Below are 70,395 nucleotides of genomic sequence, written 5' to 3' on the forward strand. Positions count from 1 at the left end.
AGCAAATCAGCTACCACCGGAGTATATTTGTGTGAATGCACAACCTCTTTCGCATGAGGAACTGATTATATTGCAGACCTGTTCAAACCCACCGGAGAAGCTCAAACCGGGGAAATATTGGTATGATAAAGTATCTGGTCTGTGGGGAAAGGTGAATGTGATATACTCTCCACATTTTTTCCGTTACTTATATTTGTTGCATGCATCATTATGGAATTTGACCTTTCTGTTGAATTTAACAGGAAGGACAGAAACCTTCAAAGATTATTAGTCCCCACTTGAATGTTGGAGGTCCCATCAAGCCAGATGCTAGCAATGGAAACACACAAGTTTTTATAAATGGACGGGAGATTACTAAAGTAGAGCTTCGGATGCTACAGGTTGAAGTCTCTAGACGATCAAAGACAGAACGGAACTGATTTATGTGTACGAAAAAGCTAAGATCTTTTTGTTGTATACTGCAGTTGTCAGGAGTTCAATGTGCTGGTAACCCACACTTTTGGGTGCATGACGATGGATCATACCAAGAAGAGGGACAAAAGAATACAAGAGGCTATCTATGGGGCAAGGTATGGTTTTTTGTTGAATATTTGTTTCTGACTTGTTCTTTATCTAATTTTCAGCGTTGGACATAAATCTTTCATGATACTTTTCAGGCTGGAACAAAGCTTGTTTGCGCTCTCTTGTCACTGCCTGTTCCTTCTAAATTTTCAAATTCTTGTGGAGAACAAGGGAGTAATATAGTTAACAGAACTGTCCCTGACTACCTTCAGCAGAGAATACTTCAGAAGCTTCTATTAATTGGATATAATGGATCTGGAACGAGTACTATATTTAAGCAGGTAATATCTTAGTGTAATCATGTCCCAAACCTATGATGTTCACTATTTTATTTACGTGAATTTGATCAAATATGGCTATATAAATGCCAAGTAGCTCATGCATTTTTGTATTCCCTTCTATTGTCGGACATCCAATTTATGTTGAAGAGAAATACTGAAGTAATCCACTTTATCAAATAGAGCTGATGTGAAGAGAGATTTCGTGATGGGTTTAATATCTGAGAGTGATGCCATTATAATATTTTTTTCTTTTCTTTTCTTTGGATGGTAATTATAATCAGCTGTAATTTGCAGATCCTGTGGTAGTTGTGCTGAATTTTGGGAAGCTTTTTGTGGTTCACAACTTCTCTCTCTCTCTCTCTCTCTCTCTCTCTAGTGGTGTTTAAAATACTTTTTGTCGTGCTACTTCTAGAAGAACACATGTGACTATTGCTTAAAGATAGTACGTAATGTGATACCTTTAAAAGTATTGCCAGAAAATTTATATATTATCATCCTTAAATATGTGATGTGATTTCTACTTGGCTTCTGAGTTTTTATTTTTTGAAGGTCTTCATGCAGAGCACAAGTCTCTTTTTTGAGAAATATAAATTTGCATCCATTAGATATGTTCACTTTGAAGGTTTCTGGATTTTATTATTTTTAGTCAGCTCCAATTATGGCGCTTGGTGTTTTTGTAGTTTGACCCATGTCTTTTTTTCTCTGGATTGTCCAAAGGCTATGAAGCAGGAGATTTGTGATAGACAAACTAGCTACATAGACCTTAACTTTTCACTTTATGAACTTGAATCTTGTAAATGAACAGAGGACATAGTCCTAGATAAAGCTAAATGGTGGAAAGGATTCATGTTATTGGCCCCATGTACTTGGGATTTAAGGGTGTTCCACTTTCTTTTATTTCTATTAAGGGATTGATGATGTCATAAGAAGGCACCTCCTCCCCCCAAGGAAGGTTGGTAGGAGAGATTGTGGGTTAAAGACCCATTGGGTGAATTGGTAACTTATCAATAAAAGGTGCTAGCAAAAGTCATGTTCTAAGTCATACCTGATTTTCCAAATAGTTTAATTTTGTTTTTATATGCCTGTTCAGGCCAAGATTCTTTATAACGAAGTTCCTTTTTCTGCCGAAGAGCGAGAAAATATTAAGTTGAAGATCCAGAGCAATGTGTATGGCTATCTTGGTATACTACTTGAGGGTCGTGAAATTTTTGAAGAAGAAGAGCTCATTGAGTTAAAGAAAAAGCATTCTTCTCGTATCATTGACCCCTCAGGTACCGGTTTAAATCAATTCTCATAATATATCTGTAAACAGAATTTTTTATTAATAATCAGGATGGGCAAGAACACAAGTACACAGGAAACCAATTCTGTCATTGTCCATTCTTATCTTTAACTTGTATGAGTGTATATTAGGCATGTTAAATATTTTCCTCAAGGACTTATAATAAGGCTTTAGTTACTACATGTATTTCCCCCTACTTCAAACTTTCTTGAAAATTTAGCTTTTAGATAGAACAATGTCTTCAAAATACTAATTGATCTGTCACATATAGATCTATCAACGTATCTTCAAATTTAGATGCTTTGTATGTAATAATAAGCACTCAACTAAACATTGGCATCTTAATTATTGATATCAGTATAAGGATTGAGTTTGTTTTCTTCCTCTTAATCAAGATGCTTTGTGAAGTATACCAACTGGATGATGGTCCCTGATCTGCAAACATGATAGAAATTTAGCTTCATCAGGCCCTTATAGACATTGGTGCATGACTTGTATAAATTAAGCATCTGAAACTAGTTTCTGGCAAACTAACAGGGAACACTGGCAACAATGATGACAAAACTATTTATTCTGTTGGCCCAAGGCTGAAAGCTTTCTCCGATTGGCTTCTTAAAACTATGGTGTCAGGAAATTTGGAAACTATCTTTCCAGCTGGTACTCGGGAATATGCTCCACTGGTTGAGGAGTTATGGAATGATCCAGCCATTCAGGCCACATACAATCGAAGAAGTGAATTGGAAATGCTACCTACTGTTGCTAGTTATTTCCTAGAGCGGGTAAGAAGCTGCATGTTCCTCTGCTGGGTTAAATTTGCAAAATTATGAAAAAACTTGTTTAAGGTTATGCTTCTTAACCTGGGATGGTTTTTGGGAGCACTTTTGCTGTCATGGAAAAGTAATAGTTTGTTAGAGAGGTGGTTTGCAGTAAACATGAGAATTACCATGAAAACAGGGAATTGAAGGTTTACAAGATGTTCTGTTTATGAGCCTGACTAGGTGTTGCTTAATCTTACTTATTTATCCCTATGGATCATCAGTTTTGAGGCTGATTGAGCTTTTAATGACCTAAGCTTAAATTGATAATAGTTTCCCATTTTGTTTACCAGCCTTCTGTTAAGCTGTCCTGCAATCTCAATGAGGATCACAGTTGTATTGATACATAATTCTATTATGTGATTGTTTACTATAAAGAGCTATTGCAATTCTTGATGATATCTTCATATATGATTTTGATTTCTATTCAGGCCATTACAGTATTGAGAACAGACTATGAACCGTCAAATTTGGATATCCTAAATGCTGAAGGTGTTACTTCATTAAATGGGCTTGCTTGTGTGGACTTCTCATTTCCCCAGTCAGCACCTGATGCTGACATTGATGCTGCTGATCAGCATGATTCTTTACTTAGGTAGCTGCAAATTCTTTGTTGGATAAATTCCTTACTTTGGTGCCTTGAAGATGGGTAACTCTGATAATGATGGTTCACCATCAAGTTGAGTGCACATCACTATCCAATAGATATCATATACCCACAAGGAGCAAACATGTGTGACTGTTCACTATCCGTTGTATGAAGCATAAGGAAAATTGTGTGCATTCTATGGTTAACTATCAGACCATCTGTGTCTGGTTCTATAATCAGACCCACAGAGAATTATACTTTCATGCATTGATATCTGTGTTCAGCTAGTGCTATTAATCATGGATATACATGTGTGAGATTATATGTTATTCTCTGCATGGTCCCTTGAACTTCTATATTGAACGAAGGCTCAAAGTTATTACCTTCTACGTTCAGGGACCATTAAGTACATTTCTCCCTCAAGTGATAAATTCTTGTATCACCAGTAGTGATCCTATTATACTGGTCATTTTACTCTGGCACATTATCAAATGCTCGAAAATTTGGAGAAAACTACTTCCCCATGCTATCAGCAAGCCTGAACCTGTGTTATACTGCTTACCTCACTCTTAATTTACAACTGAATCTGAATCAGTGACTACATATCATTGCCTGTTGTTGGTTCCCAGGTACCAGCTAATTAGACTACATGCAAGAGGCATGGGAGAAAACTGCAAGTGGCTAGAGATGTTTGAAGATGTTGGAATGGTCATTTTCTGTGTTGCCCTCAGTGACTATGACCAGTTTTCTGTTGATGGTAATGGTTCTATCACTAACAAGATGGTGCAGAGCAGACAATTATTTGAATTTATTGTGAATCATTCTACCTTTGATCAGATGGACTTCCTTTTGATACTAAACAAATTCGATCTATTTGAGGAGAAGGTAGAACTAGTACCATTGACTCAATGTGACTGGTTTCATGATTTTCATCCGGTGCTCGGTCGTCATCACTCCAACAGCAACAGCAACAGCAACAGCATCAATAATAGCCCTTCTCTGGGTCATCTGGCATCCCACTACATTGCTGTGAAGTTCAAGAGACTTTATTCTTCTCTCACCGGGCGGAAGCTGTATGTTTCTCTGGTGAAGGGGCTGGAGCCTGATACTGTTGATGCAGCTCTTAAATATGCAAGGGAGATTTTGAAATGGGACGAAGAGAGAGCCAACTTCAGCCTGAGCGAGTATTCGATTTATAGTACTGAGGTGAGCTCCTCTCAGTGATGTTCAAGGCGGAGAAGGCTTGTCAATTGGGTCAATTTCCTCTGGGACACATTTCTTTCGGGTGTAAATATAATGGTATGTAAATGGAAACGAGAAGATTGTTTCCTCGCTCAGGCTATTGTTGCTGATACTTGAGATTGGCAGGACCACATCAGAAAGGTGAGTCTGAATGGATTTCCATGTGTTTGTTTTTGTACTATGGTTATTTGGTCGTGCCATCTAAGAACCTGATTCGAAATATTCATTTGGGAAACAGAATATGTAATTCATCAGGAGCATGTAGGCATGTAGCATTGTAGCCAACCCTTTGTGATCTTTTATATGATATGTTGGTTGTACTGAATCAACATACGTGAATATGAGAAGATGCAGATTCACTATAACTGGTTAAACTGAAGAACCATGATCTTTACTTTCCGTCTTTTTTTACTCCCCATGTACTGCCCGTGTTACAAGCATTTCTGTAATCTGAGTGGCACCGGGATATTCTCCTCTGATCTCAAGGCCATAGGCGCAACTGTTTCATAGGTACGAGGATTGCTAGGTGAGCAGTTCACATATATAAAACATGAAGAATTATAATATTATTAGCATATTTTATTTTAATAAAGAGAAAAATAATCATGATAAAAACTGAGTAAAACAAGAAAAGTTTTTACTCAAAGCCATGTACTAAAATAACTACTTTATCTAATTTAGCTAATAATATATTTTTTTTTACAAGTAAAAAATATTATATATCAAAGGATAAACCAAGTACGATAAATGTATGCAAGAAACCATCTTGTCCAAAATGACCCAAAAAGCTCCTAATGACCCAAAAAGTCCGTGAAAAGAACAACTCAAAATACACTAGATCGGTCCCCAACCCTTGTTTCTCATAGAACTAAAACTCTACCCGAACGCCAAACTCCAAACCCTTGATACCCCCCTCCCCCTCCCCTTCTTCACAATGTCCTTCCTTTAGACTTCCCTCTAGTTGAGCTACCACCCTTAGCATCGTAGTTAATTGTCCAAGAAAGACACTGTAACTCCTTGTTTTTTTTTTAAACTTTTGGTTTCAAGTGCGTGACTTGCCTCAATTGCAGTTATTAGTTCATTGAATTGGTCTTCACATCCTCCATGTGAAATTTACACAAACTGTTGAATCTCGTTAATTTTAGGCAAAATTCAGTCCACTATTGATGGAAGATACACCAAGGGAGCAACATTATCCCCAGACACAATATCCAATTGCACTTTCGACTCTAGACATTCATCTACACGAGGCACCAACACCAAACCCTTTGGTTCTCCAACAACTCCATTGGTTTGCTCTAATGGTATCATGGTCCTCATTAGAGATTCTAGGGTGACAACAAGTCCCTTCACCTCCGGGGTTCCTACATCTCCTTTAAACCTTGGCATATTATTCTCCTTCAACTTTGACGAGGGAGCTTCGGGGACCAAGAGTGTAGTACCGACTATCAGTCTATCCTATGTTACATGAGGCGAATGACATTTTATTACCAATGTCTCTACGCCGATACCCAATGTAGACCCTGTTTCAAACAACCTGGATTTCCTTTTGACCCGCCATACTCTCCTGGATCTAGAAATAGGGACAGAGCTGAATTCGATCTTCTGTTTTCTTTTAATTGGGTTTAAATGATTCGGGCCTATCTTGTTTCTTACAACCCTGTTGCCTCCAACTAAAAGTCGGTCTATTTTCGAAGACAAGAAAGCTATCGCTGCCTTCAGCTCTACAAGTTGGGTTTCCATTTCCTTTAAAGAATTGTGCATCTCAACAAGCTGGTCCTAAGACGTGATTTGCAGATCCCCTTCACTCTAAACTCCCTAAGTATGACCCGTCTTTAGAGCTGCATCATAGGATTGTCTCGCCACTGAGGATGTACTAGGATCTTTGTGCACCTCCAAGTTTTCCTTCGCGGACATGCCACCGACATGTTTGCTACGTGACTCCCTAGCAGAGCCACATCCTTCAGCACCTTGTCCTTCCAAACCGTCGCTCCCTCTCTTGCCAAAGGAAAAGTTACGCGGCACCTTCTCCATCCTTCTCCAACCACTGCCCCTCTCCTCAGGAATGAAAATAAAATTCCACCTCCACCACATACTTTTCTACCGCCATATAACGTCATCGAGCATTTGAGTAGCGGTGCACCGTGAAACTGTCTCTACCTTCCCGGACAGTGAAGAAAAAATCTTATTTTTCATCCTTTGTGCACGCTTCCATGGCCTTAGCCAGCCACTGTACTGTTGTTGAACCCAAAACCAACTTAGAAATCACCCTTCGACCCCTTTCAGTAATGGCCAACATACGCCCCTCCTTCACTAAAGTAAATGATTTAGATTCTATGACTAACACCATAGAATAACCCATACTGACCAACTCCCCTCCTTCAATAGCCATTCATCATCACATTGAGACCAAATTAGAAATCTACTACACAGATACACGGCTAAGGACCACTACTGAAGACCAATGGCTTCAAACTCAAAGCTTGATGCTGGAGTACTCCTAGAAGACTCACCGGAGAGCGTCGACTCAGTCTGTGTCGATGGCACGACCAACGGAGACGTCGGGAGGATTGCCGAAGTGCTCTGAGAGACAACACAGTGAGATCTAGGTCACAGAAGGGTGGACCGACGCCGGACGGCCCTCAGCGAGGTCGCTTGGGTCTGTCAGCTTTATCTATGTCGATCGTGCTGTGTCTCTCGCCGGTAAGGGTGGGTGGTGGCAGAACGGATGCCAGAAACGGATCTCAAAAAACGGATCTAGAAGAAAACTAGGTTGCCAAAGGGGTGACCAACGTCGAACGGCCCTCAACGTAGATGCCAAGGTTCGTTGGTCTATTCTGTGCCATCGGGAGCCACTCGCTGGCCTAAGTTACGGCGAAATGGATTTCTCTCTTACGGGTAATGCTCCTTATACACAGATTGTAACACCCGTTCTTGTGGTGTGACTTTTTACAAAATATTTTTATAAAAGGACGACGGGAATTACCATCTGATTTAAAACTTTTCACTTGCATACCCAGGATGCGAGACTCCACGTTTATAAATTAAAATGTGCTTTGGGATAAAAGAGGTTTACAACGAAAAATATTAATTTTTACAATAAAAGGCCTCTCGTGCGTTTAAAACTCGTGTCCAGACTTCCGTGCTCTTCCCCATGAGCCGTGTCCGTCCTGATCATGCAGTTCCTGTGGGGGTGGAGGGACATACATAAAAACTAAAATGAGTCGAAAACTCGTAAGCATTACTTCATACAGTTAAAATATAACAATATAGGTTTTCATTCATGCATTCATCACTCGTATATACTATTACGTGCATGCATACGTGTCATAGGTGCGTTCATTTGAAAACTTCACTGGACAGGATTTTTCTTTTTTAAACATCGGCATCCTTTTCGTAAAACGTTTCTCTTGTCAGTGCCTTCATTTCTTCAAGAGTTCGTGCATGCTTACGTGCATACGTGCGTTCTTTTGAAAACATCACTGGAAGGGGCTTTTCTTTCAAAAGACTTTCATTTCTTTAAAACGTGTCCCCCGTCAGTGCCTTTATTGCTTAAAGGTTCGTGCATTCATGCGTTCGTACATGCATGCATACATCCATTCGTTCTTATCACTTTCATAGGCCAGTACACACTGTTACGCCCCGTGTGTTGGGGTTAGCGGTCTTCCTTTGGACCCGAATTCCACCCGTGGCCACGGGTTGAGAATCTCTTTCATAGGGGCAAGACTGGGTGCACTTCCAGTACTACTTACCCAGCATTGCAATCTGCCCATTCATTGGTACCCTTTTCATTCATTCATGTGGCTGTTACGTATCTTCATACATTTCATGCTTTCATTTCTTTCTTTGCTTTTCATTAGCTCGTTCATGTCAGCTCGAAAGAGCTGGAGCTTTCATTCAGTTCATTCTTTCATTTAACAGTTCTTTCGTGAGAAAACATTTCTTTTCATGAGAAAACATTTCTTTTCATGGATAAACATCGTTTGGGGCGTAAGCCCGAAATTTGTCTTTTCATTTTACAGTTCATTTCAGTTCTATCATTTCTTTAACAGTTTATTCGTGCATACGTCATTTAAGAACATACATGGGCTTAAATGTCAGCTTTCATGGCATCCATAAGCGTCACCTTGAACGTCGTCTCTCATGGCATCCAAGAGCATCACCTCGTGGCACACATGAAAGCGTCGGTTCGTAGGATCCATAAAAGCATCTGTTGTCATGTCTTTCATGCATTTTCATCAGTTTGTGGATTTTCTCAGAAAATACATACAATAGATACATCGTATAGTCATCCATTCACATGTGTATAATTAATACTTTGGGTGCGTAAACAGGGGCTGCCAAGGAGGGGCCGTACATACTTATACCTTTAAACAATTAGCATTTTCTTTCTTAAAGCGTCTTTCGTTTCTTTTCGTGAGCATCTTAAAGGAAAAGCGTTTCTTGTATCTTGGAAAACTTTAGAAGAGTATGAACGTAACACTTACATGGACTCCATGCTACTTGCATACCATGCAGTCCATTCATGTGCTTATCAGATGGCAACCTACATGCATACACATACCTTAGCGTCATTCTCTATCTAATGCATAAGCAACTTGAACTATAATTAGCACTACGTTATACTTGGAACACTCTCCTTCTATCCTGTACACTTACGTGTCTTTTACTATGCTAAACTCTTCAGGGACCACTTACGGTCACCACATCTTCCAACTCAAAGTCTTGCCTCCAGTGCTCATCCACTAAAGTGAACCCATGATTCACCTTGGGATTAAGACACTAAGACATTCGTCATACTCTTCTTACAACCACATTCCGACGCATGATTCCGACTGATGGAATCACGCATCCCAATCCTAGATAATACATCCGTCACTACCTTCATGCATCTTAGCCCACACTAAATCCTCATTCACATCCATACAAGCCACACGGCTCTAAGCCAACTCTGAGAGTTAAGCACCGTGCAACTATGCTCATGACAGATTACCCATTACATATGGTGAATCCGTCCAACACATATGTCTACCCAAATTACACATGTACCTTACCCTTTCATCACCTAAGATCAACATATGACACGTTGATCACCTGCTTGTAAGGACAAGGGACATACTCCAATACCAACCTTCTCTTAACCCAGCTAGCATGACTCTTCACGTTACCCATCCCTTTTGACAGTTCATCCCAACACTTAACACGACAAGACCCCATTCAAAATTATGCTTTATGTCACGTCATATAGCTCGAGACTACACCCAAGCTACACCGTAACCTAGTCGCGTTACCCAAAATTCTACTACTTCAACTCCTGACTCATCACGAGTATGGTCCTTCACGTACTCTCGTCACATCGTGACATCTCGTCACGTTCCCGTTACTCCATTCCTACACTCTAACACTTCACCCATCATAAGCATGATTCACCCATTACATATGGTGAATCCGTTCAACACATATGTCTACCCAGATTACACATGTACCTTACCCCTTCATTACCAAAGATCAACATATGACACGTTGATCACTTGCTTGTAGGGACAAGGGACATACTCTGATACCAATCTTCTCTTAACTTGGCTAGCATGACTCTTCACGCTACCCGTCCCTTTTGACAGTTCATCCCAACACTTAACACGACAAGACCCCATTCACAACTACGTTTTATGTCACGTCATATAGCTTGAGGCTACACCCAAGCTACACCGTAACCTAGTCGCGTTACCCAACATTCTGCTACGTCAACTCTTGACTCATCACTAGTACGGTCCCTCACGTACTCTCGTCACATCGTGACATCTCGTCACATTCCCGTTACGCCATTCCTACACTCTAATACTTCACCCATCATAAGCATGATTGCTAATAACCACGTCACTTCGTGACGTTGCCCAGTCATGCTTCCGTTGCGTACTCTTACACTTGTTTCGCTACTTCGTCCATCGCAAGCATGACTGTCAATAGTCCTGTCACTTCGTGACATTCCTCAGTCATACTTCTGCTGCGCACTCTTATACTTGTACTGGTACTTCACGCATACTCTTAGCCATAAATGCATCACGGTGACACTTGCCACCTCAGACTACAGACTACGCCATAACTACTTCGGGACACTATTCCACAGTTCCCGACACTACCCATCACGTTCCATGCTCATCGATCACATAACCATTATTATCTCTACGACACGCCACACGGAGTGTTGCTGCCACGTGGGGTACATTCCACGTATACTCCCTTCACATACGCCACATCACCACTATGGCATACCCGCCATCTGATGCATCACTATATCACATGGAGTACACTCCTCGTGTACTCCCTTCACATGCATTACGCCACATCACCATTATGGCATACCCGCCATATGATGCATCAGTATACCACATGGAGTACACTCCTTGTATACTCCATTCATACACACTACGACACATCACCATTATGGCATACCCGCCATATGGTGCATCACTCCACCACATGGAGTACACTCTTAGTGTACTCCCTTCACATATGCCACATTACCACTATGGCGTACTCGCCATATGCATCACTCCACCATATGGAGTACATTCCACGTGTACTCCCTTCACACGCACTACGCCACATTACCATTGTGGCATATTCGCCACATGGTGCATCACCCCGTTATACGGAGTACATTCCACATGTACTCCCTTCATAAACCATACCCCACACAGAGTACACTCAGCGTGTACTCTTCCCGTTCCACACTACGCCAAGAGGGTATATTTTACATATACTCTCCTTATCTCACATTACGCCACACACAAAGTACACCCAGTGTGTACTATTCTCATTCCACATACACCACGCCACCATTACAACACAATCCACAACACTACACAACACACTTCCCAATTACGCCCAACACTTCTCAATACACTACACGGCAGAACACATCTCCATCCAACATAGATATGCCCAACACTTCACTACACAGAATGCCCAACACTTCATCACACAAAACCACATCACAATACCACAACTCCACAAATACTAACAGCACAGTCCACAACCTAGTCAACTAATCAATATCTAGTATAATTAACGAGGGATAGAGGGTTATACCATCAACGGGATAACCCGTGCATTGCTCGTTGATCGTCATAGCCGATGATGTTGGAAGTGTCGTACGTGGTGGCTAACCCACGTACGTTAACTGTTTAGGCATTTGGATAACTAGGTGTGGTCTTGGAAGGGCCCGTGAAGGCCTTATGATGGTGGCAAGGAGCATAACACGGCGGATCTAGTCATGTACAGTGGCGGTCAGCCATGCGCAGTGGTTGTCCATCACATGCAGTGACTAACCACCACTCAAAGTGGTGGTTTGGACCTAGGGTTGGGTTGAGGGGTTGCTGGTGGAGCTCATGGTGGCACTGGGGTGGCGCCATGGTGGTTCACAGCGGTGGATCTGGCCGCACGGTGGAGGAGAAGTCGTGGGAGAGTGAGAGAGAGTGTGCGTGCATGGGTGGCAGATTGGGGCTGTGGGAGGTTGGGTTGGCTTGGTGGCGGCCTGAGGAGGCTCAAGGTGGCGGTTACTAGTCGTGGGTGGCAGCGCACGGCGGTGGAGGGGTGTAACCCGTGCATTGGAGAGAGGGAGAAGTCGTGCATGAGTGAGAGGCTTGAGAGGGGTGGAGAGCTTGGCTGACTTGGAGGAGCTCAGGGAGGAGCCATGGTGTCGCTAGGTGGTCGTGGGTGCCGCGTACGACGGTGCTAGAGGCCGCGCATGGTGAAGCCGTGCGTGGGTCTCCTTGTGCGTGCTTGTGTGCGACAGAGGGGGAAGGTGGCTGCATGGGAGGTGCTGGTTTTGCTGGAGGGTGGTGGCCGGTGGTAGAGGAAGCTGCCGTGGAGGTGGTGGCGCTGGAGGACGGTGCACGGCGGCGCTAAGGACAGCAAGCCCATTCGGGGTTTGCACTTCCAGCGGAGAGGAAGAGGGAGCGTGAGGGAGAGGGGCTGAGCTAGGGAGGCTCGCCGAAGTGGTAGCAAGCCGTTGGTGGTGGAGGTGACGTTCACCGGCGCACGGCGACGCATGGCTGTGCATTGGAGGCTTCGGGGTGAAGAGAGGCACGCTGCGTACTATGTACGCCGAAGGAGAGAGGGAGGAGAGAGAGGGGGCTAGGGAAAAGTGAGGGAGAAAGAGAGGGGGTCTGGGTATTTAACCCAGTCCCTTCGTCTGGAGATCCACGTAACGATCTAACGATGGATTTTAAACACTGATTTGAAAATACGTAAAACATTAACTTAATTAAAAGCGCTTAGAGGAATTAAGGTAGAATATTATTTTAAACTAACTTTAGTTTATAAAATAATATTCTTCATCGTTAATAAAATGATGAAGTCTCACTTAACATATTAAAGAGAATAAAACCATTTAATTAATAAAAACTTTCAACATAATTTAAATATCATAATATCTTAAATAATTGAAATCATTTTAATAATAATATTAAAATGATTTCCGACGATTATAATATTTTTGGAGCTCTTCAAGAATATTACGATTGTCGTATTTAAGATCAATCTTAATTCAATAATACTGAAAATACTCCTTATAAATATTTTCAGCATATTTAAAACAATGGGCGTGCCCTAGAAGTCACACGATATTTTTCGAATCAAGCCATCATGGTTTGACACGCATAACGTGGCTCGTAGTCGCTAGTGAGAATGGCAGACAATTACAAAATCTCTGCCGTCGAGATTTACTTATGTCATAAAGACGGAACATGTGTCAGAAAGGAGAAGCGTACGTAAGAAGGAATGAGCAGGGTATGACACAGGTGTATCTCTTGCCGGCGGGATGACCAGTTTCAAACAACCCTCTGTGAGATCGTCGGGGCTCGACGATGATGTCTGAGTCAGCGGTGAGCAACCACTCGCCGGCCAAGGCAACGACAAGATAGTATCTCTCACACGGGTGTTTTCTCACGAGTGTTTCTCTCTCCTCTCTGTCTCTCTAAAATTTATAGCTCCTATGTTTGTTTAGCTAATAATATTTACATTATATTATACAGTCATTTATCTTTTTTTTAAAAAAAAAATAGTTTAACTACAAAAAAATTATTTAAAAGTAAATCACAAACTAACATAAATTATAAACTTGTTTTTATTATAAAATAATTTTAATATATTATATAAAAGTATTCTTTCTATTTTGCTGCACGGCAACGCGCACCACATGCCAACATTTTCGTCTGGAGAAGGCAATTAACATGGACTAAGCCTGTCCGTCAACATGGGTGCTTTGTCCGTCAACTATTGAGAACCCTCTCCCTCGTCTCATTTCTTATCCTAGACGACTCTGTGCACTGGCTACAAGGTACGGTTCGCTTAGCTTTGTCCATTTTTACACGTACATGGACTTTTCGCGCGTTTCTCATTGATCGCCTTAGCACCTTTTACTTGACTTGTGTTTAAATATTAAATTGAGTTGAAATGAATTTAATTTTTTATGAATAGTAATAAGTTAAATAGTGAAAGAAGTTATGTAGAATCAATATAAATTGAATTTAAAGTATGTTTGGATGTTAAGATGAGTTTAATACTTTTTATAAAAAGTTGAAAAAAATTGTGGATACTATAATAAAGATGTGTGAAGTTAAAAAAAATTGTGGGTTTCACATGTAAGAAAGTTTTGAGTTGAGATAAGTTTAATAATTTAAGAGTTAAGTATTTAGATATTAGAGTCAATTTAAAATTAGACTGAACTCAACTAAATCTTACAACTAAATACAATCTTAAAAATAAAAGTTTTATTCCCTTTATAGTTATCTTTTCTAAATATTTTTAAATAAATAAAAAATATCTTACAATTAAAGATGATGATTTAATTTATACGAGATCTTGGCCTTTTATATAAATAATTAGCAAAGATATGCATGCAGTAGCTTAACAACCTAATGATCAGCACGTCATGAACAGTAAATATTTTCAAACGTATTATGTCCGCCATGTCAAAAAGTCGTTGCACCAAATCCATTGACAGCATATGTACATACGTACGTGTGTATATATATATATATATATATATATATATATGAGTAATACTATATACAGTCGTAAAATATATAAATGTCATGCAGTCATTTTAAAAAAGAGTATGATCTACTCATAAAAAATTAATTTTTTTTTATGTGGATCTTGTATTTATTTATTTTTTATAACGATTTCACGACGCTTGCATACTTACGACTATAAATATCATTTTTCTCTATATATATATAAATAAATATATATATGTGTTCCCATAGTACTTCACCCACGTTTAAGGTCAAATATGATAATATGATTTCAAGTATACGTAACCACCGGAGATTTTCAATTGCAGACGTAATTTATACAATATTGACTTTTTATGCGTTTAAATTTTAAAAGTGGGGATTGATTGTGATTTGTGATGCCTGATCTTCTTGAATGCACCTTTTCTAGAACTAGCAATTTACATATATATATATATATATAAATATATATATATATCACACTATGCATCATAGATTAATGGTAAAATATCAGAGCCTGCCACAATGTATATATAATGATGACAGTTCTTTTTACAATCATTAATAAAAAATTATTCCTTTTTATTTTTTACATTTTTTTTTAATGAAAATGGAATTTTTATTGATATTTGACAAATGTGATTGGGAAAAAGACAATTTTGTTGGTAGTTATCATAAAGACAATTTTGTAAAAATCATAAAGTTTTGGAGTCCTTTCATTCAACATCTCTCTTATCTACGGACTACTATTCTTGTCTCGATCATTTTTACAAAAAATTTTATTTTATTTTATTTAATTATTATAATTTTTTTAAATTTTTATATAAAATAAAATAAAGAATTTAATTTTTTTCAAATTCTAAAATAAAAATTATATTAAAAAAATAAATTTTAATAATATTTTATTTAATTTTCATATCATCTCATTTTATCTCATCTATAAAAATAAACGGGGCTTTAAAAATGATTTAACAGTACGTGTTCTATGCGTGACTTATAAATAGAAATATAGAATGATTTTTTATTTAATTTTTTCAAATTACATCTCTATTTTCAATTTTTCTCCCAAATATATGGGTATTTCTTGAAAGAATTATATGAATATACATACACATATACATATATATGTGTGTCATCTTTCAACGCAAACTTATTTTATTTTATTTTATTTTTATCTCAAAAAACTTTTTCATCCTTACAAAAGAAATAAAAAACAAAGACATAAGATCATTTGACAAACGGAGCACTTTTTTTAAGAAATAGTTTTAAAGAAAATACTCGTAAAAATAAAAGGACAGCTTAGTGTTTACGGCAAACGGACCAAGTCAAGTAGAAGAAGCTGCTGGTCACAAGAATGGGACTTGCACTCGTTAAAAATCTTGAAAAGAAATACGTGTTGAACAAACACTACAGTTGGTCATGTCCTATGACAACGATGCTACTCGTTTCGACTAATTATTTTTGTCCTATTATTGAAGAAAGAGTGATTAATTTCTCATAAACCAAAAAAACATTTCAGCCATATCAGCCAAAATAGAATTCTAATAGAAATATTAAAATTATAAAAATTGTCACCCCAAGTCCCTCGACTCAAAATATAACTCGTTTTTGTAATTTACCCTATTGCTACATGATACAATTATTAATATTATTTGCGTATTTCGCACTCCTGTAAATTTCTACAGTAAACCTGTACTAGAAGAATCAAGGAAGGTTTGAAGGGTGTGAAACACCTTCAATGTCAAAGTCAATTAGATTGTATACACTGTTTCTCTGTGAATCAAATGACTAATTCAACTTACCTCAATTGTTAATTTCCTCTAGTATATATAAAGTAGGGGAGAGAGTGATAGGTCTCGTGTAACAACACAAGCCTTTGATTCAAGTTAGGTCTGGGGTTGCTATTATTTGAACTTTCCATTATCTGATCTTGCATGGTTATCTGGAGGAGCATTTGAATCCCCATATCGTTCGGAGAAGACTTTGTGGTTATCTTATCCGATGGTTAAGCCAAGTGGTTTAGGGTTTGTTATTACCAGCCATGGGGAATTCCTTGGTGCCGGTGCAGCAGGCTGGCTTTGTTGGGCCTTTAAGGTGTGGGAGCAGGCCTATAAGCGAGGGAGGACTTTGGTCCCTCCAATTATCCCCCAAAAGCCTTCATGTGATGAGACTTTTCCTTTATGCCACCTCGTTACTTGGACTATACTCTCACTCTTAGCTTTATGTAGGTGCACTTCCGTACGTCAGTGGCGTGCGTCGTTCCACCTTTGCGCCCTTTCCTATCTCCCTTTTCACGTGACATGTTTCTTTGTCTTATAGGGGAACACTCAAACGACGTTGTGTCTCCTGGGCTATTTTTCTCTCTATACTGCCTACTCTATTGCTTCATTCCTTCTCCAACACTAACTCGTTGTTTGTTATTGTGTTCTTCCCTTTTTCTATTTCCCCTTCTCGACTTCTTGTTCTCCCTTCTTTGAATCTCCTTCCCTTGATGGCTTTGGGCAAGTCCTTCCACTCTGGCACCCATGGCTCTAGGTCCTCCAGACCCCGCGACTCTCTTTGTCAGGCTGGAGAAACTGATTCGCGTCGTTCCCCTGACTTTGAATGGACTTAGTAGTTGAAAACAGCGTCGCGTGCTGACTTGGACTTTGTGAGAAATCAATACGGATTACCTGACTTTGTAGTGTTGAGTTTACTGGAATCTCGCCACAGGACCGTTGATTTCAGGGGTTTCACCGCCCAAGTGACATTGTACTCTCTGATGTTTTTTATAGGGCTTCGCTTGCCGTTTTGCTGCCTTGTTCATGATATGCTCAATTTCTTGGGGTTTGCTCATTCGCAGCATGTTCTTAAAGCATGGAGGATATTGATGGCGTGCTTCGTTGCGGGCGACAATTTTAGAACCCACTAGTGAAGACTACCCAGACCTTATGACAAGGAAATTCCTCTTTACTCACAAAATTAGACGTATGGATGAAAACTTATGCAATTTCCGATCTTGGATTGGCAACCGGGTGGTGCATTTGGAATGCCGTTACCCTCATGCCAACAAGTGGCAAAGGAAATTCTTTTTTGTTTCTGGTAGTGGTTGGAAATTTCCTCTAGGCGAGGTTGCCCGTTGTTAGTTCCTCGTCCGTGCAGTGTGGGGCCTTGTTTCGAAAGACCGTGACTTTGCCATCATTCTTTTTGATCGGGAAGACGCCCATTTGCCTCTAGTTTATGCTTGGGTGGAAAGGAATGACAACGCCACTTGGTATGATGTTCATCTCACTCGTGCCAATATTGACAGGATTTTGGTTTCGCCCAATCGGGCTCATATTTTTGATCGCTAGTTCTTTGGCACTCCCTCATTGTCTCGGGGACGAAAAAGAGGGTCTTCACCCCTTCAGGCCAGAAGGGGGAAGAAGCCTCACTCAGAATGTAGCCTTTTCATGGCAAGGTTGGGCCTTCTGAAGAATCTAGATCTATTGGGGAAAGGCCCGTTCAAGCTTCTGTGCCTGTTGGGGAAAGTAGTTCAACTCGCCCAGCTTCTCCCATTTTCGATTTGCTGGAGGAAATCATGGACCCAACTGAGACTAACCTAGCACTGATGTTGGATATTGAGTCCTCAATGGTGCCCAGTCAGGAGGTTGTTTGACCAACCCTTCTTATCGCGGAATGTCAATGTGACACTTCTGGTTCTAACGAAGATGATATTGAAGTGGCTCTTCATTTTTCATTTTTGGAAATTGCACCTACAATCCTAAAGAGTTCTACTGCCCGTTTTGATGATGCGGGTGAGGCGCCTTTGGCCCCTGGTGGTAGTGTCGGTCCCTTTGGGTTAGAGTGCGGCCCTGCTTCACTCTTTACTCCCTCCATGGTTTCTGGTGGTGCAACCCTCGAGTTCCCCTTTGTTATTCATGAGTGTCTTCATGAAGAACCCTCGGGAGTGGACTTTAGTGGAGGTCGGTGTCCATCCCTTCGTCGCCTTCTAGTACTTTGCTCGTGAGGGGCGATGTTTCTTTGCCCGTTCATCTGGGTGATCATGTGCCTAAAGATCGCCCTTTAGACTTAGTTGAATAGCTAGGGCACCCTAGTATTTCACTTGTAGAGGCGATGCTTCCTTGCCTGTGCCTCTGGGTGATCCCATGGCTAAAGGTCACCATTTGGACTCGATTGAGCAGCCAGGGGAGGGTGTTTTTGCAACTCCTGTTGCCTCTCCTCAACATCTTCCAGATCACCTATTTATGGGGCCTTGGTGAGGTGGGTGACTTCATTCCCCCTAACGGAGACGTTTAACCTTTTAAGGTTGCCTAGACCTTCAAGTTCCTGTGTTGCTCGACCTACCCTACGAGCAGGTGGTTATAAGGAGGAGGCCGTTTGCGCCATGGCACATAAGCTCCAAGGCTTTCTGTCTCCAGTAAGTTCTATCTTTGTTTTATGTATTTCCTACTCTTCGATCGTAACTTATTTTGTGGCCCAAGGAGTTGACCATCTTGTGGCTAGGATAGCCAATCGTTAGATTGACTTGGAAGAGGACAACCAATCGTTGTGCTCATATATCGAGAGGGTGCATCGTGCTATCTTGGTAGCCTGGGCAGATCGGGATGAGATGGCGAGAAACTTATGTCAATTAGAGTCGTACTCCCACTCTTTAGAGAATTAGGTTTCTTTTCTTCGGGGTTAGGTGGGCAATTTCTAGTATGACTTGGGGAAATCTTAGGGGGATGTGAAATGATGCTATTCCGAGGCGAAGATTTTGGAGGAAGAGTGTGACACATTACGCGATCATCTTGGTAATATGGATAAGGAACTGGAGGAGGTTCAACAGCATAGTTCCAATTATGCCGCCCTTTTGACTCAGTTTGAAGAGGCTCAGCGGGAACTATCTATCCAGCTCAGCCTTGCTCGTGGTTAGAAAGTTAGCATTGAAGCCCAACTTGCAAAGGTGAGCCCGGAGCTAAAGGGGCAAGACCAACACTTCATGCAATTGCACGCTGTCTCTAAGAGCCATAGGAGGAAGGTGGTTGCTTCTAAGCTAAAGGTGGTTGAGTTGAATGCTAAATTGGAGGTCTCCCAAAAGGAGGTTGTTCACCTTTCTCCCCAATTGATAGCTGCCCATAAGGTCTGTGACAGGGCGTGGGGCCTTGGCTACAAGCTTGGCCTTAAAAAACTAAGAGACCATCTGCTGGCTCATCCTGGGGCCAACTTGCGATCGCTGAAATTGAAGTCCATCTAGGTCAGTCGCAATTCCTAAATTCTTTGACTCCTAGGGTAGGGACAAGATGCTTGGCACATTTTCTTTACCAGTTCACCACAATGCTTTATTTTTTTTCCTTTTATTGTTTACATTACCATAACAACGTTTTGACATTGAGCAGTATGTAATGATGTTAAGACATTTGAAACTCATTTTCTCTGTTAGTCTGTTTTGTGCTTTTGATTTCGTATGTGAATAGATGGTGGTTTTGCTTATTTTGCTTGGTTTGTTGTTAAGTAGATAAGTTTTACGATCGGCCTCCTAGTTTCTTTGTTTAGGCGGGAGAAGGAAACTAAGTTGTTTCCTCATTTGTTTGCCATGGACAAGTGGAGACAGTAGGTTTTACGTTTTGGATGAGAGAGAGACTCAATCGCATTTAGGGGCGAGGAGGGAAACACTTTACTAGTTATTTCCTCATTTGTTCCCCATGGGCGAGTGGAGACACTCGGATTTTATATTTAGGCGAAGATAAGTTTGACCGTGTTTAGGGGCAAGGAGAGAAGTACTTTACTAATTTGTTTCCTCATTTGTTCACCATGGGCAAGTTGAGACACTTGGCTTTTATATTTAGGCAAGAGATAGGTTCACTAACCTCTAGTATGTTGCTCCGACGTTTTTCAAATCAAAAGGCATTACTTCGTAGCAATTTAACCCTTGGTTGGTTATTTTTCTCTTAGTCATCTTGGCTCATCCGAATCTAGTTATATCCAAAGTAGGTGTCGATGAAGCTTAACATCCAATGTCTCATTGTTGAGTCTACAATTAGATCGATTTGTAGTAGTGGGAAGCTGTCTTTTAAGCATGCTTTATTAATATCAGTGAAATCAATACACATTTGTCAATTTCCTTCAAGTTTCTTTACGAGTGCTACATTTGAGCACCAATCTGGGTAGTGGGTTTCTCTGATGAACCCTACTGCCAAAAGGCGATTGACTTCTTTTGCAATCGTTGCATATTTCTTGATATTGAAACCTCTCATTCTTTGCTTGATAGCCCTTATACGTGGGTTAAGACATAGGAGGGCGATGGAGTTGACCGGTTGCACCACTTCTCCTAAAACCCTTTTTAGTGGGGTGGGTGACATACATAGTCTACTTTGGTCGATCTCCATCTTCATAAAAGCATCACAAAAAGGATGTAAGTTGAAATGTTGTTATCGACCAATATCCTATATGTGTTGTAATTAGCTATCAACATCGTTACTACCAACACATCATCGTGAAGGGTAGATTACTCCCTTGCAGTCGTCGTCAATGAAGGATATGATGGCCGCTTGTTGTGACTCTAGTTCTTTATTCAGTCTTCTGATGTTGAAGACTTCTTCACATCTTCCTTTGAGGACACAACCTTTCCTTTCGGAGGAGGTCAAGCCACCTTCAACGAACCCTCTAGCGATGGTGCATATTTCCTCAAGGGGAGCAGTGTTTCGGTCTTGACTTTGGCGAGGGACTTGGGTGTGGTTTTCTCTTGTTGTCCTTCTCCTTCTCGAGTTTTCATTCCTACGAAACCTCTGCTCTCAATCCTATCTCCTTTCACCTGGTTGCCATGGTGGCGAGGAGTTCCGGGCAACTAGCCGTTCGAGCTCTCTGCTACCTTGCATTTCCTCAATTCTTCGCTTTAAGGAGTGACAATCCTTCGTTTGGTGTCCTCCTATGGTGTGATTGGTGCAGAATCATTGGGTCATTTGAACATGGTCGTCGTCGCCCTAAGTTGTTTCCTCAGTTTTGTCTTGGACATTCATGCTAGAGTATTGGACTCGGGCATTCAACATTCGCATTGGAGCTCCTCCTTCTTACCTTTTGTCCTGTTGGTTCTTTCTTGTCTTTGGGTCCCTTTCTTGGTCTCTTCCTTAACCGACTTTCCTTTTCCAGTCCTCTGACTAATCCATCTTCAACTTCCTTGGTGCGCTCAGGGCTCATAGGGTATCTTCAATATTGACAAAGTCATCTGCACAGTCCATGAATTCACTCAAAGTGGTTGGGATCTTCCTCGCTAACTCCGCCATGAATGGGTTTCTAGGCCAAACTCCTCCCAACAATACTACGAACGTGATTTTTTAGTCTTGGTCATTGACAACCATGCATTCTTTATTGAAATGAACGATATATGATTTAGGCTTTCGTCTTCCCTTTGTTTCACGATAAGGAGATACATAGTACGTCTCCTCTTTTTGCTCGCCATAAATTGCGTTAGGAATTGCCTACCTAGTCCTTCAAAGCTGCCTATATAACCTGGTTGTAGTGCTCCAAACCATCCCCGAGTAGCCCTTTCAGGGTTGAAGGGAATGCCCAGCATGCAATCTCCCCAGGGAGCATTATATGAGTTTTGAACGTTTCCAAATGTTTCACGAGATCTTTGGATCCATTATACATTTCGATCGGCAGAACCTTTAACTTTGGCGAGAGTGGCGTCGTCATGATTTCTGCACCATATGGCAAGTCAGTGCTGGTGAGCAGTTGATTGACAAACAAGAATGTGCCCTTTTTTCGGGCCATACAAATCATCCAATTTTAAAAATCAAAGACAACAATCATAAAATATTCGACAATAAGAATGAAAAATCTAAAGAGTGAGCCATATTACAAACAGTGAGATTTTCATATTTATATTCATAAGCCGAAATCCCTTCGAAGACAACTGACAAAATTAGAATAGCATGGTCCCTTTGCAAGATGACACAAAAATGAAAGAAACTCATAACGCGAAACGATAATAAATCTGGATTGTAGCTAATCATCTAAGCTCCTCCATATGCTGGTGAGTAGGTGTTTTGTGCATGTGGTGGGCCGTGGCTATCCATCTTTCTACTTCTTTAGTGTGTGGATCTAAAGTCAATATAAAGTCTCCCTAAACATGCACAACCCACCATTTTAATTGATTAAAAGTAGGTTGATAAAGCACATATAATAAAATATTTATGTAAAATAATTTTATTTAAAAGATAATTTTAAAATTTTAAAATTTATAAATCAAATCTTATAATTTAAGTAATGCGAGTGATATATTCTAAGCGACTTGAGTATAGAATAACTCATGATTTGTTTGGATACTTAGAATAACTTAATATATCTGTGAATAGTAATTAAATAGTTTAAATCAGAGTAATGATATACACCACACTATCATTCTATTTTGATCATATTAAGTAGTATATGACACATTCATTATTATTAGATGATAAATATAATAAATGATCATTTAATAGTGATAAATGTGACACATCATACTTAGTGAAATGAAAGTAAGATAGTAATATGGTGTATAGAATTTTCCTATCATAATATATATTTGAAAATTTTGTTGCCAAATTTAACTTTCATCACGAGTGAATTAAATGTTTCAAAAAAAAATCACGAGTGAATAAAAGTGGAAGATGAAACATAAATTACCTCTCTCTCTCTCTCCGTATATTGAGGTCCACTACAGGGGCAGTTTTGTACAAACGTCGAATTGACCGGGTCGCAGCCTTTCTTGAAAAGAATAAGAGGGGAAGCTTTTCTTCTTCTTCGAAAATTCACACGGTTTTGCTCCACTGTCTTCGTTGATGTCTTTTTTTTTGGTCCCTAAGAATCTCACAGATTCGCAGAAACAGCGCCAGTCTTTCAATTTTACCTTTTCTTTCTTTGCGAAGTAAAAAATCTCAGTATGGAAGCAATCGGTAGTTGATCACGAGCAAGCATTGAAAGGAGTTTCAGAGGTAAGTTCGTTGGATGCGACATTCAATTGTATTTTCCATGAAAATCGATTCAAAAGCATATATATTTATATGTACACGCTGTTGACTATAATAGTCTCCTCTCTTTATATGAGCATTTATTGGGACGGATGGCCTCCCAACGCCATCCACAGGGTCCGCTTTTAATTCCTCCATTAATTGCAGAATTCCGAGCTCTCTCCCTCTCTCTCAAAGCTTACAAATTTTTCATGTTGGTCTTACCGTTTGATGACTTTTGTTCTTTACCTTTTGCAGCAAAACGGTTATGATTACTCTGTTTTGGCTCAATTTCTATCCAGAGTGAATAATGATTTCCCGCCAACAACAGATTGTGTTTGTCTCCCTTATCATCGTAATGTCCTTTGTGTATCCTACTGGAGCCGAAAATCCAAACCCCTGCAAAACCTCGTGCGGACCAAATAAACCTGTACCGTATCCATTCGGCTTCTCGAGCTCTTGCGCGATCCAATTATCCTGCATCAATGACTCCGACATCCAGGTCAGCAGATTCCGAGTCCATAACATAACCTCTAGCAGCATCCTCGTCGATCTTCCGGCGAAATGTAACCGTACGATAGACTTGATCAGGCCGCTTTTCGGCAGCAACTACGCACTGACATCAAGGAACAGCCTCCTCCTCCAGAACTGTACCTCCAAGCCGGAAGCCTGCTCATCAAACTCCAGCTTAGACGTGGCCCAATTCAATTTACAGGGCTGCGATGCCAATATAAGCTGCTTCGCTGAAGAAAGTAGACCGAACACCGATATGCTAAGCTACGAGAATGTGAGTCGGAAAAACTGCACCTTCTTGTTCTCCTCCGCCGCGCTTGACGGGGATTCGCTCCAGCTTCAGAGGGTTGAGCTGGGGTGGTGGCTCGGCGTCGAAAGTAAACGTACTTGCTCTAAGAATTCATATTATACGCCGGTTTCGACGCCCGACGGCAAGACAGGTTTCCGGTGCGGGTGTAAGGACGGGTTTAAAGGCGATGGATACCGCGACGGCGACGGTTGCAAGAAAGGTGAGTCAACTCGCCGAGTTATATTTCTTTTATCCATTAAATTATATATTCTTTTAGTTTCGAACTTTCAAGTTGGATGAGGATATCCAATCAGAAACCGACGCGCCATCATTTTCTGCAGTCAAGTCCAAGGTGGTACGGCCGAAAATGCGGACCGCGGGTAGTGGACCGGATTTACTAGAAAGTCCATGGCCATTTTAACCATAGAGCTCCCTTTAGCAAGATGAGTTCCTGGGGGGTGGAGGGGGCAAATTGGTCCTGATAGTATTTCCTTTGATTTTGTGTGTGACATATGATAAATGTAGGTGCAATGAAGATAAATTGGCCCTAACGAATGGATTTCTTTTGAGTTATTTTCTGATTAGATAATGGATTGGTAGAGATAATAATAATAAAAATAATAATTCAATTAAAAAGGTCAAAGCCAGTTGCAATTCCTTCTAGTTGTTTTTGGAGTATAATTTTAGGGGAAGCACATGTTCAAAGGTTAGTTGGGTTTGGACTTGGGATTAAAGAAATCAGAAGGAGAGAAAGACTTTGATTAGCAAGATCCCAACAACAGTTTGTTTGATTCTTATGCAATTTTCCAAGAAAAAAAAAAGAAAGAAATAATTTCACTGTTGCAAGTTACTTTTCAGATTTTTCATATATATATATATATGAAAAATTCTAGATATAAACTTTACATTCTTACACATCACTTAAAAATATGTGATTTTATTTTTTTATTTTCATATTTTTTAACATATGAAATATGAAATATGAAGTATGAGAGTAAAAAAATAAAATCACATATTTTTAGGTGATGTGCAGAAGTGTGAATCTTCTGTATATCACAACTATATAATATATATAAATATATATACATTCTCAATGCATAACCTTTTGATATAACATAGCTGAAACTTATTGCAGTTTCTAATTGCAATCTTACGAGGTACCTGTCTGGCCATTGCGGAGGCATGTCTGGAGTCCGTCTTCTCCTCGGAGGTAAATCTTTTGTTTCGTACTAGAAAATGTTATATTTTGGTAGATTAATGAGCTTAATTTTCTTTTTTCCCAAAATCTCTGCTTCCCCTCCTTGGAACAGCATGGAAAATGATCCTACAGTCTCATGGGATCATAGTGATGGTGGTTACTCTTGTTTCTATCTTTTCAGCTGCCAAATATGCTGTCTACAGATATGCATACATATAGTAATACTCTATAGATTTTTCACACTCCACGGAGTGAAGTTTAGTTAGGACTAGAGATTTTTTAGACAATAAAATAAGTCCACATTCTTCTCTGTTTAGGGATTGTTGCTGGAGCTTCTATAATGGCTGCACTGTGTATTACATGTTACTTTGTTCGGCGCCGCTCCACTTGTTTGAAAAACGAAATGAGTGCAAGACGCCTCCTATGTGAAGCTGCTGGCAACTCCAGTGTACCTCTATATCCTTACAGAGAAATAGAAAGAGCCACTAATAACTTCTCCGATGAACAAAGGCTCGGGACTGGGGCCTTTGGTACAGTTTACGCAGGAAAACTTCAAAATGACGAGTGGGTCGCCATAAAAAAGATCAAATATAGAGACACCAACAGTATTGACCAAGTCCTGAATGAGATCAAACTACTTTCCTCTGTGAGCCACCCGAATTTGGTTCGCCTCTTAGGTTGCTGCATAGAGGACGGCAAACAGATCCTTGTCTATGAATTTATGCCTAATGGAACTCTATCTGAGCATTTACAAAGAGAAAGGGGTAAAGTACTCCCATGGACTGTAAGGCTCACAATTGCTGCTGAAACTGCTCACGCCATAACATATCTCCACTCTGCCATGAATCCACCTATTTATCACAGAGACATCAAATCTAGCAATATATTATTGGATCACAGCTTCAAATCGAAGGTAGCTGATTTTGGACTTTCTAGACTGGGCATGACAGAAATATCACACATCTCAACTGCCCCACAAGGGACTCCAGGCTACGTTGATCCTCAATACCATCAGAACTTCCATCTCACTGATAAAAGTGACGTTTACAGTTTTGGAGTAGTTTTAATAGAGATAATAACTGCATTGAAAGTGGTTGATTTTGCTCGACCTCCGAGTGAGGTGAATTTAGCAGCACTTGCTATTGATAGAATTGGGAGGGGTTGTGTGGATGAGATAATAGACCCTTTCCTTGAGCCAAATAGGGATGCTTGGACACTTTATTCTGTTCACAAGGTTGCTGAGCTTGCATTCAGGTGCCTTGCTTTTCATAGTGACACGAGGCCTTCTATGATGGAAGTGGCAGAAGAGCTAGAACATATCAGGCGCAGTGGGTGGGCAACATCGGAAGAAAATGCATACATGGCGTCTCCGGCGGTATCCTCTTGTTCTTCACCACATAATGGAAGCGAGAAGTCAGTGGGTGGTGGTGGTATGACAGTTGGGAAGGCAGGGTTAGGGAGCCAGAGATCGGTTCTTCCAGAAAAAGTGGAAGATTGTGCAGCTTCAATGGAGGAGGTGAAGGATAGCTCCCCTGTTTCTGTGTATGATCCTTGGTTAAGTCGAGAAAGCTCGCCTTCAGCAAACAGCTTGTTGGGTAATGGAGCTCGGTGATACGAAATTATCTTCTTTTGGGTTCTTACCTTTATATTGCCTGGTGAATACTACACAAATATGTTAGAGCTCTCCCTTACGGGGGGCCTTACTGCTTAGACATTAATATTAGTTTCACGGTCTTATGAAATCTCTGTCCATTCCACTCATTTTTAGGCTTTAGGTGATTCACAAATGATAGAACTTTCTCTTGCCTGATATCAATGCTTTGTCATTCTCGAGTGCAATTAACAGTGGTGCAAAAGCAAATGGATTTTGCCAAGTCTGCAGTACATCAGTGCTATGAAGGTATACAAACTGACGTGGCACTGATACGTGTCACTATTATGTTAGTCGATATACAATTTCCATTTTTTATATTCACAACTCAACTACGTGTCATTGCCACCGCCACATTAATTTGTATGACTACGTAGTACCCGAATATTGTAGCCCAAGCATTTTGCAAAGGATATTGGCATTTTTTTTTTAAAGAACATCGACTTTATTAATCTTGTATGTTATGCTATAGCAGGGATACCCCGTTACTTGCGAATTAAAAATGATCAGCAGGGTAACTACTGATCAACACATGTTATAAGAAATATGATTTTCATTTAACTCTTCTATAGTAAGTCCAAATTTTCACGTAGTTGACATGCAAATTAACCATATAACTGTTGGGCTTGTTTGTGTGAAACCAATTCTATTTTGTGACGACTAATTTGATGATCTGATTTGATAAGATTTCATTATGGTTTTCTGGTAGATTTTTAATGAGGCTTATTTTTTACCCCTTTTTAATTCTTGAACCAATCTGACCTGTTAATTGGGATTTACTATATATATATATATACATATGTACTATTCTCATACGGTTGTTGTACTGCTACACTGTGTATTCGACTATCATTTGAAATAAATTAATCTTTTGCAGTTCCGTAGACGTAGGCACATTATCGAACATGTAAATTAATCTTATGTGTTTGTATGATTGATTTCGTTTTTGCTTGACTTTTTCGCTTATAGTTTCTAACAATAACAAGTACGAATATTTTTTCAAATATTTTATGTCTGACTTTTTCGTTTAGAACAATTGCCTGTAGTTGAAATGTGGAAATGTTTGAAAAAAAATAAAAATCAACGAGAACGACTAGAAATAGACATGTTAGATATGTATCCTAATCTTGTTATTGAAACCGTCTCCCACAATAATTAATGTTGGAAGAATTCTTATTTCTAATTATTATAGCATTAATCTTATTCTTATAGATGTGGACTGCAAGAAGAATTATTCTTATATATATCTTGAATGGTTGATACAACTTGATGCATGTGATGTATTTACAAGTTGGAAAGGGAGAGAATATTCCAAATAATAATTCTTCTTACATTAATTATTGTGTGGAGACGGTTCCAATAACAAGATGAGGATAAATATCTAGAGTAATGATATACACCACATTCTCATTCTATTTTAATCATACTAAGTAACATGTGGCACATTTATCACTATTAGATAATAAAGAATCATGTAATAAATGATCATTTAATGATTATAAATTTGTCACTTCTTATCTAGTGAGATGGTAGTATGATGTATAGAATTTTCTTAAGAATAATTCTTCGTATTCCGATAAATAAAATGATGAAATGGAGCCTTTCACTAAGGGTATTTAGGTCAAGTTTATTCTAAAATGGGGGCCTTTCCGACTATTCCTATATTCCTATATTTGAGTTCTCTTGGGTTTTGGGTGTCTGCATGCATAGGTATTTAAGTCGAGCATTTTTGGATAAGAACAGCGAGCGATGCCTTCAAGGGTAATTAAGCTCATATTGCTCTCAAAAGTAGCAGGCTATAGCTAGTGGCTGCATGCATTGAGACAAGGTAATGGCGGTAACATCGAGAGGTCATATACACTTATATAATCACTCAAATTGTATAAGCGAAGTGAAAGAGGCAGCAACCAAAACAAATTGAGAAGCTCGGAGATTAGAGAGATCCCAAAAAGTATGTGTCAAACAGTTGATTGCAAGCAGTGCGGAAAGATCTCCTGGAGGGGATGTGGAAACCACTTGACGAGCCTCTATGCCAGCATTGGCGAGGGTCAGCATTGCATGTGCCGCTCTTGGCCCGGCGTCTCCATCCCCTCCAAGGAGACAACCACCAAGCTGCAACCCTTACAAGGCTCTGGTTCTAGTACTACTAAGGTATATATATCATATATGTTTGCAATTTGGCATATCTATTCTAGGAGTTGGGTTTCTCTTTTCAAGTTATTTTACTTGTAAGTTAGTATCGAGGATGGTATGAATTAATATGCAAGAGAATTTTAATTTTAAAATTTTATCAAATGTATTAAATGGATTTTTTTTTTCTTCCAATCAAAAGATATCAAGCTAAGTATATTAGTTGATTTAGGTCCCGTTTGGATAATAATAGTGTTTCATCTCATCTCATTATTATAAATTCTCATACAAAATGTAATAAACAATTCAACTTTTTCAAATACTAAAATAATAATAATATTAAAAAATAATAGTCTAACTATATTTTATTCAACTAATTTTAATTTTCATTTCAACTCACTATTTAAATAGGACCTTAATAGATGCATAAAATTGGATCGATGCCCCAAGGTATGTGACTATAAAATTATCCGCCATTGCAATGTGATAAAAACAAGGCATATATTCCAACTCTTCCATGATATATTATCATGGAGTTTCATTAATATTAAATTATATAAGGCATATAATGCACACTTAAGGGTATTCTTAAATAAGCAATTATAAATAATTCTAGGTTTTAATCAAGATAAATACTTTAATCATAAAGAAATTTCATAAAAAATAATTATACGATAAATTTATTTTTATAAAATTTATTTTTTAAAGGGTTGGAATTGGCTGCAAGCATCGTACTCTTTTCCAATTTGAATATAAGAGCCTAGTAGTTGGCTGGCTAGCTTGTTAATGTTGCTTAATTTGTACGTGCAGGGAAAGTAAAAATGTCGAAGATGTCTTTGGACTGGGGAGGAAGAAGTATTATTCTCTAAAGTTAGAAAGAGTCATGGAAATGCTATATGTGCATAAATAAACGCAGACAGAAAGTCTTGTAGTCGGATATGATCATGTCCTCCTCGATTTTTTGTTTTTCGAATAAATGTTGTTCTTTGTCCAAGATTTGTCATCTCGATTTGACAAATCTTAGATTGCTCTTTTCATTTTGTTAGGTATTCGGTCAAGACATGTTTGACCAACCACTTGAGTGTATGGAATTAATAAAGATCAAAGTACAATTTATCTCAATTTATTATTATAATTTTTTTTAAATTTTAACACAAAATATAATAAATAATTTAATTTTAAAAATTTTTAAATAATAATAATATTAAAAAATAATAACGATTGACTTATGTTTCGAAGGTGTCTCTCGGCCAAAAAGGAGATCATCCACATTTCACCCTCTCGTTTTCATATTTCATGTTAGTGGCATCAATGAAGAGGAAACCAGGTTGTGGGTGTGCGAAACACGAATAAAAGAAATATAAAAATTTAATTATAAACGATTCTGCATATTAATACGTATATTTATTTAATATGATTAGTCATAAAATATATTTTATTAAAAATAATACTAATTTAAATTTAAAATATGAAGATAATAATATTAATATGTAAATTAATACGTAAATTTATTTGTACATTACAAAACTCGAAAGAAATTATATGAAATAAAATAAATTAAGATTTAAGGAATGACACGCCATCCATTTCTTAAAAAGTGATTTGCCAAAATAGAAAAATTGGATTCCCGGGTCAGGCCAGTAGTCGATACCGAACAAGTAGTAGATGAGATCCGAAACTTCGCAGCACCGTTTGCATTCACTGCAGAGCTAAAAGCGAGGGCCCCAACACTGTTAAAACTGGCCTACAAACCAACTCATTGTGTCTTAAAGCAACTTTTGCTTCTGTTGTGTCGTTTTGCGATGTGTACTGTACCCTTTTGTTCGTTTCTCCCTATCATTGTTAAAGCCATTCTTGCTGCTTGTGTGAGGATTGGCTCCTGGTATTTAAAAAAATAAAAAATAAAAAATCCCAGTTTGTCTTGCAAATTCTTCATCTTTCGTGTTCATATCTGCAGCATATAGTACAATGGGGAGGATGAATTATTTGGCTATGAAAACTGATCCGGCAATGGATGATTTGATCGGCTCTGATATCAATGACCCCAAGATCGCTGCAAAGAAGCTCATCAATCATGCCACTAAGCTTGCTGGCCTCAGCTTTGGGACTTCTTTTCTGGAATGGGTGGCTTCCTTCGCAGCTATGTCAGTAATCTTTTTCTCTCCATCAATTTCCATATCTGATCCGACTGTTCGTAGTGGTTGTCTACTTGCATTATTTGGTATTACAACAATGACTTGAAATGGGAAATTAAAGTGCCACCATGGTGTTTATTATCTCTGTCCATACATGGAATCAAATACCCAATGTGGAAAGTGATGTTTTTTGGTTTCTAATTTTTTTCCCTTTTTCTATTTTCAAAATCAAGATCTTGCAGCTGATGTTTACCTTTGTTGATTTTCTTATTATATATAGGCAAGGCTTAAATGTGTACTGTTTCTCTTCCTTCTTCTTGAATGTCACTTTCCTTTTCTTTTTCCTTTTTGGAATAATGATATTTGTTTTCAATTTTAATTGCAGTTATTTGCTGATATTGGATCGAACCAACAGGAGAACAAACATGCTGACTTCACTTTTAGTCCCTTACATATTCTTTAGCCTTCCTTCAGTGCTGTTCGATTTTTTCAGGTGATAGTTCCCTACTGCTTGCACAGTTTCTCATTTTCTGTTTTGATTTTCTTTTTTCTTTTTTTTCATGATCTCTTTAATTCTTGATAAATTTGCTACAAAACCCATTCAGAGGAGAGGTTGGAAAATGGATTTCTTTCATTGCAGTTGTACTAAGGCTCTTCTTCCCGCGACGCTTCCCAGGTATATGCTTCTCTCAACAACACAGCCACCCAGTGATCTCTGTCTCTATCTCTTTACACACACCCACATCTCTAAATGTCGGAAATATCGTTGGTTCCTATGCCAGCATTTGTGCATGCAAAACTGTGATTTCTATAAAGCTCCATTTTTCATCCAGACTTCAATAATACTTGAGCACACACTACTTAAGAAAAACACCAGAATATAGAAAGCAGACACTTTTATATGCATGTTAAAGTAATGATTTAGTGCATTATCCATGATGCTGTTGCTTGATGAATCTGCAGATTGGCTGGAGATGCCAGGATCTTTGATTCTTCTCTTGGTTGTGGCTCCCAGCTTCTTTGCAGACACCTTGAAGGACAGCTGGGTTGGTATCTTGATATGCCTTATCATTGGTTGTTACCTACTGCAAGAGCACATTCGGGCAGCCGGAGGATTCAGAAATTCCTTCACTCAAACCCATGGCATATCCAACACCGTTGGCATTATCCTTCTGTTAGTTTATCCTGTCTGGGCGCTGGTTGTTTACTTTCTCTAGGCACAAAATCATTTTATTCAGCACTTGTTAGACTCTAGCCTGTACACAATAGGAGAAAACCATTGTTTCCTGGTTTGCGCTTTGACAATTTTCTTTTCCTGCCCCCATCATATAACTTACTCGAGGTGCACTCGCAGGAAACTCTTTATCAAGAATCTGTGCACTCTCGGGATTAGTCGTGGCTTTTTTCTCTAACACCCGTTGCCAATCAAAACAAAAATGTCTAATTATGTGAATTGAGGAAGCTGTATTGTAAATGCCTTCAGACCGATTTGGTTCTGGATTGATGTCAATGGTGTTTAAAGTTAAACCCAAGTGAATGTGATCTCATGCCCCTCTGCAATGCTATAAGACTATGATGAATTAGAACAAATATTTTTCATTGGGACAAAACGGTTTCTAACTTCTAGCGCAAAAGATACAGACCTTTTCTTTCTAACTTAGGATTCTCGGAATATAAAAGGGAAAAATGAAGTGGACCATACAACATTGACTGTCTTCGTCTCATTATAGATCTTGAATTTAGATAAAACTTCGAGGAATCTTCATTGTACTTTTTTTATGTTAGAAGACAGCAAAATGTCTAACTTTTGACTGAATGTTGATCATGTTTTCCACCACTTTTCTCTCTTTTTCTCCCTTCTCTTCCATTTTTTCTCATATGTTTTACCTAGAATTAAAAACCTCTTATTTGAGTAATGATACCCACATAACACACTTTACAACATATTTCACAACACATGCTGTAAAATAAGAATATTTTGATAAAATTACAAGTTAGTTTACAAAAATAACCTTTATTTTAAAATATTTTTGTATAAAATGTTGTGAAAAGTGACGTATATTTATCATTTTTCAAATTTATAATAGAGAATTTGTTGAGGCTCTTCACCTCCTCATTTTGAATTTCTCCTTTTAGTTTTACAAAATATTGCTAACCAAAAAGGAAATATATTTTTATAAAATAATTTATAAAAATAAACATGATTATATAAATAGTTATAAAAGAGATTCATTTATTCGTACCAAAATGACAGTCGTGGTATTATCATCTTCCAGGCTCCAGCAACTTGTGAATGGGCCCAAACAAATCAACCATTGGGCCAACGGTTTGGTCCAATGTATACTACAGTAATGGTATGTTTGGTAATTTGAAGAGGTGTGTGGAAACACTGGAAACCCTAATGATTCTATACTCCCAACCCTAAAAGGGCTGTTTCTCCTATAAAAGCAACGCCATCTCCACATCTATATCCGCCCCTCGGCTTGGCAATGCTGGCATCCCAAGTATGATCACCTCTAGCCTTCCTCTCAATCTTGCGCTCTCGTTTTTTTATGTTTTCCATCGATGATTGCTTCATTATTTCAACGAACGTTTTGAATTGTTTTTTTTATTTGATCGTTTACTTCAGATTCTCTTAGATTTCGCCATGATTCTTTTTTTTTTTTTTTTTTGAGGTTTATAGTTTCCAAAAGAATGATTTAGTATGCGTAGGAGTAGCCATGGGGATTGGGAGGAGTTTTCTCGGTGATGAACAAAAATGATGACGAGTCCGATATCCATTCTTTTTATAATCGTGACGACAAACCGAGGCATTTGTCTGAGAGACAACTCCGTACCCATCTAATGATCTAATCTCGTATTGTTTTGTTTTTAATGTTTTTGAGATTGTCAGGCATAATGATGATGAATTTGTGTGACTGATTCTTTTATATGAAGAATTAATTACCTCCTACTCATACTGAATGCTTGATGATGAAACAAACTTTAATGGCGTTTTTTTTTCTTTTTTCTTTTTTTCTTTTTTTTTTTGTTTCTGGGTATTCTGTCTTTTGATTTATTCATCTCTGGAGAGAGATAGAAGAAGGACGATGTAGCGATGATGAGAAAGGAATTTCATTCTGGAATTTGATTTGAGGAGCACCGATGATTTGTGTTTCAAGCACTTTTGAGCTGCTCCCTCTTTCTCTCTCTCTCTCTCTCTCTCTTCTGTGTGTGTGTTCTTCATAGCAATCGATTTTCCAGTAAGTTGTACTTCAATTTGTAAGTGAATCGATCTTCAAACTCAGTTTCAGGGTGTCGCTTCTGATGACTGGAAACGAGAATGGTTCTGAACAGAACGTGTGAAAGTACAACACGCAAATGCCCATTAACTTATGCTAATGCCTAATAGTAGGTTAGGCTTTAATCTTAATGGGTTTAAATTGGGTTGACCCATGGTTGATAACGGAAGAATCCGTTTTGATACGTTATATCCCGTTATTATTTGTTAAAATTATAGTTATAATTATATTTTTATATTTAAAAATAAAATTATTGAAATTTTTATTTTGATATTTTTATTATTTAGATTGTAATTTTATATATGTATTTAGTTATATTTTCTTTTATAGATATTTTGATTTTAACATTTATATAAAATTATGATAAACTTAATTAGGCCAATCAGGTTAATTTCGAGTTTGTTCAACTTATTTACATAAACGGGTTGAAATAGGTCAGGTTGTAACGTGTTAACCTATTTTATAGTATTTACTAACGGGTCAAAACGGAATGACAAGATACAATTTGTTATGTTAATGGGTAGTGTTAAAGTTTGAAATTTTGATACGATAAGGTTAACGAATCGTATTTTGATTGATTCATATAGTATAATATAACATGTCTTGACACGACCCATTAACTCGATTTGACACATCTAATTTTTATAGATTTGTACTTAGAATTTTTGGTTTAGTTTTGTAAAATTAAATTACAGGCTTATTATACAGCACAATTTTTGTGGGGTTAATAAATTTTAAGAAATGATATTTGTAGTCATAAATGTTTAAATATCATGAATTCATTTCTTTTTGAAAAAGTTAATATAAGAAAGAGAAATCTTACTTAATACAAGATCTATATAAAAAAAATTAATTTTTTAATAATTAACTACTATTTTTTTAAATGAGTGTTCTTATACAATTTATTACTATATTTAATATTATTTATAAATTTTCATCTTAAAATGTTGGTTTTAAAGCGAACAGAATTTCAAATATTCATCTCTCTCAATTAAAGGCAGATTGATTACAGGGAGTCAATTGTTATCCAACCCATTTAATCGGTTAGGATCCTAATTTGTTCAGTGTGTGAGGACTGAGGAGTCGATCTTAAAAGAAGCATAAACCCTATGAAGAACTTTCTTCAATACAATAACACTTGAAATCTTGGATTGACAATAATTTCAAAGTAAAAGCTTAATGAGTTAAACATGCGACAGAACGGCTGTAAAATAAAGGAAAATTCAAGGGACAATGACTTGGGAAGAAATTTCTGACACCCATTACATTCAAATAATATGTTGACTTGCTTGTAAGTGTAGTGTAATCTTTTTAAAAAGTGAGTAAATATAAGATTTATGTGAAAAAAATTATTTTTTTTAATAATAGAGGGTGTATGTACCATTACTAGTGTATGAGACTATATACTTTAATATTGTAAATATAGTATATAATATGCTGGTTGACATTCTTTGATGCATATTTTTTAATAATTTATTATAAAATAGATTTAATGTTTAAAATAAGTGAAGATATGCATGAAGTGAGAAATTGTAGAACTTTGAATGAGCCAACAAGATCACCACTTTGGAATATTCAGTAGCATATCATCTACAAGGTGAACTATAGAGAAGATCACAAGGCCAATGTTCACAAAGTACCACAAACAGTGGAACATGGACCACGATCTAGAAGTTGACAATCCCACTGCAGCCATGATTTTTTCTTGGAGAGCTTGTCTTGATGTATTGCACAGAGATGAACTTGTGCAAAAAGAAAATAGTGGACAACTCCTCATTCCCCCTCTCTGCTCCAGGAGCAAGAAACCACTGAACATATATGATGGTAATGCACTGTAGCTAGTAATGTATGTGGGTAGTGCTCAAAGAAAATTCAAAAAAATAGAGTTTCCCACAAGAGTATTAAGGAAACTATGGAGGAAATTTTCATGAAGTTCAACAAAAAGGAGATGGAAGAACTGTCAGTAGTATTTTATCTTTTTGGGCCTTTTATCATTGTTCGGGTCTATTATATGAGTAACAAGGAGCCCATCAGTATTCAGTCATCCAAGATTAAAACTTAGCCATGTTTGTAAGCATAGATATTGCCCAAATTCCTCCTATAATTACTTGGTTTTTATTGTGTTTTAGTGAAGTTGCTATTGGCTTAGGAGAAAATATGTAAAAAAAAACCTTACATTGGAAGCCCTACATCAGGCCATAAACTAAATGACCCTTGAATTATGAATTATGTTGATTGGGTGAGACATAGCAAGGAGGAGCAACATTATCTTGCTTGTAAGCAAGCTATAAGATTAAAAGATGACGGTGATGTCATGTCTCAAGCTAAAGAAGTTGGAATCTCTACCATGATAAGAAATAGAAGATGACACATTAATATAAAATGGGTTCAAAACACAAGCATTTAGGTTGCATTTGGGTAATGAGGTAATCTACGATATTTTGTGAATAATAGTGAAAAAATAATAATAAAATATTAAATAGTAATAAATAATAGTGAAAAAGTATATGAAAAGTAATAATGAAATAATAAATAGTAATCCCGGCCAAGAGGCGATATGATCATGTAGAAGTATTTATTATGACTAGTGGAGGCATGCATATATCCCGAGGATGCCCCATAATCAAGAACGAGGAAATTCTTAGATATAAATAAGTTAGAATATTAGTTAGGTAAAGTCTTCTTAAACACTCGTTCATTTTAAGCTTAGATAACAAGCTTTATTTACTATACATGATTGCTATACAACTTGAAAACCAACATGTCTTCGGCATCCAAGTTGTAACACCACCCTAGATTATCAAAGGAGGTCTCTCAAGATTAGAACAGGTTTCACCTTTCAGCTATCACACAAGCAGGTCCCACTAAGAGTATCTTTATCCCAAATGAGAAATTGACAGGTGGCAAACTACAAAAAAACAAAGGCATTAGCTTCAACCAACCAATAAGAGAGAGAGAAAACCTTATCCTATCCCTTATCTTACTCGCAGCAAGGCCACCAAATAACACCATCTTGTCTCTATTCCCCTCCCACCCTTCCACCACACAAAAACTCTTTTCTTTTTAGTCCGTTTCTCAGAATATGCATATAAACTACTGAGAGTGAGAAAGAGAGCAAAAAGTTTGAACAAAATGGCAGCCTCACTACAAGCAGCGGCTACACTCTTGCAACCCGCCAAGGTGGGTGTGTCTTCTAGGAGTAGCCTGCAGCTCAGGTCTTCTCAAAGTGTTTCCAAGTGCTTTGGCGTGGAACCAGCTGCAGCCAGGCTGACGTGTTCTCTGCATGCTGATATTAAGGACTTGGCTAACAAGTGTGTCGACGCTACCAAGATTGCCGGCTTTGCTCTTGCAACCTCGGCCCTCGTTGTGTCGGTATGCATTTCTTTTTGTTTTCTCGTTGTACTTGATCATGTAGTGGCGATCGACCTTTGAATTTGAGAAGGTTAAAACAGAACGATCTTGTATCTTTAGGTTGCTGTGATTGTTTGGGAATAATTAAGATCGATCGCGGGTTTTCTTTCATTTTCAATCATGCATGCTAGTTTATGCCTGTCAATTCGAATCATTTCAGATCATATTTCGTCTTTCCTCGCTCGCTCAAAAGACCAACATGCATAAAAATGGGTTGAAAGCAATCAAAACACACACACACACACATATATATATGTTAGTTTATCATTCAGGCAATCATATACATATATATATATATATATATATGTATATGTATGTATGTACCACTTTAATTTGCCAGATTCTGCGCGCACGTCTGTTCTAACATTTGATGAACTGCTAAGCAATATTGTTCAAAATCCAAATTATTAAAATGAGTGACGAAGTCAGCATTAATTCCTTCGTGCTGATGCGCTCACTGTCGTGACTCGTGAAATTCAGGTCTGCAAGATTTTCTGTTGTACATAATCAGAGGATGTTGGTTCTTGGTTTTATGCAGTTCCCTTGTTACAATTTCCTATATTTCCTTCGATCATTTTGTTTTTGTTTCTTTTTTTTTTTTCAGGGAGCAAGTGCTGAAGGAGTTCCGAAGAGACTAACCTACGATGAAATTCAAAGCAAGACATACATGGAGGTAAAGGGAACCGGCACGGCCAACCAGTGCCCAACCATTGATGGCGGAGTTGACAAATTCGCTTTCAAGCCCGGCAAGTACAGCGCCAAGAAGCTCTGCTTGGAACCCACTTCCTTCACTGTCAAAGCCGAAGGTGTGAACAAGAATTCCCCACCCGAGTTCCAAAACACCAAGCTCATGACCCGCTTGACCTACACCCTCGACGAAATTGAAGGACCCTTTGAAGTATCCCCCGACGGCACCATCAAGTTCGAGGAAAAAGACGGCATCGACTACGCCGCCGTCACCGTACAGCTTCCCGGCGGCGAGAGGGTACCATTCCTTTTCACCATCAAACAGTTGGTAGCATCAGGAAAACCAGAGAGCTTTGGCGGAGAGTTTTTGGTACCTTCCTACCGTGGCTCCTCTTTCTTGGACCCAAAGGGAAGGGGTGGATCAACAGGTTATGACAATGCAGTAGCATTGCCTGCCGGAGGAAGAGGGGATGAAGAAGAACTCGTGAAGGAAAACATAAAGAATACATCTTCATCGACGGGGAAAATCACCCTGAGTGTCACCAATAGCAAGCCTGAGACAGGGGAGGTGATTGGTGTGTTTGAAAGCATACAGCCATCTGACACTGATTTGGGAGCAAAAACTCCAAAGGAGGTGAAGATCCAGGGAATTTGGTACGCTCAGCTCGATTGATAGGCCTTTTTTTGTACTTTCTTTTTTTAAAATAACATGATGATCGGTTTAGATTTTGTTGTAAGTTGATGAAGAAGGAACTGCAAAACTTCCCTCATGCGACGAATTCGATGGAGCATGCACGGAGATTATTTATTATCCAGTTTGTATATTATTATGGCTTATCGTGAATCAGTACTACGTCTTATGATAACGATCGATGTTTCCAAACTTTTAAAAAACTCCATTTTCGAAATTACCTTGCAATGTGGGAATATTCCTATTTTTCTTGTGCTCTCGATCGACTTTAAAGATTTAGGCTATGTTTGGTTGATGAGTTGAATTTAGTTAACTTAAATTTTTTTATAAATAGTAATAAATTGAGTAATGGAGAGAGTTATGTAGAATCTATCTAAATTAAGTTTAAAATATATTTAGATATTAAGATGAGTTTAGTACTTTTTATAAGAAATTAAAAAAAAATTGTGAATCTTATGTATAAAAATATTTTAAGTTAAAAAATATTGTGGATCTCACGTGTAAAAAAGTTTTGAATTGAGATGAATTTAGTAATTTAAGAATTGAATATTTAAATGTTAGACTTAACTTAAAATTAGACTGAACTCAATTCAACTAAATTTGAGAATCAAACACAACTTTAATTTTAGTGAAAGATATATTAGAAAATAATACTTTTATAAAATAAAAATGAATATGAATATGAATATTTAATACTATAGAGTGATCATCTAGACTATCCAATTCCACAGACTGGAGTTATTCGGATTCAAATGAATTTTTTTCTTCCAGTAATTAATTAGAACCAGGCAGCCGCAGATCAGTGCGTGTAAACGCAGAGCATACCCCACGCCACACATGACCACCATTAAAAGGGTGTCGGTGGACATATTAATAAAAAAAATATATATTCATCATCTTCACACATTATACATTATTAAGTAAGAGCAATGTGCAATACACGTTTGCTTAGTTTATATTTAATTTTTTTTTTTTGTTAAGAACTAATTTTTTATTAATAAAGACGTAATGTTTTTGGTTAATTAAATAATGATGTAATGTTTATGTAATTTATAAATAATTATACACTGTAATATATTATAAAAGAAGAGCATTAATAGAAGCTATAACATAGTCCTAAAAATAAACATTGCCCATAGTTTTATAAAAATTGTTTGAGATAATTTTGATTCTAGGATGACGATTTAACATTTTCTTCATCTTGCAATTCCTCAATAAAGAGGACAATAAAATGCCTATATTTTTTCTCCTTCAGTTTCTCTAGATCTACATAAATTTGAATTTTCCAAATATTTTTTTATAATTTCTCCATAAAAATTTTAATATATCTTGAATAGCTTTACATAATTAATAAAAATTTAATTTCTTTTTTAATTAACTCATTATAACCAAACTCAATTTTTGAATAAAAATTTTAAAAGACACATCTCCAACATGTTCCATCAACTCAACTGCTGAACAACATATGTTAATTAATAGCTTTTCAGTATTATCGCCAAGTTCAACATATGCCCTAACACTTTAAATGCATTGAATATGTTATTTTCAATTTGAATAGTATTAAATTCTAAATTAAATTAGATATCAATTATGAATTAAAATTACAAGATACATATCGTGGTTTGCAGACCCCTTGACTTTTACAATATATACAAACGAAACTTTCATTGTATTTATATTCAGTTCCTTTATTACAGCCAATACATGACATGTAATAAAATACTTGGCCAAGTTAATCACATTTATCTTCGCCTCTATTCAGAATTTTGTTTTCTACGTTAAATCATAATCAATTTTTAGAATGAATATTTGTGTAAATATTTTAATTTATTACTAATAAAATAATATTTACCTCCATGGTTGCAAACCCTTTATCAATTCTACAATATCGTAATTCTTCACAATTTCTTGAATGCCGGGACATATGGGTATGTCAAGTATTTTGTAATAATATTTTTAATTATCAAATCATTATTATTCATCCTTAAAATTCAGAAATGAAGAATAATATAAAGAAATAAAACATATAGGTAAATTACATAAATCACATAATTAACTCTAATATAAATGCATTGATATGTAATTATTAATTTGCAAGAATTATCATTGCTTCATTGTAGTCTCAGGAAGAAGATATATGATTGATTGTAAAGTTACTTGACGGATATAATGATAGAGACAATTTAAAATTGAGATCAATATTAATGCAAGTATATATAATACGAAAAAATATTTAAGTTGCTTAATTATTATAAATATCGATATTTGTAAGGTTTATAAGCTGCACGTACTATTAGGTAGAATTAATATTGTTCCATCATTTGAATTGTAGGGATTTTTTGCTTAATTTTTCTGCGAGTTGCAATTATAAAAGGTAATAGCTAGCTCATCAGCATTTATTAACAATTAATTGATTCTAATCGGTAATCAAATTAATTGGCTACAGAGAATTTAGTACCTATAAAAAGGATGTAATCATATACATAATCAATTATTAGACTCAGGTGAACTGTCTCTTTGTGTGCTTACGAACGGCGTTAATTAATTTTAACACAAAATTAATAAAATCCGTTAAAATAAGATTTAACGACTTTTTATATATAGAGAGATATATATATTTTTTTAATCTTACTAAATATATGATATTTAGATGATGAGTAGAAAAATTTAATAAATTTTATAAGAAGAATAAAATAAAATAAAAATCTTAAAAAATAAAAAAATGTAAAAATATTGAAGATATGTAAATATATATATTTTATTATATTATTTTAAACTTTCTATCTTAGAAATGTAAATGCATGAGAGAGCTGAACATTTATATATTATTAGTACAACAAAATCATGTACCGATCGACATTGAATATGATGTACAGTATACACGTAGCATTAATCATCTCAAAATAAAGTAAAAAATAAAAAATGAAATAAAAAAAATAATTAAAATCAAAGCCTGGCCGGAGAAAATCACATTCCCCTTGGGGACTAGGGAGGACTGAGGAGAAGTCAGAAGATGCCGAGTCGCGTAGCCATTACGTATTCCCACCCTTTCCCCACTTTTCTTTCGGTCCTAAGAATTCCTTTTCCATCACATGCGTTGTTACCATTTATGCGAATTCCCCTTCACTCGACCGATTACCATAAGCAGTTGTGATTTCGCTTTCACCTCTTCTCCGTTTTCTTACTTGTTTTTACTTTCCCCTTCATTCGTATATTAGAATTCCTGCAAGGAATGGCTAAGGCCACCGGGAACTTGAATTTACTATGTCGAGGCCTTGCATGCAAGCGACAATAGCATGGACGAGCTGCCAGGAGCGTTGGGAACCAGCGCCAGCTTGGCTCTGCGGATGGGTCAGACTGTCTTTTCCTCTGCATCCCTTCTCTTAATGTGCGTGGACGTTGATTTCTACAGCTACACTTCCTTCTGGTAATTCTCATCTTCATTTGCCTCGAACTTCAGAATTGTGTTTTAATCGAACCCTTTTGTGGGTTTCGTCTTATTCTTCTCGCTTTGTTAAAACCTTTATCTCAAATTCTTGGGTGTTGCTGCGTTGAGTGCTATGGATCATAACTACCCCGATATTTTGCCCTTTCTCTGAACATCCACAAAAAATGGCGATGATCGTATTTGGTGAATGAAAATTGCTTATTAGAGTGTTTGGTTGGTGAAAACCGTAAGAATTCGACATGAATTGTGGTTCCTAATGGCTGGACCGAGCTGGCATGTCCATAGATTGCGTAGGAATTGATAGCAAATGCATAAATTTCACGAATTTTTTGGAATTTATAAAAGGTGAGGAGAGGAATTACCCCTGTTTGGCTGGACATCTCATGGATGCAAGCCCATTTTGAATCAATTGAAATAACTGGAGTACGAGTCAAGAGAAGAGCAGTGAGTCAGAAGAATTTCCAGGAATTGCCTGTGTTTAGTACGCACACGTTAAATTCTTGACTGTGTGCCAATGTGTATCGATTCTCAATGCCCATTAAAGTTCTCGGTTATGAATGTGGCTTAGTTTGGTTCAGTTAATTAAAATTAGGTGATTTGAATTTTGAGGAGTTATAGTCCGAACTTTATGAATGAAGGTTGGAAAGACTGTACTTCTATTTCACACACTTCAATATTTGTCATTGAAATGCCTATTTAGCTAATTAACCAAAAAATGGCATTGTAATTTGAACCATTTTCATTCTAGTGTGCATTTGAGTAGTTTTTAAACTAGGTTGTATATACGTCTGATTTATACTTGCCATGAGATATATTAGTTCATAAAGGATTACTCAAAATAAGATTAAGCCTTTTATCTAGAAATCAAAGGGTTGCAGGTCTTGGCAGGGAATAATTGAAATAATGCATTTTTTTATTGCTCGAGTAGTTTCATCAAAGTTTGTGAAGATTTAGTGTAGAAGCTCTTCTTAATACATATTTTCCCGGTCAGAGAAGGTCAGTCAATATATAACAAGACAACCATGGGACTCTGGTTATAGTTGGGACTTGGAAAGTTCCTTATGTATCTGCTAAATATATTCTTAGATCAATAGGACTCAAGGTTTTGAGCATTTAATTCATAGTAACATTTTTCTTTCCATTCATGAATGTTGTTATGTAAAGGAAAGAAGGCAAGGGATCATTATTTTTGTGTATGTGCCAGAATCTCATGGCAACTTAGCTACAATACAAAGTACGCTCATATAATCAAAATATTTGTATTACACTGCTTTTCAGTTAATTGGACCAGGGATGTGAGAGTTTTACTTGTAAACAGCACGTGTAATTTACTTTTAAATTTCTTGTCATTCTTGGGCATATAAGAACTTTTCAATTCAAAGAAAAATAAAATATTGCCCAAATGATAAGGATGCCGTTTATGAGGAAAAATATTGGATCAAAATAGCCCACTTTAATAATAAAGCAAGATGTGTCAGCATCAAAAGTGGGCTATATTGGACGTCTGTTTTTTATCAGATGGAACTGATTTTGACCAAGGATGGATTCTTGAAGGAACATGAGATTTTGCTTGGGAGGGCATTCAAATTGACAATGACTAATATTGTTCAATTCTTTTGCTATCTCTTGGTGGTCGATTTTCTCAAGCCTTTACTTTATTGATAATACAGAATGTTTATAGGTGAGCATAAGGCTTTAGAAAAAATATAGAAAGGTGGTTCTAGAGAACTAGGTAACATGGCACAGATCATTTGTTATGAATGAATAATGGATCATGCCTTGGGAGGTTTAGGCTTAGGTTTCTAGTTTCTACACACTTCAAATCGTGGTAGACATGGTTAACAGTTTCTTATAATACATGTTTCCAGTTTAACAAGACTTTGAGTAGCACATTGTAAATCACTGATTGCATTCTCGTTGAACACCATTCTTAATATGTGATACTTTTTATGTGAGAATATGATCTACCAAAGGTTCCCTTTGAAGTGGAATTCACATTTGAAGAAGTTGAGAAACAAATCTGTTCATCAGACTTTATGTGTACAATTATTATATCCTTTATGCAGTCTATGTGATAATGGAAGGCCCATTTGTCTCTTCCATTAACTGTGCTAGGTTTGGTGACTTGGTATAATGGGTAGAACCTGGTTAGACTCGGGAGTTGAACACAATGAGCCATTTATCAAAGACATTTTAGTTTTCGACATTGATGTTCCAAATCTGTTGCATCATCTTAGCCATAAACTCCAAGTCTTATATAGTGCCATTTTCAATTATTTATGAAATTTTATTACACGTATAATGTCTATGTTGCCCTGCAATTTTTTTATTTGATTCCTTAACTTTGTCATTGCTCATTTTGATCTTACAGCTATTTGGTGACAGTCATGGGTTTGGTAATTCCATGGAGCCTGACATTGCTGGCAGTTGATGCGTTCTCTGTTTTCATTAGACGTTTACCTCGTCAACCAAGAATAATATCGGTCGTAATTGTAGGAGATTTGGTACGTGCGGTTTTGAATCATTTGAGAACTTCTGTGATATCATCCCTTTGTAACTGCTTAAGAGGAGGTATATAATGTTTTGTTCCATCACAGGTTTTGTCGTTTCTCTTGCTTGCCGCAGCATCCTCAACAGCTAGTGTCACAGATATCCTGCGTGATGCTGGTAGATCCTACTGCCCTGCAAAGTTATGTGGTAGATACCAGTTGTCTGCAGCAATGGCATTCTTGTCTTGGTCCCTTACAGTTTCTGCATCTCTCTTCAATCTTTGGATTCTTCCTTCTTTATAAAATTCTGGATGGCAGTTGCAAATTGTAGAAATGAAATGGGTAAATATTGAGAAAATCATGTTTGAAAATGTCTAATTTTGTTGAGTTAGTCTACATACAATTCCCAAACAGGGACTGTTCATGCAAGCTCATACAATTATGTTTAAAAAAATTTTAAAATTACAATAATACTTTTTTTTAAAATGATGTTTTTTTTTTTCTTTTATTTTCATTCATTAACGAGACTGCACACACAGTGAGTATGTAATTAAAAATAAGACAAAAAAAATTAATCATTTTAAATAATGAATTATTGCCAGCAGTGAATAGACTCTCCCACTCACTCTCCAAAAACTCAGCCCGAGCTTCTGTTTTCTTCCCCTTAGTCTCTCCATTTTTTGTCCTTCGTTTTTTTCTTCCTTTACTTCAAGCTATTAAAGGTTAGATCTAGAGTTTTTGTTCCACCGACTCACCACATCACCCACATCATTGAAAGCGCCACCCTCTCCTCAACCACCCATGACCCACAAGCAGGCCCCACCAACCAGTGTGTGGCAATCACACACCAACTCCAAAGCGCATGGCCGCCACACGTCACATGATCAGTTCGGATCTCAACCTCATTTTGACACCAATTGTTTCTAGTTTGTTGTTCGTTGGCTTTCTAGCCATGTTACGTTTCTTTCATATTTTTTTCTTGCTGTTTTTTCAAAGCCACTTATCTACGCTGAATTGCCGCCCACCACCACTAGACATATGCCTCCCAAGGAGTCTCTTGGCTCGAGTTCATCTCCCCGCCAAACACCACAGATGTTGGGGAAATCCCGAGGATCCAAAAGCTGTATTAGAGAAATATGATACTTGCACAGCATAATTCAAGACACGCACCCACACAATGACTTCAAGAATTTAATGTGGTTCGACAACTGCATACGTCTATAGAAAAAGAGCTTCACTAATAAATTGTGAAACACATAAAATATTACAGAGAAGAATGATCACATTCTACTCAACTCAACTCTCTTATTTTCTCTGAGCTCACCCTGACTCTCTCTCTTTCTCTTCTGCTCTTCTTGGTGTGAGAGCCTCAATTTATAGGCAACAAATGCGTGAAGGCTTTGATGGAAGGTGTGAATGCTTGCCAAAAAATTGGAAACTTCAACTGCAAAATTCAGCCACCCAACATATTAGGTAGGCAGCCCACATGGGCTGCTGTTGGGGTAGATGGGGCGTGGACCCCATCAATTCTCCCCCCCCATGCCCATCTACCTAGATGTTATCCATCCCAACTATGTCTCTACATAGCTCAAGCTTCTCACTTGTAACTACCTTCATCACCATGTTCGTTAGGTTTTCTTTCGTATGGATCTTAACAAGTTTCAACAACTATTGTTCCATCGCTTTGCGTATCCAATGATAGCAGATATCAAAATGTTTAGTGTGGGAATGGTGCATTGAGTTCTTGCTCAAGTCTAGAGCACTCTAACTGTCACAATGTATCTTGTAGTCCTCTTAACTAACCCCCAGTTCTTGGAGAAAAAACTTCATCCACAACATCTCTTTCACAGCTTCCGCTATGGCAATGTACTTTGCATCTATTGTAGATAAAACAACACACTTCTACAATTTAGACTGCATGAGACAACTCCCTTTACAAAAGTGAAAAGGAACCCTGATGTAGATTTTCTACCATCAAGATCTTCAACCATATCTGAATCAGTATAGCCTTCCAAGACTGGTTCAGCTCTCCCAAAACACAAGCATAACTTCGATGTACCCTTCATGTACCTGAGAATCTACTTGACTGCTTCCCGATGATCATTTCCTGGATTTGAAAGGAATTTGCTCACCAAGCCTATAACATGAACAATGTCTGATCTAGTACACACCATTGTGTACATCAAGCTTCCTACTGCTGACGAGTATGGTACTGCCTCCATTTCTACAATATCTTTCTCTGAAGAGGGACATGAGCTCTTGCTCAAGTTGAAATGGTTAGCCAGTGGACTACTAACTGGCTTGACATCTCCCATGTTGAAACATTTGACTACCCGTTCAACATATTTTTGTTATGACAGCCACAACATCTTGGCTTTCCTATCATGAACAATCCTCATGCCCAGAATCTACTAGGTTGTGCCTAAGTCCTTCATGTCAAATGAATTGGATAGTTCATTCCTTAGTTTTTTAATCATGGACTTATCATCACCAATGATTAACTTACTTAAATAAGAAGTATAACAAGCTTGTTATTCTGGAACCTTCAAACATAGACACACTGATCTGCAACAAGTCTCTTGTAATCATGACTCGTCATGAATGAGTCAAACTTCTTGTACCATTGCCTCGGCACTTGCTTGAGGCCATAGAGACTCTTCTTCAGCTTGCAAACTGAGAGTTCTTTCCCTAAAGTTTCAAACCTTTTTGGTTGCCCCATGTAGATTTCCTCTTCCAGATCTCCATGGAGAAAGGTTGTCTTCACATCCATCTGTCCGAGTTCCAGATTCAAGCTGGCTTCCAATTCGAGTACTACTCGTATTGACATCATCTTCACCACCAGTGAAAATATCTCGTCAAATTCGATTCCTTTCTTCTACTGGAATCCTTTGAGAACCAATCTGGCATTGTGCTTCACTAACTTTCCTTGGCCATCTTCTTCAGTTTGAACACCCACTTGTTCTTCAAGACTTGCTTTCCTTCAGGAAGATTCACCAACTCATAAGTCTGATTTTTTTGCAAGAAACTCATATCTTCTTGCATAGCCTGCATCCATAAGCTTCTATCAACATGAGTTTGAACTTCCTGGAAGCTCTCTAGCTCCCCCTCATCATAAGAAGAATATAGTCTTATTTTAGATATTTCTTCGACGGAATCAATAGGCGGCCTCTTGCCGTTCTTCTTGATTGAGCTTCATCAACCAAAGGAGTTTCCTTACCATCTACCCGTGGTGGTATTCCAGCTTCTAGTGGAGAGGGTTCTTGCTCCCCCTGCCACCCTGAGCTTCTTCTTCTGTTTCTAGATCTCGATCCTGCATATCCTCATTATTTATGGCGAACTATAATGGTGCATGATCTAGAGTGTAGGAACTAAGCTCTCTTAACGTTAAGGAAGCTTCAGTTCCTATGTGCTAGTTTTCATAGAACACAACGTCTATACTTCTGACAATTCTCTTTGTCACTGGATCTTATAACTTGTATTCAAACTCTTCATCTCCATATCCAACGAAGATACATGGAGTTAACTTGAAATCAAGCTTCTATCCCAGCTCCTTGGATACGTGTGCAAAAGCTTTGCACCCAAACACTCTCAGGTGAGAGTAAGAGACATCTTTTCCAGATCAAACCTTCTCAAGAACTTCAAATTCTAGTGGTTCTGACGGTGATATGTTGATTAAGTAACATGCAGCATGAACTGCTTCACCCCATAATGGCTTTGGTAACTTGGTCATACTAAGCATGCATCTTGTTCTTTCCATGCCAGTCCGATTCATTCACTCGGCTACACCATTGTGATGTGGGGTATGTGGGACCGTATTCTTATGTCGGATACTACGATCAATGCAATATGCAATGAAATTTTTAGAAATATATTCTCCTCCATTGTTCGTTCGTAGGGACTTCAATATCTTTTCCATCTCTCTTTCCACCATAGCATGGAAATTCGTGAAGTGCTCGAAGACCTGATCATTTGTTCTCAAAACATGTACCCAGACCTTTCGTGAAACATCATCAATAAATGTCACGAAATATCTGTTACCTCCCAATGACTCTTCTTCCATGGGACCACATACATAAGAGTGTACCAGACTCAACGACTCTGATCTCCTCTTAGTAGAGGAATTAAACGAGATTCTATGTTGTTTGCCAAACAAAAAATAATCACAAGGGTTTAATGCAGTACCTTTGGCAATTTTGATGAGTGTCTTCTTCACAAGCGTATCCAACCCTTTCTCACCCATGTGTTCGAGTCTCTTGTGCCACAGATTCGGTGATGCCTTGGCTTCCACTACATTGAGGCTATCAGAACCGATCTTCACATGGGTCTTGTACAACGTACCGCAAATGTGTCCTCAGGCAACAACTATGGCACCTTGTGACAGCTTCCAAGTGCCATCGTTGAAGTAATTGTCATAGCTCTGTCAATCAAGGGTTGTCCCGGAAATCAGGTTAAGCTGGAAGTTAAGGAAGTGTTGAACATCATTCACCACCATGGTGCAACCAATGTTGGTTTTGATCAACACATCGCCAAATCCCACTATCTTTGAGGAACTGATGTTTCCCAGCTTCACCTTACCAAAGTCTCCAGTTTTGCACGTAGTGAAAAACTTACTATGGGAAGTGGTGTGGTATGATGCTGTTGTGTCTACCACCCACTCAATATCGTGGCTTGCAACGTGCAGACACGTTTCATCACTACTTGAGAGTATCGCAACATCTCCCGAAAGTGACAACATTTCACCATCTTCTTTCTTCAACTTGTTGCTTTGACCTTGCCCCCTCAGAAACTTGAGGCAATTTTACCTCATATGGCCTTCTCTACCACAATGGTAACACTTCAAGTTACCTCTCTAATGGTTCCTGCTATCGCTGGACCTTCTACGTGTAAGAGATTTCCCTCTATTTTTGCCTCCACCTCTACATCTGTCATTACCCTGAGGCCTATCTCTACTCTCGGTGACTAGGGAATGAGACTGATTCATGCCTGCTTCCTTTCATCTAGCCTCTTCATTGAACAAGGCATCATTGACCATCGTCATGGTAAGTTTGCCATCTGAAGTAGAGTTACCCAGGGAGACCATTAAAGTCGCCCATATGTCTGGTAATGAGCTAGGAAGTAGCAGGATTTGTTCTTCATCGCCAAGATTCAACTTGACATACCCGAGCTAGTTAACTAGATTTTGAAACTCGCTAGTGTGCTCGAAAACAAATGTGTCGCTCTTCAACTTCAATTTAACAAGTTGTATCATCAAGAGAGCCTTGTTTCGAGCAGTCTTGGCTTGATAAATATCCTCAAACTTCTTTCAGAGGGCATATGTATCCGTCTCTTGAGCCACGTGGTGGAAGACACTACGGTCAATCCATTATCTGATTTGACTGATAGTCTTCGAGTGCATCGTTTTTCCACAAATGATCGTAACTTCATCTAGCTTCTTTCCTTCATTCGCCAAGGGGCCAGACAAATCTTCACAGATCAGGAGATCCTCCATCCAAGAACTCCAAAAACTGTAGTTTGAAATAGTCAGTTTTATCATGGTGTTGATGTTGAATCCTCCACGAATTTAGACTGATTCTAAGTTCAAAATGCAAGTACAGGATATTCGAGGTGGAATCGTGTAAAATGGACAGCACGGTTGCGTCTGGAATGACTAATTTTGTTGGGAACGAGTCTTGTTTTGTCAAAATCAACCTCAGCACGGTTGTGGGATGCATTAACAATGCATAGGCACGTGAGTCACACGTGCCTTATACTACTGGTGCCCGTTAGGGAGTGTGGGCATGTGCATGTAACGTACCCTCAAACTTCAATGCGAATGGAGTCGGGTGGATCTCGCCTTCTTCTTTCTCAACAAGTCGCGTGCAACGCGTGACGAGAGTGGGCTTACTCGTCATCCTCCAAGTGGCGTGTGGGGGCGCATGCAGTGTTCGTTTAGCCTTTGGTCTACACTGTTTTTCTTGTCTTGATGAGACGAACACTATGGTATGCTCAAATTTGCAAACTGAGCAACATACCAGAATTGAGTTTTCTAAAAAAACTCCTCCCAACAATCTCTCTCATACCACTTGTTAAGGAAATCGCACAGTGCGGATCCAGAGGTTGTATCAGAGAGACATGACACTTGCACAAAGGAATTCAAAACACATGCACACACACATTGACACCAAGTATTTAACGTGGTTCAGCAACTGCCTACGTCCACAGAGAAAAGCTTCAATAATAAATAGTGGATCACATAAAATATTAAAGAGGAGGATCACACTCTACTCAACTCAACTCTCTTATTTTCTCTGAGCTCACCCTAGCTCTCTCTTTCTCTTATGCTCTTCTTGGTGTGACTGAGCGAGAGCCTCAATTTATAGGCAACAAATGTGTGAAGGCTTCGATGGAAGGTGTGAATGCTTGCCAAAAAATTGTCAACTTCTGTTGCAAAATTCGGCCGCCCAACATATTAGGTAGGTAGCCCACATAGGCAGCTGCTGGGGTAGATAGGGCATGGACCCCATCACAAGTGCAGTCGACAATGCACATGGATCTCACGATTTGCTACTTCCTGCCATTGCAAGATCTGCTATCCCTTTTTTCTAAGAAAGCCATGCTTCTCTTTTTCTAGGAGTTACATTCATATACTCCATTATCCAACAATACGAGAGAGAAGATTGTCAAAGATCATCACAAATACAAACAATTGCAGTGATCACTATAATGCTGGTTGATTCTCATTTAGCCCGAAAAAATTGCCTGGAATGGGGCATTTTGTCACGGGTGACTAGGCAAGGCCTTAAAGAGGTGGATGAGGGTTTGCTATACAAGGAAGGAAGTAACGAGAATAATAGTCGAGAAGAAGGATGAGAGGGAATTGAGAGTTAATAAAACAATGAGTTTTGTAAATAAGTGGGGAAAGTGTTTTATGTTTGAGAGCGTGCAATTTATGTGGGATGTTCCTTAATGAAATAGTTTGTTTTGTAATAAGAATAGGGACTTTGTTGTGTTTTGATTGTATTAGGTTGCGTTTTGGTAAAAAATGAGGCAGTTTGTGACTTTGTTAGTTCAACTTTATGAGTTTATAAGCAAAGGAAGAACACTTTTCTAGGTTGTTGATTGTTCTTGAAGTTGATTCTTGGAGGTTGAGAATTACTCAAAAATTCTCCACAAGATTTACAATGGAATCTTGATTAGTTCATTCTTGATTCTCTGTGTTCAGTATTTGCTTTTGGGCTTGGTTTATAGTGTTGAATCTTGCAAGAGTGCAACAGGTTCTTTACACTTTTGTACCCAGTCGAGCCAGGCCCTGGCTCGACCCCCTACACCGCAACAGTGGCCTATGACTTAAAGAGCCAGGAAGTGAAAGGAAGGAGGCCCAGGCCGGCCTTGGGAGAGAGGAGCAAGCAACGTACTCCTAGACGCACCGCATTAATAAGGAAAATGTTAGTCGAGATCCTGTACCCAACAGAATCAGTTGCATTAAATGGGACGTCGAATGGCCCGCACCAGAGGTTGAGGTCATGTCCCTGACAGGTACAACCACATTAGATACAACGACATGCTATCTAGAACATAGAGTGATCATTACTAGAGATAGGGGTATAAATAAGATAGGGGTATAAATAAGAGAATTATAATAAAGGAAAAGGTTAATCACTATCACAAAACTCCTAGCTCTCTTTCTCTTTGGCATCAGAGGTGTCATAGACACACTCGACCACCCTCTTTTACTCTTTTGCAGAAGTTTGACAACGTTCGGAGTTGGTGGCTACCAAACACGCCTTAACAATTGACGTTGTTTGTGGGATTCGATAGTTGTTTCGGTCCAATAGCATCAGTGTTCCTTTCGTTTGCCATCCAAGACAGGTTCTCATTGAGCAGGAAGTTACATCGACAGACATGGAGGGAAGATTTGTACAAATGGAAGAACACATGAAGAGAATGGCCTCAAATATGGAGGCCTTCCAACGAGAGAATGAGATGCTGAAGTATAGAAATGCTTAGTTCAAAGAAGGTGCAGAACCAAGTAGGACTGAATGGATGGAGGGTGTCACAAAACACTAGTGGGGTATCGCTCGAAGACGATAAATAGAAGAGGATGAACAACGTGCTACACAGCCTTATGGGAAAAAAGACGAGGAAATGGCGAAGAAAATAGGGGGATCATCCTCTGTGGACTAACTGCTTAGCAGCACAAACCTCCCTTACAGTGCCAAAGTGATGATCATCTCACTTTCACTCAAGTTCAGGGCTCCCCAAGTAGAGATGTACAACGAGTCCAAGGACCCCGTCAAACATTTCATTTAAGACCCACATAACGCTACACAGTTTCTGTAAAAGAAATTACGTGCCGAGCATTCCTCCTGACACTAAAAGACTTATCCCGGCATGGTTCAGAACCTTGCAGCTAGGTACCATCAACAAATTTGAGGAGCTAGGCCAACAATTCATAATGCAGCTCATGGCCAACAGAAAGAGAAGGCGACCAGCCGCCTATCTCCTCACTATAAAATAGTGGGAGGACGAGAGTCTGAAGGTATATCTGTACCGATTCAATAAAGAGTGCATGACCACAGATTATCAAGACGAGAAACTCGTGCCAATGGCGCTCTTGGGCTGCATGTGGCCTCGAAACCCTTTCATGGCAGAAATATTGCGAAGAATCCAGCCACCCTACAGGATTTCATGGACCGAGCCAACGACTTCGTCAATGCCGAAGATACCCTCAAAGCCCTTACTGCCCCAAGGCGTGCATAAGTAGAGCAGCAGACGAACAGTTTCAAGCGGTGTGCCAACACAAAAATCCACGAGAAGGAACCCAAGGAAAGGAACACGAGAGAAAAAGAGACGGCAACACTGCCCCACAGAAAGTGCACTCGAACATGAACGTGCAAGCACAGGGTGAAGAGCACTTGCAGGGAGGCAACAACTGCGGTGAGAGAGCTTTTAGTTACTGCAACTTTCACAACATAGAGGCCACCGAACCAAATATTGTCATCAACTAAGGAAGAAGATAGAAGAGATCTGAGAATAGGTTCAAGAAGAAATGTTCAGACATCTGGGTGCCCACTGCTTGTCATTGCCCAGACGAGCAATGAGCGAAAGGAAAGAACTAAGGCGGGAAGATCGCTAAAGTGAGAGCCCGAGAAGGAAAAGAGATGATGCCAATGGGTGAGATCCATTAATGGAAAAGTTTCGTTTGATGATGCCGACTGCGAATGGGTGATCTACCCGCATGATGACGCTCTGTTAGTAACAATGTTGGTGGCCAATTTCACTACTAAAAGAATATTAATAGACAACAACAGCTCGATTGACATCCTATTGTTGGAGGCCTTCGTCAAAATGAGTATCAACTAGGATCGACTACAACCATTCCTCATGCTGCAGAGTGGATTCTCTAACAAGGTGGTATAGCTACTGGATTCCATAATCCTGATAGTATTCGTTAGGATGGGAAAACTCACGGCGACCACCATGGCCGACTTCCTTGTAGTCAAGGCCCACTCCTCATACAACGCCATAATCGGGCGACCAACGCTGAATAGTTTGAATTGACATATCGTTTAAAGATGAAGTTTCCAACAGAGGCAGGTGTAGGGGTGATATGCAACGAACAGGTAGCGGCGAGGGAATATTATGTGCAGGAATTGAACGGTGAGAAGGGAGGTGGCCCCTTAACTACTCAGTTGAGGGGCCAGAAACTGGCTTCCTTACCTAAAGCCATCCAAAGCTCGGCCAAAGGTCAACCAAGCAAAGGCCCGATGGGGCGGGATGCATCGGGAATGAGAATTAGTTCCCTCTTTTGTTTGATGGCTCCCTATGTAAAGAGTAGTCGATAAATCAAATAAAAGGTATATATACATGTGTATATTTATGTGTGTAAATGTTGAATGTTACAGCGCACCCCGACGATTATAAAAGGGTGCACCTCTCCCAAGTGTCTCAGTCTCTCCTTGTCACTGAGAGTGGTCAAGTCCATCTCCCGCCTGGCTATCTAAGCCAATGTTTCGCACTCTCATGTCGACAATTATAGGAGGGAACACATCTCCCAAGTGTTCCAGTCTCTCCTAGCCATCAAGCGTGGTCGAGTCCATCTCCCTCTTAAGTATTTAAGCCGATGCTCAATTATGGCACCCCAACGATTATATGAGGGAACACCTCTCCAAAGTATCCCAGTCTCTCCTCGCCACCTAGCGTGGTCGAATCCATCTTCCACCTGGTTATCTAAGCTGATATTTCGGGCTCGCACCCTGACAATTATAAGAGGGAACACCTCTCCCAAGGGTGGGAGAGAAAACAGAAAACTATATACACTCAAGGGTGGGAAGTTGGAACAGAGAATACATCAGGCATTAAATCTCGGCCTTGGGACTCGAGGGAATCAAGATCTTCCCTGTCGGGGGCAAAAGTGCCCAGATCCATCCAAAGTCTCAGAATCGTCTTGAGGCTTCACTGCCATATGCCCCCTCATCTTCTCCAGTCCTCGGGTGTACTCGTGGCTCCAAGCCTGATTATAAAGCCGCTTGGACGCTGCTAATTGGGAAGCGAGCTTGGCGAGTTTCCTGTTGACGATGGTGAGCTCGGCCCCCAGTTCCCTTGCCCATTCCTCGCAGGACCTCAGCTCCTTCTTGAGTCGCGAGTGGGACTAGCCTAGCTCCATGTACAAGTCCTCTGCTTTGTCTTTGTCCCTATGGAGCGCAACGTTCTTCACTGCGAGCGCCTCTTTCTTGAACTAAAACTCCCCAATACACTTCTCCATGTCTCGACAAGCTTCCTTGGCTTCCAACCAATGAGGTGACATACCTCAGGTAGCGCTCTTGGGCCTCCTCCAAGAGAAGTGCCTACCTTTGCTCCAAGTGCTTCCCCTATTTGGTGGCCCTAACTTTGGACTGGTGGCAAGACGCTTCTTGCCTCAACTCCTCCATGCCTTTTCAGAGGTTGGATGTTTCCTTACAGAGGTGACCCAAAGATCTCCAGAAAGAACGCGTTGCAAGCCTCGAATTCGGCAAAGGCCTTCTCAGCATGCTCCTTCACGAACGAAAGCCTGAACATTTCGCGGAAGGCCTGCTGCCGAGACTATACCAAGCTTGGGCCTCATTCTCTGCTTGAGCGTAGCCATCCACAACCCAAGCCGTAGGAAATCAAATCCGTGCCAAATGAAACCAGTCATACTGCAAGAAAAGAAAAAAAAAAAAAAAAAACCCTACTACTATAGATTAAAGATCAGCCGCCTCCCAATGAATGACACCTCTAACTTTGCGACATCTTGGTCGGGACCAACCGCCACCTTTTGGTCACCCGTGGAGTGGAAGGTATGTCCAAGTCAGCATTGAGATGCTCTTGATTGGGGGCGACCTGATAAAGTGTCAAAAAATGCATAATTAAGTTGATAAAGTGACTAAGTTGTTTAACCAAAAAAATGAATTAAACACTTAATTATTCAGTAAATTATAAACTGGGGTCAATTGTTAAATCATGATATTTTGCTCTTAAAAAGATTTATGCAGCTAGTCCACATCAAAATTAATACCCCAACTTTTACTCCTCTCTCGTATCTTACTTATAGGTTGCAAGGCATTATGGGAAAAAATGTTAAAGCACATGGGTAATCTTGGAAATACCCAACTAGCACGGCAGCATCCAAAAGAATGCATTGCACAGCAAGCTCACGCACTACGCCGGTGCAAGGGAGATCACGCGGCACTGCAGGGCTAGATGGTGGCCTCACAAAACTGAGCTGGACGCAACTGCAGGAATTGGGGGCTAGAACGAGCGCACCACATAGGAAACGAGGTCACGCACAGTATAAAAGGAAGCCATTTTTCTGTGCGGAGCTCTCGTTTTTTTTTTTTTTTTTTTTTGCATTTATTTTTCCGGACTTTTGTTTAGGGGATTTTTTTTCTTAGTTGTAGATGTTCTGGAAATGTTTTTTTTTTTCAACAGCTTTGTTATGCATCTAGCAACCCTTCTATGAGTTTGGGTTTACTTGTTTTAATTTCTATTTCCTGAGAGAATAATGTTAGGCTAAGTTTTCATCTTGAGCTACAAGATATGGATTCTCTTGCTCTAAACTACTGATTAGAGTGATTCTGATATGATAAAAATCTATTTTATAGTTTTGCAAGTCAATTTTGTTGAGACAAGTCAAAACCAGAAATTCTTGTTCTTGTTCTACTGTTGACGAAAGGCACAACAAAAACTTAGTAATATTTTCAATGTTTTTCATGGTTGGTATTCATAGTAAATTTATTTGTATTCTATAGATATTTTGGACTGGAAATCTGGTTTTAAATCTTCATTTTCCGATTGTTAATGCTTAGACTATATTGACAATTGAGTTATAGAGTTAGACCTCTTAATCAGAGTTTGGAAAATGAGGAAACATTCTTGTAGCCCAAGTGTTTGACATTTTGTGTAACTAGTTTTGATATTTCTGCAATCTCTACATTTCATGCACCCATTTTACTCATACTAATATTTCTCATTTCTTTTAATTTGACAAGCAATCAGAAAACCAATTTCTCTCCATTCTTAAACTTTGTTTCATCCAAAAATCAAAACCATCATTTTCATTAATAAATACTACATCTATACATAAGCATATATTCTTATTTCTCTCCTTAGTTGTGTAAAAACCCATTTCTTAAACACATTCATTGCACAAAATGCCTCTCATTAAATGTTTGCTCAGCATGAATGTTGTTGTCCTTGTGAAAATGACCTTGGAACTCCTGCATGTACTACTTTGATAGCTTCTGCACTTGGAATATAGATTTAGAAAGCCATCAAGACCTCCTCGTCCCCCTGGCAAGGCTTCTTCTCCAGCCCCTGACGGGGCATCAAAAGGCCTTTTCAAGCCTTAATCAGCGAGGGGCTCCCTCAAGAAATGGTGGCCCATCACATGAGACTTATTTGGTGCCACCAAGAACCGGTTGATGTTGGCCTCGGTCAAGGCGTTAGTCCAAACCTCCTCCTAGTGCTCCTGGACCTTGAAATACACCAATTGTATGCAAGCCCGATTTCGCTCATAAAGGTTCACCATGATCTTTTTGTTGTCGGGGACAATCCCCCAGTCTGACCAAAGGGGAAACTCCTAAGTGGCGACTTCGTTGGTCAGAAACTCCCCATCCCCGCCCCTCAAAGTGAGCGAGTTGGAATTTAGGATGAGAATGAAAACTGCAAATGTTCCCCTCCAAAGCTCGAACTGCATGGGTAAACAAGAACTCCTGGGCGGTCAAGTTCGGATACTCCTCCCTAGCAGCCTCTAGGACCATGCACCAAGGCACACAACACGACGTTAAAATCCTCCAGGCATTGGGATGTATCTGGGCCGAGGCCATCCCTAAGTTGTCCAGTACGTCGCGAATAGGGCGGCAAAACGAAAGCCTAAGTCCATACGAAAAAAGTGTCGACGTGCAAAGCAACCTTCTCGACATTGCCCTTTGGGTCAAGAAAAAAGTGTCAACGTGCAGAGCAACCTTCTCGATATTGCCCTCTGGGTCGACATCCTCGCAAAGAGGTTGTGGAACCTCCAGGATGACGGGATCTGAGACTCCATTCGTACTGCAAAGCATACTCAGAGCCGCAAGGTCCACCAACCATATCAGTCATAGAACGGAAGCTCATGATAGGAGGAAGATTTGGGTCCCTTCTGGGACTCATCACGACTAGATGAGCTCTTGGAAGCCATTGAAAGTAGATCTAAGGAGCAAAGAAGAAGAAAAGATCTGGGTCGAAAAAGAGGGTGTCGATTGAGAAACTCAAAAATTGGAATCAGGTTAAAGACCGTTTGAATAACAAGATGAGGATTTAATATGGGAGAAGGTGAATATTTAGAAGCTCCAACAGAAAGTTGACAAGATGTGTAGGTATGACTGTTGCGTATGTTCCTTAGACATGAGAATACACAACGACAACTGAATTTAAGTGGGAGAGTGGAAACGAGCTGAGGCAATAAAATTTTGAAAAAGTCTAAATGCAGGCATGGGAGGGGCCTCCCTGCGGACGGTTGCCTACGTGGACTAAAACAACCCGTTTTGATGAAAACGGTGTGCACGACTTTTGTTCAATTGAAGAACCCCCTTCTGAAAACATAAAATGCAGCATTTTTCATTGAGAATCTTCTTCTCCATCCACTCGAGAACATGAAGCCATTCCCTTCCCGTTCCCCAGAACTGGCCTCTCTGTGTGTGACTCTCCCCTCCCCATTACCGATTAAGAAATCCCGAAATGTTGATTGCTGCAACTGATCAACAACGACAGTAAGCGACACAGATCTGAGACTGTGCTACGATATGAGCGGGAGAGAAACAAAACCAAAGCTTTTTCTAAATCAAGATAGATGAAAGTGTAAAAGAAACGAAACCAATCGATGATGGAAGAAATTGTAAAAGAAATGAAACGAAAAGACGATGGACGAAACTGTAAAAGAAATGAAAGCAAGAGAGAAACCAGTCCACAACTCAACTTTTTTGAAATCAAGAGAGACGAAAACAAGAGAGAGAGAGGAAAAGTTTGTTTAGTGTTTTCCCTTCTTCTTCTTCCCCTTTTTTTTTTAAAAAAATAAAATAAATACTACCACGTCAGAGGGAGTGCGCATACAGGCACAAATTTTTGCCTGTACCTATCAAAACTCTAAAATTTTCGTCGCGCCCACGTGGCAAAAATTTGATGGATAACTGGGTTTTTGTACACTTATGCCTTGTAAATTTGTATAACTTAATGTTACCCTATGGTCTACAGATTCATTGAACTTTGCAGCACATTGGGAGGGGTAATCCATTCTTACCAACTTAACCAAAACGGCAAAGTTTTCCTGCATGTCCCACAATTTTCAAAGAACTGATACGCTTGGCATCAACTCCATTTCAGAAGTTCTAACCCAATGCCCAGGTATCATGTTCTTCACTCTCAAATACTCGACCGTTGGTTCCCGCCTTAAGCATTCTTTGTTCCATTTCCACTCTCTACCCACCACTTTCATCCACAGATTCAAGTCCCCCATTCACCAAAACCTCCACCACCTCCTAGGGAAATGCTCATCCATGAGAGAACTCAAGCTAATCCATGCCCAAATCATCCTCCATGGCCTAACCAACGAGAACCTCACACTGGGAAAGTTAGTTTCTTTCTGCGCCATCGCCGACACCGGAGATCTCGAATATGCACGGCTCGTATTCAACAAAGCCCCAGAACCCAATAAGTTTATGTACAATAGTTTGATAAGGGGTTACTCAAATGGTGATGACCCAATGGAGGCAATTTCGCTCTACCGCAAAATGATTGGTTCGGGCCTTTCGCCAAACGAGTTTACCCTTCCCTTTGTTCTCAAGGCCTGTGCTCGAAAGTTGGCGTGTTGGGAAGCTGTAGTTGTTCATGGTCAAGCCATTAAATTCGGAACTGGTTTCCAAGTTTGTGTGCAAAATGCCCTTATCAGCGTGTATGTTGTTTGTGGGTCGATTGGGTGTGCCCGGAAAATGTTTGACGGTATTTCGGAAAGGACTTTAGTCTCGTGGAATTTGATGATTGGTGGTTATTCGAAAATGGGTTTTTCCAAGGAAGCTTTTTTATTGTTTCAGGAGATGAGAGAATTAGGGGTGGGGCCTGATGAGTTCACCTTAGTTAGTTTACTTTCTCTTTGTTCACGAGTTTGTGATTTGGATTTTGGAAGATTTTTGCATCTTTACATTGAGATTACAGGAATTGAGATTGATCTAATCGTGAGAAATGCTCTTCTGGATATGTGCGCTAAGTGTGGGGATTTGCATGCCGCGAAAATGGTTTTCGACCGAATGCCTAACAAAAATGTGGTCTCTTGGACTTCCCTTGTTACTGCATATGCTAAACATGGCCTCACTTTATCCGCTCAGAAAATCTTTGATAACATGCCAGTGAAAAATGTGGTTTCTTGGAATTCAATGATTTCGTCTTATGTCAGAGAAGGCCGTTGCAGGGAAGCTTTGGATCTTTATCTCAACATGTGTGATTTGAGGGTGGTGCCGGATGAGGCTACCTTAGTTAGCATACTCTCAGCCTGTAGCCAAATTGGTGATCTGGTCATGGGAAAGAAAATCCATAATTACATATGCAGTAACAGTTCAATACATGGGGTCACTCTATATAACTCCCTCATAGACATGTATGCAAAGTGTGGTGCCCCTAGAATTGCCTTGGATATCTTTTACAAGATTCCAGAAAAGAATACAGTGTCCTGGAATGCTATTGTTGGGGCCCTGGCACTCCATGGTCGTGGCTTAGAAGCTATAGACCTCTTTGAAAAGATGCAAGCATGTGGAGTTCAGCCTGATGAGATCACTTTCACTGGATTGCTTTCTGCTTGTAGTCACAGTGGTCTTATTGACTTGGGGAGACATTATTTTCACAAAATGAGTTCCATTTACGGGCTATCACCTGAAATTGAGCACTATGCTTGCATGGTTGATCTTCTTGGGAGAGGAGGGCTCTTAGAAGAAGCAATTAGGCTGATAGGAGGAATGCCAATGAAGCCGGATGTTGTGGTTTGGTGTGCCTTGCTCGGTGCTTGTAGGACCTATGGTAATATAGAGGTTGGGAGGCAAATCCTAAAGCAGCTTTTGGTGATGGAGCCATATAACTCGGGGCTTTACGTGCTTCTCTCAAACATATACTGTGAAGCTGAAAGATGGGAAGATGTGAAGAAGATAAGGAAACTAATGGATAACTGTGGGATCAAAAAGTGTAGAGCAATTAGCCTCATCGAGATTGATGGTTGTGTTCATGAGTTTCTGGTTGACGACAAGAGACATGAAATTTGGAGCAGTATACACTCCATGCTTGATCAATTAACACAACATTTGAAGTTTTCAGGATATTCATTCAATATTTCAAGTGCGTATTTGGATGTAGATGAAATATAGCCCCATGCCCATTTTTGAGTTGTATTAATAAGCTGTGAGAAAGTAACTTGTAACACTAGGATTATATCTTTATTCTTTTCCTTCTATTATTTGTAAAACATCCCTTCTAATTATAAAATCAGGAAAGAGCACGTGTATGAACAGGAAATTCTTAAAGAGTTTCTATTTCACAGTGCAGATTTCTACCTTTAGTTCATACAGTCTAGCCAAGCTGATGATTATTCACAGCTTCCATCATTACAAAGAATTGGGGTCTTCTTGTCACGACCATGTAGACTGACCCGTCATTCTATAGGTCAATACTAAAAACAATTGAAAAATTTTCAATCTAGAACATATTTTAAAAACTCTTTATTCAAAATTTTCATTCCACTTCCAAAAAACTCAATAAAAAATAATTTTCTTAAAAATTATCTCACATTCCTAAAATGTTTCCTATCCAAAAAGAGTTCTGTTAGGTGCCCGGGTCCTTGTACTCGGACTCTCACATGTGAACGATGATTCTACTGAAAATCCAGTTAGTAGTAACAACTTGTGAAGATCATGTTATAGATGAAAGGCCAGCTGAAATCATGTACTTGTAATTAGTTTAGGCTAATTTGTATCTTTGTATTAAACTCATTGTCCATTACATGTATATGATACATTCAAGTATAAATAGCTAAGGTTCTCTGGCTTGATTTTTCATTCAAGCTATTTCATTTTAAATCTTTCATAATATCAGAGCTTTCATAGTATCAGAGCAACCAACAAATAATTCCTTGATCCTACCAATCAATATGGCCTCCTCTACAACCTCCTTTGTATTACCAGCAATCACCCACCAGATCTCCTCCAAATTGGATGGCACAAATTATCTAAACTGGGTTTCTCAGTTCATTCCCATTCTTAGAAGTCATGAACTTATGGGCATTACTGATGGCACTGAGCCATGCCCTCCCAAGTTCATCGTTGATGACAATGGAAATATAACTGATGTGATTGATCCCAGCTATTCTATATGGCAAAAGAAGGATCAATACCTTCTTGAATGGTTTACAACCACATTGTCTAATAATGTCCTCTCCTCCATTTATAGACTTGGAACATCAAAGACAAGTAAGGACCTCACTTTCTTCCCATTTTGCATTACAATCTTCTTCACGAATTGCATATTTAAAATGCCAGTTGCAGTCTTTACAGCAAGGCTCTCGCTCCTGCTCAGAGTATCTCAGTCAAGCCCAATCCTGGGCTGACCAACTCAGTTGTTGGGAAGAATATAGAAGATGATGATCTCATATCATACGCCTTAGGAGGCCTGAACCCAGCATACACTGCATTTATCACCTCCTTCAACTTTGCCACTCGTGATACAACCTTCTCATTTGAAGACTTTCAGGCAAAACTACTTAATAACGAGATATTGCAAGGAAATACATCTACTCCAAGCAGCTGTGAATCGAGGAATTTTGTCTTTTATTCTCACAAGCCAAAGCAATATAATCAGAAGGGAATAAACTCTGGTCATAACAAAAACTACTAGCGAAACAACAAAGCTAGTAGTAACTCATATCAGTAACATCAAAGGTGAATGGATGGCCAGAGCAACTCCAAGAACCAAACCTCTTTTACAGGAACTTCTACCAAAGCACCATGTCAAATCTGTGGGAAGATGTGACACCAAGCCCTTGACTGCTTCCACAGTGTAAAATTTGCCTATCAGGGGAGGATCCACCCACGAAACTAGCAGCAATGGTTACTAAAAAAAACACTGCTCAAAACTCATCAGAGGAACAAACATGGTATGCTAACAGTGGATCAAACAACCATGTCATATCTGCTCTTGAGAATCTAACAATTCATGACTCTTATAAAGGTGATGAAGAAGTGGCAGTAGGTAATGGTGATGATCTGTCCATAGCTCATACAAGTTCCAGTACCCTCTATAATTCCAATAATTCTTTCCAAATGAAAAAATCCTACACTGCCCCACTGTTGTTGGAAACTTACTATCCATACAGAAGTTTTGTGTTGATAATCATTGTTGGATCATTTTGACTGACTCTTATTATTTTGTGAAGGACATTGGCAAGAGGCAAACACTTTTCGAAGGGCGCAGTAGAGATGGACTTTATCCCATCATGCTTTCAAGGTCAATAAATAAAACATGAAGACTCACTGCCTTCATAGGGGTCACAAGATTCTGTAACTTGGCATAGAAAACTAGGACATCCCACGTCACTAGTCTTTAACCAAGTCAAGAATCTTGTAAATCTTCCTATAACCAAATCAAGTCAATATAGTCCTTTGTGTGAGTCTTGCCAATTGGCAAAATTAAAGTGTTTACCCTTTTCAGATTCAAATAATGTAACATCTCATCCCTTTGATTCATTCAGATCTATGGAGCTCACATGTTTCTTCTCTCAATGGATGCAAGTACTATGTTATTTTTATTGATAATTTCTTGAGATTCACTTAGCTATTTCCATTGCATGCCAAATTTGATACCTTTGACTACTTTCTCAAATTTAAATGCCTAGTGGAGAACCTTTTTCCCAGCAAAATAAAAGTCTTTCAATCAGATGGAGGTGGAGAATTCACTTCTCAGTTTCTAACCTCCCATGGCATTAATCACGGAATCCCATGCTCCTACACTCCTTAAGAAAATGGGTTGACTGAGAGAAAACACTGACACATAGTTGAGACAGGTTTAGCCATGCTTGAACAATCCCACTTACCCTCTAATTTTGGGTAGACTCCTTTAACACTAGTATATCTCGTTAACAAACAACTAGATTACACCTTGCTATGTGTCTTTGGCTGTACTTGTTATCCCTTGCTTCGACCTTATAACAGTTACAAACTAATGTATCAGTCCAAAAGATGTGTTTTCTTAGGTTATAACTTTAATTACCTTGGCTATAGATGTTATGAATCTCATTTCAAAAAGGTCATCATCAGTAAACATGTGGTCGTTGATGAAACCAACTTTCCAGCAAAGGATTAGTCTCCATCTCTACCATATGTGCTTGCAACAGCTTCTGCGCCATATGCAATTACTCCTTTACAGAGTACACAAATTGCCCAAGTATCATCTTTTATTCCAACTGATAACTCTTTTCCTTTTCTCAATAACAATCTTGGATGTACATCTTTGTCCATAGAATCCTCTCCCACTACAGACACCACCACCTCACCACAAACCTTAGCTTCACCTTCTCATCTATTTGTTGACACTCCAACCCCCCAAAACTCAAATCCCATCTTTGGCCATCCATCCTCCACAGACCTCATTTATGCCTCCACCTCATCTCATTCCATGACTACCCGCTCTCAAGATGGCACTAGAAAAATTAAAACCTTCTCTGAATATCATCTCTATCATTCCACCAAGCATCCCATGGCTTTTCAATCCACTACCTGTGCCACTCCACGCACTTTTGCTCAAGCAAACACATCACCCCATTGGCCCCAGCCATGCAGGAAGAAGTTCATGCCCTCCAGTCCAATCATACATGGTTCCTCTATCCACAACCCAGTCATAAGAACATTATCACCAACAAATGAGTCTTCAAAGTTAAACAAAAGGCAGATGGTTCTCTTGATCGCTTCAGGCTCAACTTGTGGCTATAGATTTCGAACAACAAGATGGGATAGCCAGGCACCGGCGACAAGAGGGAGGAGGATGACGCTTGGTTGGCCACCAGCAAGAAAGTGGAGGGAGGTTTACCAAGAAGGGAGGGCATGGGCTTGTTCCGTGACTCACGGCCTGGTGGGTATCCCACAATCCGCCAGCGGCGGACATGCGAGTGGCCTTTTTTGCCGAACTCCAAGCATCGTGTGAAATTGTACAGAATTGTACAGAAAAGTAAAAGGAAAAACAGATCAATGAAGAGATGTATTCTAGATTGAAAAAATTCTCATTCATTTCAATTAATTATATCTGTACAAAATGACTCTATTTATACACTTGAAAATGATCAATAATGCTGATCAACCATTGACATCTGGCATAACTAATTTAACTGTCAAGCCTTCTGTTTGGCTACTTGAGACTTTAACTCTAATTCATCTATTAGATTCTGGGTATCCCAACACATCGAAGGGGAGGTTTGGTGGAAGGAGGGTTGGAGGAAGAAGCCATGGAGGCAATGGAGAGAGAATCGGTTAGGCTGATACCATTTCAAATTTAGAAAATATTCAAACTGTTCATTCAAAGAATCTACTTTTTACACTGAGGGCCGTTACATATATATAGCTGAACTAGGCTAGACTTTGTATGAAAACTGTGCATGTAAGGAAATGATATGTTAATTACAAAAATATGGGACTAATTACAAGAATCAAGGAATTGCTGATTTGTCTTAATATGGAAAGATTCTGTCAATACCTTCAGTCCTATGGTTAAATGTTCCACCATCCACGCCATTTTAGCTTTTGCAGTTCATTACCATTGGCCCATAAGACAACTGGAAGTATCCAATGCCTTTCTCTATGGATCTATCTCTTGAGGAATAAATCTTCATGGAGCAACCTCTTGGCTTCATCAATCCAGCATATCTCAACCATGTTTGTAAGTTTCAAAAGGTAATTTATGGCCTTAAACAGGCCACTCGAGCATGGTTCAACAAATGCACCAACACTCTCCTTGTTCTTGGCTTTTAAGTTTTAAGAGTCTAAAGTAGACTACTTCATGTTTATCTTTCATCAATCACATGTTTCTCTATTTTTGCTCACATATGTTGAAGATATTATCGTAAAAGGAAACAACTCCAGTGCTGTTACTCATTTGATTGATTGTCTAAAACTCTCTTTTGCTATTAAAGATCTCGGGCCTCTTCATTTATTTTTAGGCATTCAAGTCCTTCGCACTGAGGAGGTCTCCATTTGTTCCAAGCCAAGTACATTACAAATGTCCTAGAGAAATGTAAGATGACTGGAGCTAAACCAGCTAAGACACCTCTGTCTGCATGTGCCAAACTCTCCCAAAATGATGGTGATCCTCTGGCCAATGCCACATAATATCGTCAACTGGTTGGATCGCTACAGAACTGCACCCTCACATGTCCAGATATTGCATTCTCCATCAACCAACTCTGCCAATTCATGCACAACCCCACCACAACGCATTGGACTGCTGCCAAGAGGGTTCTTCACTATCTCAAGTGTTCTTTACATCATGGTTTATTTTTTGGCCTTGGCACACTCAATTTAATAGCATATAGTGACTCTGATTGGGCTGGGAATCCTGATGACCGCCACTTCACCATTGTTTATACTGTTTTTCTTGGTCCATGCTTGCTCAGTTGGAGTGCTAAGAAGCAACCCATGGTGTCCAAGTCTAGTATAGAAGCTGAGTACATATCTTTGGCACAACTTGCTGCCCCTCCTACACTCTGGTGTGACAACCTTGAGCCCTAGCCTTGGCCTCTAATTCTGAATTCCACGCTCGCACTAAACAAGTTGAGGTTGACTACCATTTCATAAGAGAAAATGTAGTTGCCAAGGACAATATCACACGATATTATACTACCCTTGAACAACTTGCAAATATATTTACAAAAAGGCTCACTTCTGCACGTTTCCTCCTTCTTTGGGACAAGCTTAGGATCTGCTCCACACCCATGAGCTTGCAGGGGGATGTCAAGACAAGTGTCAAACCAGGCGTCACACCTAATATGGAACCACCAAATTCACAACTCCTCGAGATTCAAGCAATATCACAATTGCCACAAAGCAAATTCTTTGTAAAAGGAAATCCAGCCAGCAGTAACGACTAGTGAAGATCATTTTATAGATGGAAGGCCAATTGAAATCATGTACTTATTATTAGTTTAGGCTAATTTATATCTTTTTCTTAACTCATTGTTCATTACGTGTATGCGATACATTCAAGTATAAATAGTAGAGGTTCTCTAGCTTGATTTTTCATTCAAGCCATTTCATTTTAAATCTTTCATTAAGTTCTATTTGCAATGCAAGGAACATCAAATGGCAAAGTACTTTGTGAAATTGTAAAATTAAGTGAGCGATGAGTGGACGGCACAAGGAGTCAATCCGCCCTCAACATCCGGACGGGAGCACCCGCCCATGGGGGCGAGGCCGGGGCTAGGGCCTGCCTACCCAGGAAGTGCGTTTAGCACCGCTAGAACATACTAAAAATTAAAGATTAAAAAAAAAGAACAAAAAATTACACCATTTTCTCCAAGCCCTTCAAAAAAACATGTAATTCAAACTAGATCTCTCTTGACTAACCCAAAATTTTTCTTCAAATAAAGGAAAAAAAAAACACACACACACAACCACAAAGCTCAATCCTTGTGGGCCTGCGGCACAACACAAGCCCCCTTCAAGTGCGGCTTCTATATGATGCACACGGTAAATATTGTAGCCCTCTCACTTGGTGCGCCTACGCGATGAATTGAAAAATGCGAAAAAAAAAAAAAGCAGTTAGTATATGAGATGAGATATAAAATTCTTATATAATTTTATTTATCTCATCTTATTCTCAAACATAATTTAAATACAAAATTTTTAAACTAATCATTACAACTTTTTCAAATTAATTATTACAACTTTTTAAAAATCTTAAATAAAAAATAAAAGACAATTCCAACCTTTTTAAATTCTAAATAAAAATAATATTATAAAATTATATTATTATAATATTTTAACTTTATAATATTTTTTATTTAATTTTTTCTCTTTTATTTCTAAAAAAATAAAAACATATTTAACTCAAATTGTCTCATTATTATTGACAGACTATTTTATTATTATTTATAAAATTATCATCTCAGCTCACACTCCGAACGAGAACTTAATACCATGAAGGCAATTTCTAAGAAGCTTCACTTAGATAGGAAGTTGGAAACACTTCACGTGTATGAACTTCGTTGCCACTAAAAAATCTTCCTTCCTAATTAAATAAGAGATCAACTTTTGCAGGTTGCAGCTTAATTTGGAACCAAACCAAAAAAAGCTTCTTTCACGTGAAAGCCAAATTCTTCGATCTACGCAAAGAAAAAATAAAAAATTACAAACTTCCAAATATATCCAATTAATTCTACAGGTTTTAAATTAAGTTAGTTTCTTTTTTTCTCACATATATATATATAGATCACGATGTATATATGTCGATCGTGGGTTACTTTTCCTTCTTTAAATGCACTTTCTCGCCTATTTCTTCTAGTTTTAATTCTTAGGTCTTTAAATGCACTTTCTCGCCTATGTGATCGATGGAATTAGTTGAGTTTTGACCTGCATGCATGGAGCTCAGGATTCCTGATCATGTGGAGCCACCACATCACATGCATAGCCATCATGATAATGACTCTTTGGCAGGGATCGATCGAGGAACTTTCGTGGGTACTAATGATCAAGTCAGTCTACTCGTGATGACCCCCAGAAATTTTTGTCAACCTTTGCGTTCTGATCATCAAATTAATTATAAATTAAAAGCTAGAATATTTTATATGGTCCGACATGGGAAAATTTGGAAATCTATTTTAGATTTAATTTTTTAGGGTCAGATTCTGTTTAGGGTCGGGTCTGTCTAATGCCCTAGAATGTACGTACGTACGTACATGATAATCGTGCTTATAATGTGTTTTAATTTGCCGGTTGGTGGGGTTTATTTTTTGCGATTCCAACAGGGTTTGTTTCTGATCAATCCATCATCATGAATTGATTTAATTAGCCAGAAACTATGATCAAATCCTTCAAGCATATATATATGAAACTATGATCAAATCCTTGAAGCTTATATATAAATATTTTAATCATATATATATTTATCATTTGCATGCGAAATTATTTCCATGGCTGAGCTGCATGCATATATATCGATCATGATCTATAATCCATGACC

The 70,395-nt window shown here is 38.8% G+C and overlaps 6 protein-coding genes, 1 long non-coding RNA gene and 2 other non-coding genes across 10 annotated transcripts in view; all 9 read left to right on the plus strand.

Annotated features, from left to right (window-relative positions):
• The window catches only part of LOC108998192 (extra-large guanine nucleotide-binding protein 1-like), a 6,588-nt gene extending 1,453 nt beyond the window's left edge, over positions 1–5,135 (plus strand). The window contains exons 1-9 of one of the 2 annotated variants that reach the window (XM_018974685.2): positions 1–151; positions 243–380; positions 465–569; positions 657–842; positions 1,933–2,113; positions 2,662–2,903; positions 3,371–3,534; positions 4,158–4,285; positions 4,366–4,490. The exon at positions 1–151 is cut by the window's left edge and continues 1,453 nt beyond it. In XM_018974685.2, the coding sequence (XP_018830230.1) occupies positions 1–151; positions 243–380; positions 465–569; positions 657–842; positions 1,933–2,113; positions 2,662–2,903; positions 3,371–3,534; positions 4,158–4,285; positions 4,366–4,406 (1,336 nt within the window). In that variant the 3' untranslated portion in view covers positions 4,407–4,490. Of the gene's footprint in view, positions 152–242; positions 381–464; positions 570–656; positions 843–1,932; positions 2,114–2,661; positions 2,904–3,370; positions 3,535–4,157 lie in introns of both variants that reach the window. The other variant, XM_018974684.2, reaches the window with a different exon arrangement.
• Positions 5,136–23,553: 18,418 nt separating this feature from the next.
• On the plus strand, positions 23,554–27,504 carry LOC108998198 (wall-associated receptor kinase-like 14). Its single transcript, XM_018974693.2, has 4 exons — positions 23,554–23,728; positions 24,002–24,765; positions 25,681–25,755; positions 26,061–27,504. The coding sequence occupies exons 2-4, from the start codon at positions 24,054–24,056 to the stop codon at positions 27,353–27,355; spliced, it is 2,082 nt and encodes a 693-aa protein (XP_018830238.1). The 5' UTR covers positions 23,554–23,728; positions 24,002–24,053; the 3' UTR covers positions 27,356–27,504.
• A 3,875-nt stretch (positions 27,505–31,379) lies between these two features.
• On the plus strand, positions 31,380–33,169 carry LOC108998174 (cold-regulated 413 plasma membrane protein 2-like). The gene is made up of 4 exons (XM_018974650.2): positions 31,380–31,668; positions 32,045–32,152; positions 32,265–32,335; positions 32,623–33,169. The coding sequence occupies exons 1-4, from the start codon at positions 31,493–31,495 to the stop codon at positions 32,874–32,876; spliced, it is 609 nt and encodes a 202-aa protein (XP_018830195.1). The 5' UTR covers positions 31,380–31,492; the 3' UTR covers positions 32,877–33,169.
• Positions 33,170–34,073: 904 nt separating this feature from the next.
• Positions 34,074–34,642, plus strand: LOC118343992. Its single transcript, XR_004797808.1, has 2 exons — positions 34,074–34,163; positions 34,343–34,642. It is a non-coding gene; the product is annotated as an uncharacterized LOC118343992 (long non-coding RNA).
• Positions 34,400–34,486, plus strand: LOC118344094. Its single transcript, XR_004797860.1, has one exon. It is a non-coding gene; the product is annotated as a small nucleolar RNA SNOR75 (small nucleolar RNA).
• On the plus strand, positions 34,553–34,622 carry LOC118344133. Its single transcript, XR_004797898.1, has one exon. It is a non-coding gene; the product is annotated as a small nucleolar RNA Z105 (small nucleolar RNA).
• A 3,275-nt stretch (positions 34,643–37,917) lies between the features above and the next one.
• Positions 37,918–39,957, plus strand: LOC108998186 (oxygen-evolving enhancer protein 1, chloroplastic-like). The gene is made up of 2 exons (XM_018974672.2): positions 37,918–38,312; positions 38,956–39,957. The coding sequence occupies exons 1-2, from the start codon at positions 38,073–38,075 to the stop codon at positions 39,709–39,711; spliced, it is 996 nt and encodes a 331-aa protein (XP_018830217.1). The 5' UTR covers positions 37,918–38,072; the 3' UTR covers positions 39,712–39,957.
• Positions 39,958–42,700: 2,743 nt separating this feature from the next.
• On the plus strand, positions 42,701–46,095 carry LOC108998158 (CASP-like protein ARALYDRAFT_485429). The gene is made up of 3 exons (XM_018974637.2): positions 42,701–43,156; positions 45,549–45,681; positions 45,775–46,095. The coding sequence occupies exons 1-3, from the start codon at positions 43,026–43,028 to the stop codon at positions 45,967–45,969; spliced, it is 459 nt and encodes a 152-aa protein (XP_018830182.1). The 5' UTR covers positions 42,701–43,025; the 3' UTR covers positions 45,970–46,095.
• A 14,309-nt stretch (positions 46,096–60,404) lies between these two features.
• Positions 60,405–62,692, plus strand: LOC108998195 (pentatricopeptide repeat-containing protein At2g22410, mitochondrial-like). Its single transcript, XM_018974687.2, has one exon. The coding sequence runs from the start codon at positions 60,471–60,473 to the stop codon at positions 62,544–62,546; it is 2,076 nt and encodes a 691-aa protein (XP_018830232.1). The 5' UTR covers positions 60,405–60,470; the 3' UTR covers positions 62,547–62,692.
• Positions 62,693–70,395: the final 7,703 nt, after the last annotated feature.

The sequence above is a fragment of the Juglans regia genome, chromosome 12, assembly GCF_001411555.2.
Source record: "Juglans regia cultivar Chandler chromosome 12, Walnut 2.0, whole genome shotgun sequence".
Taxonomy (NCBI): Eukaryota; Viridiplantae; Streptophyta; class Magnoliopsida; order Fagales; family Juglandaceae; genus Juglans; species Juglans regia.

Coding starts and splice junctions, on each gene's coding strand:
- LOC108998198 (XM_018974693.2), top strand. CDS start 24,054: ATGATTTCCCGCCAACAACAGATTGTGTTTGTCTCCCTTATCATCGTA. Junction 24,766..25,680: donor CGGCGACGGTTGCAAGAAAG/GTGAGTCAACTC, acceptor AACTTATTGCAG/TTTCTAATTGCAATCTTACG. Junction 25,756..26,060: donor AGTCCGTCTTCTCCTCGGAG/GTAAATCTTTTG, acceptor TTCTCTGTTTAG/GGATTGTTGCTGGAGCTTCT.
- LOC108998174 (XM_018974650.2), top strand. CDS start 31,493: ATGGGGAGGATGAATTATTTGGCTATGAAAACTGATCCGGCAATGGAT. Junction 31,669..32,044: donor GTGGCTTCCTTCGCAGCTAT/GTCAGTAATCTT, acceptor TTTTAATTGCAG/TTATTTGCTGATATTGGATC. Junction 32,336..32,622: donor CTTCCCGCGACGCTTCCCAG/GTATATGCTTCT, acceptor ATGAATCTGCAG/ATTGGCTGGAGATGCCAGGA.
- LOC108998186 (XM_018974672.2), top strand. CDS start 38,073: ATGGCAGCCTCACTACAAGCAGCGGCTACACTCTTGCAACCCGCCAAG. Junction 38,313..38,955: donor CCTCGGCCCTCGTTGTGTCG/GTATGCATTTCT, acceptor TTTTTTTTTCAG/GGAGCAAGTGCTGAAGGAGT.
- LOC108998158 (XM_018974637.2), top strand. CDS start 43,026: ATGGACGAGCTGCCAGGAGCGTTGGGAACCAGCGCCAGCTTGGCTCTG. Junction 43,157..45,548: donor TACAGCTACACTTCCTTCTG/GTAATTCTCATC, acceptor TTGATCTTACAG/CTATTTGGTGACAGTCATGG. Junction 45,682..45,774: donor TCGTAATTGTAGGAGATTTG/GTACGTGCGGTT, acceptor GTTCCATCACAG/GTTTTGTCGTTTCTCTTGCT.
- LOC108998195 (XM_018974687.2), top strand. CDS start 60,471: ATGTCCCACAATTTTCAAAGAACTGATACGCTTGGCATCAACTCCATT.